At 30.8% G+C, this 72,089-nt stretch overlaps 2 protein-coding genes and 1 pseudogene across 3 annotated transcripts in view; 2 read left to right on the top strand and 1 right to left on the bottom strand.

Annotated features, from left to right (window-relative positions):
- The window catches only part of LOC115714474 (uncharacterized), a 4,352-nt gene extending 3,121 nt beyond the window's left edge, over positions 1-1,231 (top strand). The window contains exons 6-8 of one of the 2 annotated variants that reach the window (XR_004011050.2): positions 304-385; positions 565-825; positions 996-1,231. Coding sequence is in view for 1 of the 2 variants with exons in the window: in XM_030643202.2 (XP_030499062.1) it covers positions 304-385; positions 565-771 (289 nt within the window). In the remaining variant the exon portion in view is untranslated. Of the gene's footprint in view, positions 1-303; positions 386-564 lie in introns of both variants that reach the window. The other variant, XM_030643202.2, reaches the window with a different exon arrangement.
- Positions 1,232-15,903: 14,672 nt separating this feature from the next.
- LOC115719944 (rhamnogalacturonan I rhamnosyltransferase 1-like) lies at positions 15,904-25,782 on the top strand (annotated as a pseudogene).
- A 27,422-nt stretch (positions 25,783-53,204) lies between these two features.
- LOC115712240 (heat stress transcription factor B-4) lies at positions 53,205-55,171 on the bottom strand. Its single transcript, XM_030640505.2, has 2 exons — positions 54,701-55,171; positions 53,205-54,595 (listed from the first exon to the last, which is right to left on the bottom strand). Exons 1-2 carry the CDS (start codon positions 54,947-54,949, stop codon positions 53,615-53,617), a joined length of 1,230 nt encoding a protein of 409 aa, XP_030496365.1. The 5' UTR covers positions 54,950-55,171; the 3' UTR covers positions 53,205-53,614.
- Between the last annotated feature and the right edge of the window lie 16,918 nt (positions 55,172-72,089).

The following is a 72,089-nucleotide window of genomic DNA, read 5'->3' as shown; positions in this document are numbered from 1 at the left end:
AAGGTGCATTTCTACTAACACCAAACCATGTGAAACTGAGAAAGCACGGAGAAAATAATAAGATGGAAGATTTGCAAGTTGCAATTAAGTAAATATTGGGTCCCTTTTGTTGTTTGACTAAATCGTAATTTAGAAAAGATTTTCGGGACTTATATTAGTTTACTAAAGAGAATAGGATCCTTTTACACTAAAAGATACGTGGCCCTCTTGAGATTCCTCTCAGGCTAAAAGATAATTTCCCAAGTAACTTATCAGAGACGTCTTTGACATTGTTGACATGTTAAGCTCCCTTTTCTTTTTCAGAGTTAAAAGAGAGGAAGCTAAAATTACAGCTTGGGAGAACCTGCAGAAGGCAAAAGCTGAGGCTGCGATACGGAAGCTAGAGGTAAAAATGCTTACATATATCTCCATATATATATTTGTCTCTACTTGTGAAAATCTCAAAAGCTAAGGAACCAAAAGACAAAACAGCATTTTTTGAGCAACTGGGCTGTACAAAATAATGGTTTGTTGGGTATACCACTTTATGCTAATTTAAAACATACATGCATAACTGTTCCTCAGATGAAGCTAGAAAAAAAGAGATCATCATCTATGGACAAGATTATGAAAAAGTTGAAATCGGCTCAGAAGAGAGCTCAAGATATGAGAAGCTCCGTTTTAGCTAACCAAGCTCATCAAGTTCCCAGGAGTAATCATAAAGTTGTATCATTTCATAGAACTCGCCAGATGAGTTCCTTGAGTGGTTGTTTTACTTGCCATGCTTTCTAATTTACTCTTATTATCCAGCTTTATGATATTCCTCCACTTGACCTACAATGCCAGGTAGCTTCTCCACTTCAAAATCATCCCTTCTTGCTCTTTTCTTATGCTGATGAAAAAGAGCATTCTTTTCTAGTTAAGAAAAAAAGAACAGTCGAGAGTGAGAGCGAGTATGAAAGGTGTATATAGCAGTGATCAACTAGAACTTTGACATTAAATCAGTGTCCATACAGATTTTTGGTGAGACCAGTATGCGTAACTCTACTACTCGCAGACACAAGGAATTGAAGATTCAAATGGTGATTCTGAAGTTTCAATGATAAAACAATGAATATATGTATGTATTGTATACCCTTCTAGTTATTTTCAAACAGTTTGTTTTCGTTAAGAAAATGAAGATATATGGTCGGTCAAGTGGTTTAGGTCGATTAATCATAAAAACGATAATTACTACTTGATTTCTTTCCAACTGGGGGCGTTTTTTTCTTAACATGATAATTGTTTGCTAATTTGAATCTGTTGTTGCATGAAACATACACATACATATGACTGACATTTTAAACAAAGAGGGATGGCTGAAAACTATCTGCGTGCTGGGCAATACTGGCTCCTCCCTGTCCCTGCTGGGTCGGGTTTGCCTCAAATTATGGGATAAGTTGAAAACTACCCATTTTTATTATACATTAACCAAATATAATTTTAAAATAATTTTAATTGATAAATATCTTCTTTTATAATTAAAGTAATAAATATAACCTCACATAATTTATCAAAATTAGAGGTCCTAATGTACATAATGGGGATAAGAGTTAAAAAATTGGGTATAAATTAAAGAGTAATAAAATGAAGGTGAAAATTAAAATAAAAATAAAAAATGGGTATATAGTGTAATTTCCTTTCAAATTATTCTAAGACAAACAATAGAAGTTAGGGGTATTTTCTTTGTAAAGATATTTATGGCTTAAATACTTTTATTTTTTCAATTTTATACACTTATATATGGTATGTTTTTTATGGGAGGATTAAATACTACATGTTACATTTTTGTTGTTGCCATTATAATAAATTTTGTTAAGTAAAATACCACATGCCAATATATTAACGATGCAACTCATTTTTATGTTTAAAAATTATTAAATAATCTTAAAATAAATAACAGTAGAATTTGAAATATTAGAAATTATGTTTTTATTTATTTAGTTTTTATAATTTAATAATTATTATTTAGTTTTTTTTTTTAAGTTTTGAAATTATTTAATAAATTTTTTTATTTACAGTGAACAATTAATCAATTAACGCGTGTTAGTTTGGTCAGATATAATAAGATTTAACAAAATTAGAATTAAAAGTTAGAACAAAAATATAACATATAGTATTTAATCTGTTGAAAAAAAAAATATGTAGTATATAAGTGTATACTGAAAAGATAAAGTATTTGTGCCGTAAATATCTCTTCTTTGTATACTTATATAAGACTCGAAAATTACATTTATATACATGAGAATTATCATCAAAATACAACTTTCTCATGAAGTCTTAATCGCACGCGGATCAAGCCTCTCTTTCATGTAGCTCCCACGACGCTGATTTGGGAGCAACAAAAATCCAACTCAAATCAACGAAAAACACCATTTATCTTCGCAAACTAATCATCCAAACAACCAAAAACACGAAACTAGATTCATTATGAAGAGATTTCTTTAAATGTTGAAGATAGGTTACGCTTTAGTAATTAATTAGCAACAACAAACGACAATCAAGGAGATATCCTTGTGAACGTTCGCGACAAAAAATCAACGAAAGACCTCCATTAACGCTACATGAGAAAAATCAATGGAAAAAACTATTTACACGAATAGAAAAATTATTGATCAAGAGTTACTTAAACATTTTGAAACAAAACAGAAAAAATAAAAAAAGAAGCAATTTTGAAGTTACTTTATCGTGGTTCTTTTGATTTATTTATCAAATATTTTTATTGGCTTATTAATTCGTATAGGTTAATGATATTAGTTCTCGCACTTATGTTGTATTTAGGTAATTTTCAAAAATTTGGAAAGGAATAAAACACATAATTAAAAGTCTTGGTAGTCCAATGAGAACGAGAATTTTAAAATTTTAATTTATAGCACTGATATTGTCGCACTGTTGGTATGTTGTATTGACGTCATTATCAATGATAATGACGTACAAAATATATACGCAACATAAGAACTACATGAAATCAACAAAGCAACGTTTTCAAGAAGATGATGAATGAAATAAAGAGTGTTGACTACCAAAAGAATAAAAAAAGAGAATTGAGTTTGAGTCGTGTATCATCAACAATATCTTAACTTAATGTTCTATTATTTTGTTATGAAGAAAAAGTCTATTTTATTAAGAGAATAACTCCAATTACAATAAAATATTACTAAGTTTAGTATGAGTTGGCGAAATAAATTAAAAGTTTAAAGTAATTAAACATAAACTACAAAATATGTACAAATAAATATACTTTGAATACAAAAATAATATTGATACTGAAATTAATGCAACAATTAAAAAACATAAAAACAAAGGTAATCTACCTAAAATAAATAATAAATGTATAAGATAGTCCGAGTATTATGTAAAGTGATTTGCGCAGGGTAGCATATCAACTTTTATTGATCAAATAGTGAAGGGGTATTACAAATGACTTTAAGCGTAAGTTCGAAGCCAAAATGCAAAATGAATTCGGATTTTTTGAGAGAAAAAGTCTGAACTTAGAAAAAGAGTCTGAAGATCAGAATGTGAGAGTGAAGAAAATAAACTAAATCAGCCTTCTATTTAAAGGAGATGATGACTGATTATTTACAATTAAAATAATAATAAATAAATAATTACAAAAGTATATTTCAAGAATATTCTTTTTTGTTCATCTTGCTCTTGGACCATTGACAGATGCCATACCATCATTGGATGGTTGAGATTGCTCATCTTGGTTTGAATGGCGGCCGTTGTTCTTTGAGATCAAATGAGGTTCGTTGATCGAATTTAGGAGCTTTGAGACCCAAAATTCGTAACTTAGCTTGTGATCCAATTTTCGATAAGAAGGGGTCTAATTTTTTATATGCATGTGAGACACTCATCGAAAGATCATCAAAATGTCTTTCCAATGCAGTTGGAATCCTGTCGATCCAAGTTGTATCGAGTGAGATGCTACAAAAACACTACGAGAGTTCTCAACAACTGAGTGAGCAGTATGTTCTCTGTTGTCAAAATTGTAAACGCAAGTGCACGCAATCGTCAACAATTAATAAAGTGATAAATAGAGTATCGTCTCCATAGGAATTGAAAATTGAAAATTAGTTTACAAAATTAATTACTCACAAAGTGGTTTCAACAAAAATAAAATAAATTGTTGAGAATATACAAAAATTAACAAACACAAACTATGAAGAAAACAAGCTAAAATTATTAAATTGGCCTAAAATTGCAAAGTTGATATAATAGTGCAAATGAGTAATATTGTAAATTGATAATGTCAACTAGGAATTTAAAATATCATAATCTTTTTTCCAAAGTGTTTATGGTTTGATTCTTTAATTAGTTAACATATTTCTATACCGATTAATTTTAAGAATATCAATTTAAGCACAATTCTTTCAAGTCATACAAGGTAAATAACATATTCATATGATATTTACAAATCACACTTTTCCAATGTGATATTCATACATCATTCAAGCAATTCTACTAACCTTTATTTTTTTTGAAAATTAAGATTAGCTAGTACTTACTAATGGTGATAAAGCAAAAGCAAGTAATTACACAAAATACTTTTGAATGAATAAAATCAATTCACTAAACAAGCAACAAATATCAAATCACAATTTCTAATCAACAAATAATTCTAGCAAAAGAGAAATTAACTCATAATAGATTGTGCAAATATTACAAAGTTTAAAAAAAAAAAAAGAGAGATAGAAATAAAAATCCATTTTAGAGTTATCACAAGACTCTAAGTTTCTTTTCTAAATTTATTTTCTTCTTCCACTTAATTTTTACCAATCCCAAAGTTAAAATAGAAAACTAGAACCCTATATAACACTCAAATAACCCTCTTTTTTTTTTTCCTTTTTTTTTTCTTTCTTTTCTTCTTCTTTTTCTTCATTTTCTTCTTTTCTTGCTGTTGGAGTAGCAGACCAACCGCCTGCTCTTCTTATCAATTCACGCCTGCACATATCAAAGCATTTAAGTAGTCATGCCAGGCCCAATTATATACCAAAGCAAGTAGTCATGCCAGGCCCAATTCTTTCTCTCCTCCTTGCTTTCTTTTCTCTTTTTAAATTGATGGGACCATAATACAAATGAAAAGTTTGCATTTTAATATCTTGTAACACCACACATAATTATAGTTAATTAATTATGAAAGACTAAATAAACAAATAAAAATTAAGAAAATTAATTAAAACTAATTTAAAAATACTAAAATTAATATTTATTCAAAACTAAATAAAAAGTTACTAAAATAAAATAAAAATAGTTGAGAACAAAACTAATTTAATGCACAAAAAAAGTTAAATAATTTTATTTTCATAGAGTTATCACACTCCAAACTTAAAAATTTGCTTGTTCTCAAGCAAAAAGAAAAGAAATTAAAATCAAAGTAAAACAATATGCAATATACACTAAAGTTGGTGATATCTAGGGCTGAGTATCAGTCGGTTTGGTCGGTTTTTTTACAAATAAAAATCGAAAATTCGAATTTTGGTTTGGATTGGTTCAATCTAAAAACCGACCGACCAATCTAGAAATATCCTTAAACGACCAATGTGAACCGCGATTTGGTTGGTTCAAACTGCCAAAACCGATTTTTTTTGTGTAAAATATAATCATATTTATTTTATAAGCACATTAATACTTGTTTTTCTCCTTAATTAACCCATGTCATTTATCTAATAAAGCTTAGTTCGATATTATTAATTTGAATTATTACATAGAAAATATAAATTGACATTTTATTTACAAAAATACTTCTATAAGGTAAAGTCAACATTTATACCTTTTATGTAATTTTAATTACCAAAATACCACTTACAGTATCATCACTTACACAATCAGATGATGGTTGTAGAGTAGTTGCTGCGTGGTTGCACGGTGGTTGCATCAGACGAAAATTTTAATCAGACGATTGAGATACCACTTGATGTGTGTGGCCACTCACTCATTCACTCAAGGTTCGAAATTGTTGAAGAAGAAAAGAGAAGGGAATGGTTTCGGCTATAGAGAAAGTAGGCTTAAATTTTTACTGAAGGAATGTGATGTCTGATCAATCACTTTCTCTTAAGCCATCACTATCTATTTATAAGTAACCACCTAGGTTTAGGTTAGAATTAGTTGGCATTAAAATAATAGAAAAGTAAATGGTAAAACACTAAGTGTGGCCTGCCATGGATAGTGGATTGGGCCCCACTTTGCAATTTTGTCATTTTGTCATTTTTCCATCATATTTTTTCAAAAACGCCAATTTTTTAATTTAACCACTTAAATGCCAATTCTAATTATTTAAGAACTAAAAATTCATTATTAAATAATATTGTCATTTAATATATTTATTAATTAGACATATAAAGTCTCTTAATTAACAAATAAAACCTAGAATCTCTTTTCTTTACAATTTGCCCTTGTTTAGTGAAATTTCATAAACTAGACATAGTCTAACTTTAGAATTATAATTGATTAATTAAAATCAATTAACTGAGTCTTACAAGCAGTATGGTCTCAACTAGTATGGGGACCATGGGCCTATATAACCGAGCTTCCAATAAGCAGATCAAGAATTTACCAAGTAAATCCACTAACTTATTAATTCCTTGTTGAATTCACGCATAGAACTTAAAATTGCACTCTCAGTCATATAGAACGCTTTATATGTTACATGATATAGATACGCTATTAATTATCCATTGTTATAATCCTAATTTGATCAATGATCCTCTAATAGATGATCTACATTGTATAGGGGCTAAATTACCGTTACACCCTTCAACGTATTTTATCCTTAAAACATTTAGCTCCGTATAAATGATATTTCAGCGAAGTGAAATGAGTATGCAACCGTTTATCTCTGTTAGCCAAGCTCGAAGGAAATTATCGTTTCACTTCTAAATACCTATAGAAGTTATAGATTCTATATCTATGTTAGCGCTCCCACTCAATTATACTATCATGTTCCCAAAATGTACGTATCACCCTGACCGAAAAATAGGCTTAACTAACAAATCAAAGAACATGTATAATACTCTTGGGATCGAACCTAACCATATCAGGATTAAGATCATTTGATCTAGGATCAACTAGGTGATATTGAATTGAATAGATATTACGGTAAATTTAACATATCTAATCAAAGTTCAATATCGGTCCCTTTCGATGTATACTCCATACATCCGATACTGGTAAACTTTTGCCAATGCCCTGGAAAGGACATACCACTTATCCAAGGTGTAAGAATACCTATCGCTGATTATCATGCCAGTCTAAATCCAGTGAACTGACAAATCAGGGAATGAAACTTTCGAACATATAATCAAGATTATATTCCACTGTGCTGACAACACTATAATCATTAACAAATACATATGTTCTGGACTTAATAGAATTTATACATTATATATAATCATGAAATAAATCATGTGAACCATGCAACATAAAATGTTATTTATGATCTTTATTAACTAGTAAATCTGATTATATTGAAATGAGTTTTATTTAGGGCACAAAACCCAACAACTAGTGCTGTAGATTTCATCATTCAACAAGTGAGATGGGGGAAAACAACTAAACTTGCCTGGTACGACCGAACGTATATGACATTCTTTTTCATTTTTGATGCTGCAAGACCTTAGAAATGGACCCACATACGAGAAAATTGACCTAACTTTGGATTCAATAAATTGTGCCTCAAATTGAACTGTGGGATTCTGAGGAATTTCAAACTTACGCTCTTTCTACGACATGATGTCAAATCTTAGTTTACCTGGGGAAAAAGTAATGATAACCTTGCCAAGGGGTACTTTGTTAAACTAGGAGACTCTGGCCAAGCTGCATCTCGCAAAAAGCGACGATTTCCCATTAATAACCTTGTCTATAAAACATTTAAATCAAGCAGAGGTTTCTTCTCGATCAAGTTTCTCATTGAACAACCTAATTCTCTCATCATTTATTTTTAATATTGTTTTTGAATGTTCTAATTGCGATTTGAAAGGTAAGGAAGGAAGTTTTAAGTTTTCTTGTTCTAAAAAATTTGAATTCAAAAATTTCTAACTAGGGGTAAACATTCTTTGTACAAAAAACAAAATATCCTATAAGTTTAGGAATTTTCGGGAAGATAATTCAGGGAAAAGAATCGTCAAAATATTAACCACCTTATCTATTTTAAGCAAAAATATTATAAAGAATGTTTCAAAAAACCCACAATAAAAACAAATATATGACAAGGAGAGAATTTAGGGCAAAGTTTAGTGACTTACCGGTATCTGGGTTATACTAGAAATGTTGAAGGTTTTTGATTGGGAATCTCCTATACCAAGGGTCCGAAATATAACAAAAACGAGGTTGAAAAAAAATGGTATTGATCACACGAAGGAAGAAAGTCAAAGACAAGCTGGATATGCAAGAACTTCGTGAGTAAAAATGGATTTTTTACTCTCTGGTTTGTATATCGAACAAGGTAAAGAAGAAGACAAATGGTGAAAAAAAACTCCTTTTTATATCTAAATGGAGAACCATTAATCTAATTTCAAAAGTGGATAAAAAGGGCTAGGTTTATTTCAAAAAAATAAAAAGACGTGTTAAAAATCTGCCAGGAGAAAGGATGTTTAATTAATATGATATTAATTTTTCTCAAAGAAAGTAAAACTGCCAAAGGAATGTACTCATTACTAAATTAGGTAAAAGACAAAATTTTCTCAATTTGGATCATTTAAAAAATTCTTCCAATTCTAGAAAGAGCTTTTTAGGGGTAATTATTATGCCCATATTTGGAACCATAAATATGGACATGACACATAGAACTTTAGACACAAAAATTATGGTAAACTCATAAATACACGAATTGTCTTAGAGAGATAATTAAATAACAAGCAATGTTAGTCTTACATTACGCGTTGACAATAAGACTAGGAATTGAGCAACGTATGGCGAGATGGTAACAATAAAAGTCTTCTCGGGTGTAAAGGATTGAAGTATATTGCAGGAAAGGGTAGATAATGAGTTCTTTACGAACTTGCATTGACCCACATACTCATTAATATATTGAAAGACTAAGGAAATAAACATAATATAACTTATTTCAACTATAGCGAGGACAAACAATTTTAACTATCGTCTCGCAGAATACAACCAGCTATCCCTCTAACACTGTCGAATAATGCGAGCCACAACCAGAATGTGTCATCTCCGTAAAAGCAAACTGTTTCCAAATAAAATCAAAAGAAAGTTGACATTGGTTATTCTATTTTAATCCACATGTTGTAAATGTGAAATGTGGAGATTGTCCACGTTTCATGAATAGTTACTTATATAGGATCGAAAAGAGTAACTGTCATAGAAAACTCCTTTAAATAGGGACAAAACCTAACGAGAAGATGATGGATCATTTTTTGGAAGGAAAGACCTTGTGAGATTGAGTGAATATTCATATTTATTCCTCTGTAATAAAAGTACTTTCCCAAGAAATATTCAGAAATAGGAATGACTCGTAAAGTATGTAGATTTAACTACAACATTACGTGAAAACTCTTTGTGCTCTACATATATTTATTAACTATAAGTATTAATACTTAATTTTCAGGGCTTCATTTATTGTTAACGAAAATCTGAGATAATATTAAGATTTTAAAAAATTATAAAAGAGTAACTAATCGTTATATTAGTAACTAAATAATTTTTTTCTTTCTAGAAATAGTGAAAAAATATATGATTTTCATATAATAAAATGTTCACATTGAAGAGTAGATTACAATTGTATTTTTCTAAGCTCATCCGAGTAGTGACGTGACAATAAATTATTTTTAAAATTTGAAAGAAGAGAGATAAATAAGAAAGAGAGAAATGAAGTAGCTTAAGAGAAGGAAAAAAAGAGAGAAAGAAAGGTGAAAATAAAAGTATTGAAACATACCCAAATAAATAAAAATATTATTGATACTTGACCAATTTATTTTTGACAGTTAAATTTAAAAAATAACGAAGTTATTCAAAATGACTTGTTTTTGATCTAATTATCAAAAAAAACTTGGTCAAAATTTCAGTAACATTTTTATTTATTTTGGTATGTTTGAATACTCTTATTTATACATATCTCTCTCTCTCTCTCTCTCTCTCTCTCTCTCTCTCTCTCTCTCTCTCTCTCTCTCTCTTTCCTTTTTTCTCTTCTCCGACATTACTCTTTTTCTTCCCTTCTTCTTTCTCTCTTTCTTATTTCTCTTTATTCTCTCAAACTGTAAAAATAATTTTTAATCACGTTGTTACTTGGAGGAGCCTAAAACAATACTATTGCAATCTACTCTTTAATGTGAATATTTTATAATGTGGGAGGCATATATATTTTTTGTTATTTTTAGAAAAGAAAGCATCTAATTACTAATATAGTGATTAGTTACTGTTTTATAAATATTTTTAAATCTTAGTTAACATTCATTTACAATTAAGTTAATTGAATTATATTATATTATACGATAACTAATTAGTTTTTAAAATAACAAAAATGTATATAAAATAATTGGTATATAAAAATAGTAAATTAATTATATTACATGACAATTTACTAATTTCGATTTTTTTTAAAGTTATCTAATGTATTTTAAATTATAATCTACCATAATCTAACTTAAAAATAACTAATTAGTTATTAAGATGTATATAAATAAATTTTAAGAGAGTAACCAAAATACATCTCAAATTATATGATATAAAAATAAAACTTTTTACATAAAAGAAACTAATTAGTTTCTTATTAACATTATTAGTAATTAAAAAGTTATTTTTAAAAATACAGAAAAATAAAAAAAGAAAAAATTAGAAAACTTTAAAAAATATCAAAAAGTTAAATTTAGTTGATATTAGTAATCATAGTAATGTTATTATTGTAAATTAGATAAAAAATGTATATTATTATAATTTTTCTTAAAAAAATAAGCCGTGAAGTATAAAATTCATTTTTTTTTTCTTTTGGTCTGTCGGCGTCAGAAGCAAACCACCGCTTCATTTTGTTCCAGCCGCATTCCTCTCTTCAATGCATATGTTCAGTTCTTCTGCCTTTTCCCAAAGCCCAACAGTGGCCCATTCTATTTCTTTCTTTCTTTGTTCCCTTTCAAAATTAATATAGTATAAGCCCAAATAAAAACAAAAAACTAATTAATTTGGACTGATAAATGGATAGGCACTTTATACAATAAATTTGGCTTTAGTGAGATAAAAAACAAAAACAATTTGATGAACCACATAATAAAAGTGCTCTCCATTTTGACCCCATACCACAAATTTATTATTTGTATTTAAATTTCTACAAAATCACAAAATTGAATTAGTTATAGAAAATTAAATAAAAAAATAAAGGAAAATTACCCTTTTTTTTACTTTTTTTTTTTTTTTTAATTTACGGTTTAAGTTTCTAAAGTAGTTACAGCGGTAGTTGCAATAGGAATCTCTGTACGATTTTTTGTTACAATTTAGGTTGCAGCGCTATTTGCAATAGTAGTTTCTATATAGAATTCCGTAAAAATACAAAAAAAAAAAAAAGCTGTTTTCAAGTGTAAAAATGAGAAAGCCATTCAAAAGTAAGAAAATTAATTCAAAGTAATTTTAAAATACAAAAATTAATATTTATTCAAAATTAATAAAAATCTACTAAAAAAAGAGAATATACTTATTTAGTATTTTGTGTTTTCATAAAAAAATATGTTTACCCTGTGTTTTCAATAATACTTAATTTATACCTCATTGTTGACCGAGATTTTCGGCAACTAATAAAATATTATAAAATTACTGAGCTGTAAGAAAGTGAGAGAAAGATTTTTACGTAGTTGGGGCGTTAATGAGCCTTAGTCCACGAGTCTCTGTTATTTATGAATGTCTTTAATACAGAGAATATATTTGGGAGAATTTCACCCTTATAAATACAGAGAATGTTCTTGGAGAGTATTTACTCTACTTGCTCATATGCAGCCCAAGATTCTCGATCCCATTTAATGAGCTTTGAGGGGGTATTTATAGTGTTTTTGGTGGGGTAATCCCTAGAATTGTCCTTACAAGTGTATTTGTAAGTATCCATAAAGTTGGGTATTTCCAATGAATATACCATGGGTAATGCATGGTCAAATCCCTAGGTGCTGTAGGGTTTTTATGTGGAATGTCCTTATTGCCTTTTGATTGACGTGACTCTTCACAGTGTAGCCGTCGTTAGACTTAAATGATCATTCTTGTCTGCCTTTGGTTGGAGGTTGTGCCGTCAGACTTTATTGCGTGTAGCAGTCCCAACACGCTTCCTCCCATGCGGCATTTAATGCGGCTTGATTGCTCAGGAGAAACCTGACACCTCGCGGAGATGCCTTAGCGTTATATGAGCTTCTGGGAGCATCTTGAGTTCCATGTGCCTTCTCCGGGACCTACGTCCTGGACGTTACCTTATGGCATAAAGACTTAGCAAATATTTCGAACTGCTTGATCCACGTGTCCTTATCCGGTTGGTCCACGTATATTGGGCAAAATCAGGGGCAACACTCATATTTTTAAATTGTACATATTGTACCATAAAATAAAATTTAATCAATACAGTTTTATCAATTTAATCAGACAGTTCTCAGTTATATGTAATTAAATAATTAAATTTGAATTTAGAATTCATAAAATTTTAGATTTTTGATTGCTTTGATAAAATTTTATCAAAAAAATTTGAATTTAGGGTACCAAATAAGTATGATTTTAAAATACAGGGTATCAAATAAGTATTATTAAAAATAGAGAGTACTCAACTTGTATCTAGATAAAACACATGGTACCAAATGTATAGACACTTAAAAAAAACTAAAAATATTTGAAAACAAAACTATTTCAATACACAAATAAAGATGAATAATTCTATTTTCGTAGAGTTATTATATGGCTAAATAAAAAACATGTACAAAATACTTAGAATAGAAAATATTTAAGGTCTTATTATCAGTAGTTTATTTACTTTATTTAAATTCCATGTAATTGTTCAAATATTTATATTAATGAAAAATGTAGGTTCAAGTTATTATTAATAAATTTCATTCAAGTTGTTGACGCGGTTTTTCGTCAACGGATCTAAGAAGATCGTAAAACGAGCAAGGTGAACACAAGCAATAGTTAATCAAAGTAAACCGGTTTGCAAAAAAAAAAATTCACCAAAAACAAACACAAGAATTTTATAGTGGTTCACCCCCTTTCAGCGGTAATAGGCTAGTCCACTTGGAATGTTATTGATCTCAATGCTTGAGGAGAGTTCTCCAGAGTTATGTTCTCCAAGAGTTCACTCCTCAAGTGAGTTTTTAGAATTTGAGAGAGGGAGCTCAAGAGTATGATCTCGTGAGTATCAATTTCAGGGTCCCTTTACAAGTGATTTCACCTCCCTTATATAGATATTCATCTAGGATTTAAAATTCCTTAAACATAGGTATGCCCTCCCGTAACTATAGTTAGGTTAGGTTCAAGATACAAAATAGTTATTTAAAAAATAAATATCTCTTCACTTATCATTTTTTGACTATATTTTCGGAGCAGCTCTAACAGCACGCGTCCCTCGTATTTAGCGGACCCGGATGGTCATGGGTACCTAAGGGGAGCTAATTGGGTCGGTTCGTGCCCATCAGGTCCTTGAGATAATTTGACAGCTGAGGAGCTCTTTGCACCTTAGCACCTGACGGAGTCGGGAGCTTAGTGCGCCCAAAATGCTCCTCCTTGGCCAATGTGCTCCTTCATGGCCAATGATCTCCTCCTTGGCCCATGAGCTCCTCTTTGGCAAATGAGCTCCTCCTTTGTCCATGAGCTCCTCTATGGCCCATGAGCTCCTCCATGGCAAATGAGCTCCTCTTTGGCCAATAAGCTCCTCCATAACCCATGAACTCCTCTTTGGCTAAAAAGCTCCACCTTGTTGGACCTCCATATCTAAAGTAAAAATTCATGCACAATTATTTTAGATTTTTTGAGAGATAACATTTGCCCCCCAAGTTTATCATAACTTTATAATGTTATGACGGACTTGTAGAAAAATTAATCCCCGCGCGCCTGGACTTCACACCCGCATATATCGGTACTGCCGAGTGTAGACATGTAGAAGACCACCAATATTTTTAAGCATTTTTGGACACAAACAAAAAAAATGAAATAATAAGAATAATAATAATAATAAAAAATTAATTAACCCTTATAGCCTTTAAATAGGTCCTCTCCTTTCTTCACAACCCATCCATTCTACTCTTCACTCTATATCAAAAATAATAGCTTTTCTAAAAATCCTCTCAAATAGCTCCAAGAACCATTTCAAAGGAATGCTCAAAGTGGAAACTAGAGATTATTGGAAGGGATTCAAGCTTGGGCATCACTATTGAGTAAGTTTCTCTCATCCATTCACTATTTAATTCTATTTTTCATGTTAAAATTCATAAAAAATATGAACATCGTAATATTCTTTGAACTTTTTCACAAAACTCTAATTTAACTTATTTGCTTTTTCCTAATGTTGTGAAATTTGGCTTGAAATTTTTAGAATCTATGAATGAAACTTTGCAATGTAGGCTATGGGTTATCTTAATCCACTCTTTATTTTAGAAATGAGTGAGATTTATGCATTTGGTGTGATTTGAGTAAACTTTTTGGAAAAAATGAAGAACATGATGATGATAATGTTGAACATTTGAAATCTCTAGTTTTGAACCAAAAGAAATTTAAAATGGAGGGAAAAATGTGTTTGTGGTTATTTAGGCTTTAGAGGATAAAGACAAAAAAGTAGAATGGGTTGGAATATGTAGGAATTGATGAGTGTAGATGTGTAGATACCATCTCCACGCCTATTGATGCATATATATACATTTTTTTTTTAAAAAAATAAACAATAATGCCAATTGGGTCTCCTCTTGTGCCAATTGGCTCCACTTTTCTTTGTTGGAGCTCATGGAGCCATTCAATCGGCTCCACCCTTTTTTTTCAGCTCCACTTTCCTTTGTTGGAGCTCATGGAGCCATTCAATTGGCTCCACTTTCTCTTTTTTTTTTCAGCTCCATTTTAGGAGCCTATGGAGCTCATGGAGCCATTCAATCGGCTCCACCCCTTTTTTTTTTTCCAGCTCCACTTTCCTTTGCTGGAGCTCATGGAGCCATTCAATCGGCTCCACTCTTCTTTTTTTTTTTTTTTTTTTTAGCTCCATTTTCTTTCTTTCAGCTCCATTTTTTTTTCTTTCAGCTCCATTTTAGGAGCCTATGGAGCCATTTGACCCCTTTGTGGGAGCTTATGGAGCCATTTGCTCATTTGTTGGAGCTCATGAAGCTACACATATTGCTTTTTTTTTTTTTACACATGTTTATACCAAGAATACATAGAGGAGGTTGATGCCTCAATAGAATTCTTGTATACCCAAAACAAGCCAAAAAAATAAAATAAAATACTCTCTCTCTCTCTCTCTCTCTCTCTCTCTCTCTCTCTCTCTCTCTCTCTCTCTCTCTCTCTCTCTTTTAAAAAAATTAAATTCATTTAGCTTAGTTAAATTAAATTAGGTTTATTCCAATCCAACTTAACACGATTAGATTTTTCCAATTTGATTTAAATCAAATTTAGTTTACATCTAATTTTTGTAATTAAATTAGTTTTTATCTAATTTATTTTAATTAACTAGCCTAATTACTTTATCAAGTGAATTTAACTTAGCATTTTTTTTTTATTATTATTCTTATTATTTCACTTCTTTTGTTTGTGTCCAAAAATGCTTAAAAATATTGGTGGTATTCTACATGTCTACACTCGGCAGTACCGATATATGCGGGTGTGAAGTCCAGGCGCGCGGGGATTAATTTTTCTACAAGTTCATCATAACATTATAAAGTTATGATAAACTTGGGGGGCAAATGTTATCTCTCAAAAAATCTAAAATAATTGTGCATGGATTTTTACTCTAGATATGGAGGTCCAACAAGGTGGAGCTTTTTAGCCAAAGAGGAGTTCATGGGTTATGGAGGAGCTTATTGGCCAAAGAGGAGCTCATTTGCCAAAGAGGAGCTCATTTGCCATGGAGGAGCTCATGGGCCAAAGAGGAGCTCATGGACTAAGGAGGAGCTCATTTGCCAAAGAGGAGCTCATGGGCCAAGGAAGAGATCATTGGCCATGGAGGAGCACATTGGCCAAGGAGGAGCATTTGGGCGCACTAAGCTCCCGACTCCGTCAGGTGCTAAGGTGCAAAGAACTCCTCAGCTGTCAAATTATCTCAAGGACCTGATGGGCACGAACCGACCCAATTAGCTCCCCTTAGGTACCCATGACCATCCGAGTCCGCTAAATACGAGGGACGCGTGCTGTTAGAGCTGCTCCGAAAATATAGTCAAAAAAATGATAAGTGAATAGATATTTATTTTTAAATAACTATTTTATTATTATTTTGTATCTTGAACCTAACCTAACTATAGTTATGGGAGGGCATACCTATGTTTAAGGGATTTTAAATCCTAGATGAACATCTATATAAGGGAGGTGAAATCACTTGTAAAGGGACCCTGAAATTGATACTCACAAGATCATACTCTTGAACTCCCTCTCTCAAATTCTAAAAACTCACTTGATGAGTGAACTCTTGGAGAACTCTCCTCAAGCATTGAGATAAATAACACTCCAAGTGGACTAGCCTATTACCGCTGAAAGGGGGTGAGCCACTATAAATTCTTGTGTTTGTTTTTGGTGAATTTCTTTTTGCAAACCGGTTTACTTTGATTAACTATTGCTTGTGTTCATCTTGCTCGTTTTACGATCTTCTTAGATCCGTTGACGAAAAACCGCGTCAACACAAGTAACCTAAAGTATTTTTATTTAAATTACTTAAGAGATATAGTACTGGTATCAATATTGTTGTAATAAATTAAGTATTACATGTAAGTTTTATTATAATAATTTAAATGCCTAGTCTAAGTGCCACAAATTTTTTTCTTACATAAGGATGGATACAAAAATTGATTTAATCAAACTATTTCCGAGCCAAAACAAAGATTGAATTCAGTTTTATTTAAAGGCAAAATTGTTATATTATTTATAATAATATAATATATAGATTAAATATGTGTAATAAACTAATAATATGTAACATATGACTATATTAGTTGTCATCTTTTTGTAATATTTGGGGAGTTGTTACTATGAGTAACCTCCACCATTATCACCAACATTAAGAGTGTAAAAGATGTTACACACCTTTATTTGAAATTCTTAATGCTATATGAGTTATGGTGTGTGTAAGAGTTACATTTGAGTCCATAACATCTATAGGGGTTATGAGTTTGAATTTCAAATGGTGATATCCTAAACACTATATAAAGAGGTCTAAGGTGCTCATTTTAGAGATGAAGTTTTCTATCAAGAAAGCACTTTGCTAGAAAACCCTAAAAGGCTTGATAATTCCCAAAGCTATTTCCTAGAGAGTTCCCTTAGTGCTTAGAGATAGGGGGAAATAAGCTTTTGGACAAAGGTGTAATACCTTGTTCAAGTCATGGTGATCCCCACTAATCTACACTCAAGGTTGTGAGTGAGTGTTTATACATATATATTATTCTCTTATTATATACACATATTTTATATTACATGTGTTCTTATCTTCTTCTATATTTCTTATATATAATATATATAGTGTATATATATTGTATATTATGTTATTGTAATATTTATTTAATCTCTTTGTTGGTCCTTGTATTGTATTACAATAGAGTTGTAATATTTTGATTTTCTTCCATTGTTATAAAATCTCTAACAATCAAAAGCTTATCCCTTTTCAATGGAAGAGGTGATAAATCAAGATTGTGAGAATACAAGGATAAGAGATTTTATGTGAAAGCCATTCATGGGTGAGCATGATGGTGAATATTATGTGATTTACTATTTTATATGAGTAATATATAATATATATATATGAGTTATATATATGTGACATATATGTGATTATGTGTTTGTATCATATTAATATATATATATATATAGTAGTATATAATATGATATTTAAATTTTATATCATGTTATTATATGTATATATGTGAGATATATAATATATAATATGTATGTATGAGTAATATATATTATATATATGTAGAGCATGTGATATAATATATATTAGTGAGATTAAATATGTAGAAATAATTACTTCTATGTATTTATGTGAGACATGCATATATAATATATGTTATATATGTGTATATAATATATATCATGTATATTAATGTGTATATATATGTTATATATGTATGAGGTATGTAACATATATAGTTGTGTAATAAATATATATATTATGTGTATATGATATGTATATTATAGTATATATGTTATATATATATATAAGATGTGTAACATATATATTGTGAATTTAATATTGATATTATGTGTATGTTACATATGAGATGTTGATTAGTAACATACATATTATCTTAATATATGAGTTACATAGAATGATAATAATGTTGATAGTAATAAAATAGTGTTTATTATTATTGTGAGAATTATTATCATCTATTTTGTGAATAAAGAATATTTTAAATTCTTTTTCAATTTGGTGGTGAACATCTCACTTTATGAGATAATAAAAGATGGCTTTTGAGAAGTTACATCTTTTATTGGATTATAAGAGATAATCATCTCATATTATGAGATAAGAAAAGTGAACTATATGAGAGTTACACTTATGAGAATTGTCTTGTCATAGCAAGAACAATAGATTAAAAGGGGATCCAAACTTGTGAAATGAGCCATAAATTAGAAGAGCAATTTTGGACTCAGAAGTAAATGAATCAATGTGGATTCAAAAAAAATAGTGAAGCAATTTGGAATCTTAAATAATCAAAGTTGTGAACAAAATTGATGAGAATTTTGTTAACTTTGGTATAATTTTGGGCTAATCTCAATGAGGAGATAGCTTTAAAATTATGGTAAAAATAATCACATTATTTTATGAGTAGTAATGTGAGTTTGACATTTTAGATTTATTGAGAAAACTAAAAATGTCAAATGATATTTTTTAAGGTGACCTTAAAAAGTCATTTCAAGAGGAAATACACAAAAGTAATATTTTATATACACTTTATGCTAGAAATGTGGGGGTGAGCCACAAATTTAATCAAAATGTGTTGAGACATTGCTGATTAATTTATTTGATTTTGAATTCAAATTCTAAATCAAGTTTGGCTATGTGCATAAGTGAAAATATTGATATATTTGGTGTCAAATTTTGGTAAAAATAATTTCAAGAAGGAAATTAATTTTAAGAAAAAATATAGAGACAAAGTGGTTTTCTATATTTTAAAATCAAGATATTGTCTTGATAATGAAATGTGAAAGTATGGGGGTGTATACTCCAATATGAGAAAGTTTAGACATACTTGGTGTCTAAAAATAAAATATGAGAATTTAGACATATTTGGTCTCTAAAATAGTGTAATTTTGATATGCTTGGTCTCAAAATCATTGAGAATTTGAGTTGTGTGAAAATTAATCTTTTATGATTTAATTTTCAAAGCTTAAGTACTTAAGGAGAAAAGTGGTCACAAAGTGAACACTATATTTTGGCATGCATGATTCACATGGAATCAATAGTGAGAGGTTATAACAAATCGCTTAATCTCCGTACAAGATTAAAGCATGAATTTTCGAGGGATGTGATCTAAACTCCCTTAGTGTTTCTCTCATCGATGGTAAACTATCTTAACACTAGTAAACATCTAGTCTTAAGTTCAATAGGTAATAACAAGTCAATAGAGTGAATATGGTACTCAATTGTCCCACCTATGAATGAGTACATGTTGTGAAAATTGAGGGTTAAAATCGAAAGGTTTTTTAATGGAGCTTAAGCTTAAGAAAACTCACTTAAGCTTAAGAAGTGTCTAAAGAGTGGCGAGACGCTAAAACTCCACCTATATGGACTAGAGGTGGTGCCGCCTCTTATGAGAATTGGGAGTTATTCTCTAGAGAGTCCATGAATTGGAATTTTGCACATGGCCATTAACGGTGCAAGAGCGAGACATGCAGTCTCAAGTGAGCATTAGCGAGGGTGTGTGTGTTATCACCGGTTTGTATTAAAGGAATAATGGTTCAATGCTACGGCAACCAAAATTTCATCAAACTTTGTGGTAACTACACTAAGGTAAAATTCAAGTCGAAAGACATTTTACTTAATGCACCTAAGCAAGATTTCTTTAGAAGTGTGTATTTAGTCAATCAAAGTGGGGGAATGTTATATTTTGATATAATATTTTTGATTGATTAAATAAATGTTACAAATGTTACAAGTTTATTACGAAAGAGATAATATTTAATCTAGTGGGGGATTGTTATATTATTTATAATACTATAATATATAGATTAAATATGTGTAATAAACTAATAATATGTAACATATGACTATATTAGTTGTCATCTTTTTGTAACATTTGGGGAGTTGTTACTATGAGTAACCTCCACCATTATCACCAACATTAAGAGTGTAAAAGATGTTACACACCTTTATTTGAAATTCTTAATGCTATAGGAGTTATGGTGTGTGTAAGAGTTACATTTGAGTCCATAACATCTATAGGGGTTATGAGTTTGAATTTCAAATGGTGATATCCTAAACACTATATAAAGAGGTCTAAGGTGCTCATTTTAGAGATGAAGTTTTCTATCAAGAAAGCACTTTGCTAGAAAACCCTAAAAGGCTTGATAATTTCCAAAGCTATTTCCTAGAGAGTTCCCTTAGTGCTTAGAGATAGGGGGAAATAAGCTTTTGGACAAAGGTGTAATACCTTGTTCAAGTCATGGTGATCCCCACTAATCTACACTCAAGGTTGTGAGTGAGTGTTTATACATATATATTATTCTCTTATTATATACACATATTTTATATTACATGTGTTCTTATCTTCTTCTATATTTCTTATATATAATATATATAGTGTATATATATTGTATATTATGTTATTGTAATATTTATTTAATCTCTTTGTTAGTCCTTGTATTGTATTATAATAAAGTTATAATATTTTGATTTTCTTCCATTGTTATAAAATCTCTAACAAAAATACGAGTAGTATCAAAAAATTTCCAATGTTAACTTTTAGTAATAGACGAGATGACTTGATAAGTAAACTTGTCATATATTTAAACGAAGTATTAAAAATAACTACATTACAGTAAGTTATTGGTGATACACAAACTATTGCTACTTGAAGTATAACAAGTAATAAGAAATGAGCATTATTGTTTAAAAAATGATTGATAAAATTATTTGAAAATGGTGAAACTCAATATAAACTTTCACAAGTATAAGTGAAATAAATAAGTTACTTGCGAGCAAATAAGGTTAAGTAAATAAACTGTTCAAAAAGAGTAACAAAATATTTAAAAGTACACTTGGCCTTCCAATCGGACAAAGTTTTTTAAAATAAATTTAAAATATAAACAAAATAAAATATGATTAGCTACCTAATCATATAAATTATCTCGCTCAAAAGCTAGTATTATAAATATATATACATATGAGTGACTACTCAATGGTTACATTTTTGTTGATTTGTAATAGCAAGTTATCAACACGTAAAAATTCATTTTTTAAAATTAAATTAACTATATAATTAACTATTTTTTAAATAATTAATTTTTAATTTGAATATTTAATAAGACTCTCTTTAACAATTAATATTAATCATTTTATTTTGTATTTAAGTTTCTATTATAATTTTTTTTAACAATTAAGCCATTTAATTATAATATCTACAATAAAACTCTGTTATTTTATAAAATTTAAACTTTCACCCTTTCTAAAATATATTTTTGCATAATTAATCACAAAATCTAAGAACAGTGCAAAATACTAGAATATGAGAATTCATGATTTATACATCATATCTAAACCCCCATTTTATCTAAATATCGTTTTGGACACAACTTAAAAATAAACTAACAATTTCATATATGTATATTTTTATCAGTAACACATATTCGAGATCAATAACCAGTAAATGATGTACTACCTTTGTTGATGATACATAGTCAAAATCAATAATTAATAATAATCAATAACATCGGTTGCTAAGTTTATAAAGAACACATGTTTAAGATCCATAACCAATAATAATTAATATTTTTAAGTTTCAATTATACATATTCAATATCAATAACCAATAACAATTATTGACTTTCAAACTTTTTCAATAACACGTATTCAAGATCAATAACCGATAACAGTTAGTAACTTTCAAATCTTTCAATAATATATATTCAAGATCAATAATCAAAACGATCAATAATTTTTAAACTTTTGTAATTTTTTCATTTTTTATGATTCATCTCCGATCAAATGATATATATACAATATATTAATAATTTAGAACTATGAAGAAAAAATGATAAAGTAACTTCCTCTCTTAGAAAGAAGAATTACATGACAGAGAATGGAATAAAGTACAAATATGTCGAGTGCCGTAAAAAAATTATCTTTAATTTTATAATTGCTATTAGATTTTATTTTATTTTTTTAGAAAAAAAAATTAAATCACTTGAACCAATCTTGGACTTGCACACTTATTCAACACTTAAAGTATTGATAATAATATTGAGTGTAGAATATTAAATAAGTTATTCTTACTATTTTTTATTAATTAAGGTTATGTGTGATTTTTAAATTATAAGTGGTTTTATTATAAATATTTTAATAATTTAAGTCTAAAAAATTAATTTTTAAAAGATTATTATTGAGTAACAAATTGTAACAAATTAATTAATGATTATTAGTAATTTAATTTTAAATATAATTAATTTTAATTAAAATTTTATAATGAAATAAATTTTCAAGTTAGTATCAGGTTATAAGTTATTTATTTATTTATTTTAATTTTTAAATTAATCACAACTATTCAATAGTGATCTAATGGCTAAAAATAAATGTAACCATGTTTATATATATATATAAACAACTTAGTAAAATTTTCTTAATTTTGAGAGGATTGGGACTTGTTTTGCTCTGCATCTCTTCCTGATCCAACTGTTGAAACCTTACCACATGTTGATATTAGGCCATACTACTTTGGTGGTCGAGCAAAAGACCCTACAGAGCAGTATGAATATGTTAATAGCGTTACTAATAATGAATGGTCTTACTTTGTTACTAATAATTTTCTTATACTTATAAGAGTTATTCCATTACTTTAAAATTTTGTAATTATATATGTTTTTCGAATATAAATTAAAAGATCATTTGTAGGTATTGTTTTTCAACAAGAATCAAAGTGTGACCTTTGACACTAAAATTATAGGTATTGTATATTTTTCACGACCTAGGCTCAGGACATAACAAGAACTCAACATAATTACTAAATTTGTTTTTATATGTTAAATAATATTAGATATATATATATATATACTAGCAAAAAATTACGTGCGAGGCACGTATACTAAATTTTATGCTAGTTTTTTTCTATGTTATTTGAAAGTGATACAATTAAAAATTAAAGAAAAAATATTATTAATTATTAGGTGAGATTATTATTATGTGTATAGGAAGAAATCACAAATTAATTAATCTTATGATTTTAACTTTAATCAAATAGGGTTCCAGATATATGAACAATAAATAATCACGTAAAAATAAAAAATAATTATTTGGATAAAGAATTCAATATATGTACAGTTATATATATATGAATCACATTAATCAAAAATAATTATTCAATATATGAACAATATTTTGTCACGCTATATGTTTCCCAATAAAGAAATCCACCTCCTCATAGTCAAAAATAAATAATACATGTAATACAGATCTTTGTAATAGAGTACCTAAAAGAAACAAAATTTCAGTTACCATAATCAGAATAGGTTTAAGTGAACTAAATAATGACTAAGAAGATCTAAATTACAAAATGAAAATAACATGTCTATATGAGTATGATTTTTTTGTTATATGAGCATGATTGATTTAAGAGAAAATAGATAAATCTATAAACATATAAATATACTTAATATCAATTTTGACAAAGAAACAATTCAATTATAAACAATTCTAAATATCAGCTTGACAATTTCAACACACTAATTACTCATTAAATAACCATAATGTATACATCATGATAATTTTATTTTATTTGATATCAAATGATAGAGATTATTGAGGTTTTCAGCCATGGAAAATACACTATGATCAAAAAGTAATGCTCATTAATTGTATATTTCAAAGAAACCTAAATTTTCATGAATGTACCCAATAAGATATAAACAATAAAGTTGTAAATTAAAAAAAAAAGTAGCAAAATTTCAGTTAATATAAGAAATAGAACAAATTGAAGATTTATACAATACTGAAATTCGAACTTTTAGAGGCCATTAGCGAAGGGGCGAAACTCGTTAGATCCCCTAGTAGAACACTACCTTAATGGTCTGAACACAAAAATTGTAGAAATCAAAATATGAATAAATTAGCATCATCAACAAAAGAAAAATTAAAAGGAAAAGACTTAATAATTACGTGACAAATAATTATTAATTGAATTAAAAAGTTAAGATTATAAGATTAATTCAAATTATTGTTCATATATTGATTAATCCCATTAATAAAAAATAATTCAATATATGAACCCTATTTAATTAAAAATTTAATCAAATAGAGTTCATATATTGAATTATTTTTTATTAATGAAATTAATCAATATATGAACAATAATTTAAATTAATCTTAATCAAATAGATGGCAGTATAAATAACTTCAGACTTGTAGCATTAAACAATCAAAGCCTAAATGAGTCAGAGAATAGGAACCAACTTATTTACCAGAAAATGAACCACTTAACAAGCTCATTTTGATACATTCAGAATAATCTTACGTATTCTACAACCTAATAATAAGTGTGTTTTTCGATTTTCTTGTGAATTGTGTAATAGTACAATTTTAATATATGTGAGTATTGGACCATTTCGAGAATTTGGTACGTAGATCATAAGAAGCACTAACTAATTCACATTTGTGTGTGTGTACTGTATACATGTATGATTTGTAGGTAGTTCCGAGATTGCAAAAATATGGAGTAATTCATTTCACTAAAAGTGATTCAAGGCTTGCCAACAATGGGATTCCTTTAGAACTTCAAAAGCTGCGGTGTAGAGTAAATTACAGAGCTTTGAAATTTACTCCCAAAATAGAAGAGACTGGCAAGAAGATCGTAGAGTTTTTGAGAAGAAACGGCCCATTCGTAGTTCTTCACCTCAGATATGAAATGGATATGTTGGCCTTCTCAGGTTGCTCTGAAGGTTGCAACACTAATTAAATTGAAGAATTGACAAAACTCAGGTAATCATATATGTTTATATATCTTTACTTCAATACACATTATTTGTCTATTACCAAATCAATGTGTCATATTAATTAGTTCAAAATTTATCCGATAAAAATGATTAGTTTAGATTTGAGATAGATGTGATGCAAGTTGGATGACAAGATGAACTACATCTTTGCCCTTTTAGTACAGTGTAGTAGTTGTTGACCTACATAGTATATATATTGTAGATATGCGTATCCATGGTGGAAACAGAAAGAAATAGACTCTGTGAAGAAGCGAAAAATGGGTGAATGCCCATTAACTCCAGAGGAAACAGCACTAACATTGAGAGCATTGGACATTGATCCTGCTATGCAAATCTACATTGCTGCTGGTAACATCTATGAAGTTTGAGATTCTATGGTTCAGAATTAAGTGCCCTTTGAACAAAGGTTTTGCATTATATCATTATGATTTCTAAGTGAAATAATGCAACGATCAAAATTTCTGCAAAAAGCAGAGTATATAAAAATGGTTCAAACTTGGAATGAGTCTATAACAAGACAATACAAGCTAAACTCTCTTCATTGTATAATAGTTGTATATAACATGAAAGTCTTAAGAAGTTGCATATCATTTTTCTGTAGAAACCATGATGAATGCACACAATATTACACTATTGAATATGACTGTAGTAGTAGTCTATGATGATTTTTGAGTAAATGGGGGCAAACACTGTTGGGTTTTATGCCCTAAATAAAACTCATTTCAATATAATCAGATTTACTTATTAATATAGATCAGAAATAACATTTAATGTTGCATGGTTCACATGATTTATTTCATGATTATATGTACATAATGTATAAATTCATCTGAAACTCTTTTCACATACTTGATCCTGTTTATTGTGCCGTCAACACATTGGAAAGTAAACATGACTATGTGAATAAAGTTTCCTAGATTTATCAGACACAGGGTTTTACTGATATGATAATCTACAACAGAGTTTACTTGCATTTGGAGAAGTGCTATGTTCTTTCCAGAGCATTGGTTAAAGTAAAGCTCAGGTTGGATGCATGGAGTATGCATCGGAAGGGACCGATATTGTACTTTGACTTAGATTTATTAAACTTACCGTAATATCTATTCAAGTCAATATCGCCTAGTTGATCCTAGATCAAATGATCTTAATCCTGATATGATTAGGCTCAATCTCGAGAGGCTATTCGTGTTCTTTGATTTGTTAGTTAAGCCTACTTTTAGGTCAGGGTGATACGTACATTTTGGGAACACGGTAGTGCAATTGAGTGGGAGCGCTAGCATAAACATGGAATCTATAGCTTCTATCTGGCGAATAGTAAGCAAAGGATGATCTCCTTCGAGCTTGACCAAACGAACATAAATGGTGGAGTACTCATTTCACATAAGCTGAAATATCATTTATACGGGGTCAAGTGTTTTAAGGAATAAATACATTGTAGGGTGTAACGGTAATGTAATCCCTTTACAGTGTAGATCATTCATATAGAGGATCATTGATGTGTCTATATGGTGGAACATATAGAGCATTCTATATACTGAGAGTGCAATTCTAAGTTCTATGCGTGGATTCAACGAAGAATTAATAAGTTAGTGAATTTTAGTGCTAAATTCTTGATCTACTTATTGGAAGCTCGGTTATATAGACCCATGGTCCCCCCACTAGTTGAGATAATATTGCTTGTAAGACTCATGTAATTGGTTTTGATTAATCAATTATAATTCTCAAATTAGACTATGTCTATTTGTGAATTTTTCACTAAGTAAGGGCGAAATTGTAAAGAAAGAGTTTATAGGGGCATATTTGTTAATTATGATACTTTGTATGGTTCAATTAATAAATATGATAAATGACAATATTATTTAATAATTATTTATAGTTATTAAATAGTTAAAATTGGCATTTAAATGGTTGAATTAGAAAATTGGCGTTTTTGAGAAAATCAGATGCAGAAAAGGTAAAACTGCAAAATTGCAAAAAGTGAGGCCCAAATCCACTAGTATAGGGCCTGCCACTTTTGTAGGAAATTTAAACTGATTTTTTCATTATTTTAATATCAAATAATTCAAACCTAACCCTAGTGGAATGCTATAAATAGATAGTGAAGGCTTCAGGAAAATTACACTTAAATTTTCTATTTTTCCTTAAGAGAAAAAACTGAGCCTTCTCTCTCCCTATCTTTAGCTACCACTTCTTCTTTCTCTTCCTTTGAATTTCGAACTACCTTAGTGTATGAGTAGTGCCCACACACATCAAGTGATACCTCAATCATAGTGAGGAAGATCGTGAAGAAAGATCATCAGCAAAGGAGTTTCAGCATCAAAGATTCAGAGAAAGAGATCCAGGTTCAGATATTGATAATGCTCTGCTACAGAAAGGAATCAAGGGCTAGATATCTGAACGGAAGGAGTCATATTATTCCGCTACACCCAATGTAAGGTTTCCTAAACTTTATATGTGTTTATTTTATCGTTTTAGAAAGTTCATATTTAGGGTGTTAATCAACATACTTGTGAGTAGATCTAAGATCCTGGTAAAATAGTTTCCAACGATTGGCCTCAGAGCCATGGTAATTGATTTACTTGCAAGAAATTTGGACTTTAAAACGATTGTTTGTATGTTCTTTGGATGGTATCATGTTGTATTGAGTGTTATTTGATGATTGATTGATGTTTGTAAAATTTTCGTGAAAAATAATTGCGATTTTATCTCTGGAATTATTTTTATTGGATAGTATGGAAAAAATTAAGCAAGTTAGCCTTTTACAGAACTTAATTTGGATTTTATTTGAATTAGTTATGATTTTTTGAAGATTTGACAAAATCGGGAAATTTGTCTTGATATTTTCCTCACGATCATGAGAACTGTCCGTACAGTTTCGAATTTTTTCTTTTTTCTTCAATTTTTCATACTTTTTCATGGAATTAACTTTCAATTTTTTGTATGGTTTTGTATATATACTATTACTATTCCTAATTCAATTCTAATTATCATTTTGAATTAATTTAATTTTTTTTTAAATTTAATTCAAGATATTAGTGTAATTTGAATTTGAATAGAATTAGTATTTATCTTTTTGCTTAAAAATCTATCTTATTTTTAAATTTGATTATATTTTTTTTTAAATTTAAGGTCAGATTTTTTAAAGATATTTATAATATCTTTTAAGATATTTTAAAAATATCTTATCTTTTAAGATATTTTAAAAACTATCTTATCTTTTAAGATTTTTTAATTAAATCTTTTTAGATATTTTGACCATATTTAAATTTAAAATAAGATATTTATAATCATGTAATTTTAAATAGATATAAGATATTTTGCTAATTTTTTAAATTTTGTTATTTTATTTATTTAAATTACATTTAAAATTTGAAAAAGATATTTATTTATCTTTTCTAATTTTTTATTTAATTTTTATTTATAAAATAATATTTAAAATTTAAAAGTAGTTAGCAAATTTTTGAAATGATATTTAGGTTGGTTCAAACCTAATTTTTCAAAATTGTAGGTTTAATTTTAAATTTAAATATTTAATTAATTTTCGAAATTTTTTTTAAAATTTTTTTTTGAAAATCCATTTTAATAATATTTCGAAATTAATTATTTAATTTAAAATTAAATAAATCTTACATCCAACTATCCAGCTAACCTTGTTGCAGAAGTATGTGGTTTTAGCTTGTTTGTAAGTTTTTAAAACCTATTATTACTTGATTGCAAATAGCCATGGTTACTTTTTGCCAGATCTAATGATCTGATGGCTCCCTTGGTCAAGATAATAATTTGTAACAGGTATATTTACAATCTTCTTTCATCTGTGTATGACCTAGCAACATGATAGGACCCATCCAAAGTGTGCCTGTGTGAGCCTATGTGTTTAATTTTATTATAGATGCATATAGGTTAATGTTGCTAAAATAAATTATCATAGTTATTGATAGAATTTATTTAGGCCCATTTAGTTTTTGGGCCTATTCAATTAATAACAGTTGTTCTTATTAAGGTTAAATTCCTCTCTTTTGGGCCTTGTGTGAGAGTTGGGAGCCATAGAAGTGGGTACGACATACTGAACCCAGCACCCCCTCACACAAACCACCCCAATTGTGAAGGCCCATTTGCCTGATTTGAATGACTGTACTAGGTTAATTACACTAGTTTAACCTAATTAAAATTGATTAGCAACATAATTAATTTCATTCATTTTGAAATTAATTTAGAAAATCATAGTTTAAAGAATTTTATATTCTAAGCTAAACTATATGTATTTTCTTGTATTTAATTAAATATAGAATTATAACCATCTAGATTCTTTCTGGAACTTAATTTAAAATTTTCATTAAATATTCCTATTTAAGTTGATATTTAGTTATCTTCAACTAACCAACTTAAATCTGAATATCTTTTGAATTCAAAATTTCAAAATTAAGTTGAGGAATTTTAGGCATTGGTTATTAAGATTCTTTAGATATTTTTTAAGTTAATATCTTTTCGAATATTAACTTAAAATGGAATATTTTCAAATTAAGTGGTTACAACTTAATTTTTGATATTTAATTAAATTAAATTTGAAAAATATTTAAGCTCTAGATTTTTTCTAATACAACTTAAATTAGATATTTTTTCAAATTTTGTGGAAAAGATACTTAGTCAAATAAGATATTTTCTAGATAGTTATTTCTAGACTACTTATTATTTCTAATATTAAATAGGAAAATATTATAAATTGTGAAATTAATTATTTAATTAATTTTGGTACAATTTATTTTAAGTATATTTTTCCTAGTATTAAACTAGAAATTAATAATTAAGCCTTCTCTACACTTAATTATTTATTTCTTGAATTTAATACATTTAATTAATTTGAAAATTAAATATCTAAGTTGATTTTTATCATCATACTTAAATATTTCTTTTTCATGACATTTAATTAAATAGAAAATTATTTTTAGTTGAAATTTAATTTTTCAACTAAATTTAAATAATTTTCAAAATATATTTTTTCTTTATTTTATTAATCAATTTTCGAAATTGCACTTCTTAAATGCTAGAATTTCGAATTTTATCTTGAAAAATAGATTAAGTTGTAAATTAATTATTTTAATTAATTCTTGGATCAACTTAAATCAATGATTTTTTCATTTATTGATTAATTTAAAATAAATTGAATTAAAGTATATTATTAGAAATTGAACTAATTAGTCAAAGGAAAATCTAGATAGATGATATTTTTGCTTGAAGTATTTTTCTAGTGTATTTAATTAAATAGAAAATTAATATTTAAGTTGATTTTCATCATCATACTTAAATATTTGAAATTTTTCTTATATATTTAATTAAATAGGAAAATTATATTTTTTGTTGTAAATTAATTTTATTAATTAATTTTGGGCCAACATTAAATTAGAATAATTTTTCCAGGATTAATTTTTTATTTTAACATGCATTTTGGAAAATTGTATTCTTAAATACTTTAATTTTTCGAAATGCAATATATATTTATAGAAAATTAAATTTGAGTTGTAAATTAATTTATATTAATTTTGTAACAACTTAAATTGAATATTTTTCTAAATATTTATTGGAAATTATTACTAAGATGGAAACAATTCATGTTATTTTTATATCCATCTAAGTAAAATTTATAAATATTAAATTAAAATTTATATTTAGAATTTTTCATTCTAAATTGGAAATTTTAAATAAATATATATTTAAAATAAATAAATTAAATAAAGAGAATCAAAGAAAATACAACTCACTTTAAATAATGAGCTTGATTATTATTAAGATATTCGATCTCCATTGTGGGTTTTACACCGCGTTTGTTTTAGTGAGTAATCCTCCCTAATGGAGGAACGTTCATTAGCAATTTCGCACCGTTTAATCTCGCATGATAGGTAGTTTGTAAGTGTTTTGTATGGTATGGATCACCCTAATGGTGGCGACCATACTTGACTTGCAAATTATGAAACAATGGTGGAAGCTCATAAGATAGAATTGCCTTGACTCTCGCCTAAACGGGACAACGCTGAATTCCAATCTTGATCGAATAAAAGGTTGCTAGAATGGTTATCATTTTAGATGAGCTGACAACTCTATTCAATGAATGATGCTTTGACTCTCGCCTAAACGGGACACTGTATCAGTTTGTTGAAAAACCTTGGAAATTATTTAGGATTGTATGTTTTAGTATTTTCACTAGTCATTCCTACTTGCTATATGTTTATAATTTCTGAATTGTGTATGAATTTATATTGAACCATGTTATTTTCTGTTATTAAGTTGTAGTTTAATTTCGAATCTTCATTGTTGGTCTAACATGTTTGTTTTTCTAATGAGATAAATCCCTAATGGATTTTCACCATTAGACATACATAATAGTGTAAGATCTCGAAAGATAAGTATTGTATATGCGACATCTAATTGTTCATCAATTGATGACACCTTAGACTAGTATTTTTACAATATGAAACAAGAAGATTACATAAATAAGATTACTTTGTCTTTCGCTAATCGAAGCATCGTTGGATTCTTATTTATAAACGAAATTATCCTAATTCCTCTTCGCTTATTCATTTCGAATTAGCTCCATAATATATCATTGGATGAATGGTCTATAAATCATTTCATGTCATTATATTTTCTCTTAAGAAATTAAATGACGCTTATGATTATAATCCCGAAATTCTATTCCCAATTGATATAAATCCTCAATCTTAGAAATCTCCTACTTGTATGGGCAAATCTGACTTAGAGTTTGTATTAGTAGTGCTGGTCCAAGATAGAATTACTCATAATATTTGGTATAAATTTAAGTCTTTGACTTTAATTTTAGATTCCAAATAGAAATTTTCTTATATTTCTAATTCCAGATACAATACAGTTACACTTTCTCAAGTGTTTAATATCCATCTTTTATTAATGGATTCAAACTGTATGGAATATGAGTTAGGTGATTACGTGACCAGGATCCACTTGCAGTATTCTAAGAACTCTTTGATGTAACTAAACCTATGTCATCATAGACACTACCACATTTTTTTTAATCTATGGCATTTGTATCTTGTTCATAGTGGATTTGACAAGATCAATCTCTGCAAAGAGTTAATATGCCTATATCCACTGAAAATAGTTCATCTCATTCGCAGATGGATGTACATTCAGGGGTGGATATGAGTTTTTCGTTGTATTCTTAAAACGATAACTCTAGATTATACCTTTTAGCAAGAAATTTGAAATGTTTGAAAAATTTCATTAATTTCTAGCAATGGTTAAAACCATTAAGGTAAGTGGTTAAAGATCTTGCGAAATGATAGGGGTGGAGAAATAGTTAGTAGATATGCAGTTCAAAGATCATTAAATTGATTTTTGAATTATATCCAAACTTACCTCCCCAGAAATTTCGAGTTGCATATTGATGATTAGTTACTAGTCGTTGCCTAATTCCTTCTATGGTAATACAATTTCAGAATGATGTAATGGTTGTATACTTAATGTAAATCATTACTAGATTCATGGATGACCTAATCAAAATCTTAAGAAAAGCTAGAACCATTAACCATGGTTTGTTAGCTATTCTAAGTGATTAGGGGTGGACCATCCCATTGTCAATAGATAAGAAAGTGTTTGTTCAAACAAATACTACTTTTTTAAGAAAATGACTAAGTCTGAAAACAAGTAGCAAATAAAGGAGATATTTAATTCTTGATTCCAAAAGTGTTCTATCATCATATAACATATGATGATCCCACTGCCTCTGTTGTCTTGTCACAACCAAAGAGGTTAATACCATTTAGTTTTCTTCGACATAATTCACGGTACCTTGTCGTAGTGGGAGAGTTTCTAGGAACTCACCTTCTTATGACTTGGGAGACACTAGTGATTAAAATCCATTGTGAGTTTAAACAAGTAATGGATTGTCAAGATAAGAAACTAAGAAGAAAGCCAATAGAACTATGGTTTAATCCATTCACATGGAGTAACCTAAAGTTTTCTATTACAAGGACATAAAAGGAAATTTTCATTTATAAGTCTATTCAATAGACTTAACAAAACTTCCTGTTCCTAGTATTATAGGTTTGAGTTTATCTAAACCTATGGCTTGTGGTATACCTGGAAATTACTTACTCTAATGCAAGCAACTTATTTTAGTAAGATGCTGAAGTATTTTCTTTCTAATGGCAATCTATAGAAGCTTCACAACTTCTTAGGCATAGATTTTATTTATCTAAGGAAAAGTCTTAACTATTCCAGAAAAGATAAAGCCATGAAAGAATTTCTTATATCAACAGTGAGAGGTCTTAGATATGCTTTTGTATGCCTTAGACCAGACACCTGCTGTTGAGTGGGAGTAATGAGTAGGTATCAGATTAATCCAGGAGAAGAACATTGGAAGACAATCAAGTAAATCCTAAGATTAAGAAGACGAACTATATGTTAGTCTATAAGAGTGTGTTTAAAACTCTTAGACTACACCACATCAGATTTCGAAATTTGCCTATGTGCTAGTAAATATTTCTGATAAGATGGTGGTTACTCTGGGGGTGGAATAGTGATTTTGGAGAAGTGTAAAAACCTATCTGAAGTCTCTAGGTCTACCAGGAAGGGACTGAATGTTAAAGTTGCAGGAAAGATACTTATTCAGTCTAAGGAAAGTTCTATACATCTTTGGCACCATTCCAAATTTCCTTAAACTACTAGTGTTAATTTCCTGATTAACCAAAAGTAGTTGCCAAAGGTATAGAATCCAGTATCCCAAGAGAGTAGACATATAGAGAGGAATTTCACATTATCAATGATTTTGTGATTAAAGGAAGAGTAATGGTGGAGAAAAGGTTGTGGTTAATTCAACCTTTCAGATCCTATTACGAGGAGTTTACTACTACTACACTTGATTTGTATATCAAGGTGTTGAGATTATTTGAAACGCACTTTTTGTTTTATATTAGTGCAAGTGGGAGTTTGTTGGGTTTTATGCCCTAAATAAAACTCATTTCAATATAATCAGATTTACTTATTAATATAGATCAGAAATAACATTTAATGTTGCATGGTTCACATGATTTATTTCATGATTATATGTACATAATGTATAAATTCATCTGAAACCCTTTTCACATACTTGATCCTGTTTATTGTGCCGTCAACACATTGGAAAGTAAACATGACTATGTGAATAAAGTTTCCTAGATTTATCGGACACGGGGTTTTTGCGATATGATAATCTACAACAGAGTTTACTTGCATTTGGAGAAGTGCTATGTTCTTTCCAGAGCATTGGTTAAAGTAAAGCTCAGGTTGGATGCATGGAGTATGCATCGGAAGGGACCGATATTGTACTTTGACTTAGATTTATTAAACTTACCGTAATATCTATTCAAGTCAATATCGCCTAGTTGATCCTAGATCAAATGATCTTAATCCTGATATGATTAGGCTCAATCTCGAGAGGCTATTCGTGTTCTTTGATTTGTTAGTTAAGCCTACTTTTAGGTCAGAGTGATACGTACATTTTGGGAACACGGTAGTGCAATTGAGTGGGAGCGCTAGCATAAACATGGAATCTATAGCTTCTATTTGGCGAATAGTAAGCAAAGGATGATCTCCTTCGAGCTTGACCAAACGAACATAAATGGTGGAGTACTCATTTCACATAAGCTGAAATATCATTTATACGGGGTCAAGTGTTTTAAGGAATAAATACATTGTAGGGTGTAACGGTAATCTAATCCCTTTACAGTGTAGATCATTCATATAGAGGATCATTGATCACATTAGGATTATAACAATGGATAACTAATGATGTGTCTATATGGTGGAACTGTTGGAATTTATTTTACCAGGATCTTAGATCTACTCACAAGTATGTTTATTAACATCCTAAATATGAACTTTCTAAAACGATAAAATAAACACATATAAAGTTTAAGAAACCTTACATTGGGTGCAGCGGAATAATATGACTCCTTCCGTTCAGATATCTAGCCCTTGATTCCTTTCTACGTAGTGAGCATTATCAATATCGAACACGGATCTCTTTCTCTGAATCTTTGATGCTGAATCTCCTTTGCTGATGATCTTTCTTCACGATCTTCCTCACTATGATTGAGGTATCACTTGATGTGTGTGGGCACTACTCTAATCACTAAGAGAGGTTCGAAATATTGAGGAAGAAAAGAGAGAGAGAGTGGCGGCTAGAGAAGAGAGTGGAGGCTCAGGTTTTCGATTCGAGAAAGTGTGTTATTTTCCTGAAGCCTTCACTATCTATTTATAGCATTCCTCTAGGGTTTGATTTGAATTATATGGCATTAAAATAATGAAAAAATCATTTAAAAAAGCTACAAAGGTGGCCGACCATACACTTAATGGATTGGGCCTTGGGCTTTGCAATTTTGCAATTTTAACACCTTTTGTATCTGATTTTCTCAAAAATGCCAATTTCCTAATTCAATCATTTAAATGCCAATTCTAACTATTTAATAACTATAAATAATTATTAAATAATATTGTCATTTATCATATTTATTAATTGAACCATACAAAGTATCATAATTAACAAATATGCCCCTATAAACTCTTTCTTTACAATTTCGCCCTTACTTAGTGAAAATTTCACAAATAGACATAGTCTAACTTGTGAATTATAATTGATTAATCAAAACCAATTACATGAGTCTTACAAGCAATATTATCTCAACTAGTGGGGGACCATGGGTCTATATAACCGAGCTTCTAATAAGTAGATCAAGAATTTAGCACTAAAATTCACTAACTTATTAATTCTTCGTTGAATCCACGCATAGAACTTAGAATTGCACTCCCATATATAGAATGCTCTATATGTTCCACCATATAGACACATCATTAGTTATCCATTGTTATAATCCTAATTTGATCAATGATCCTCTATATGAATGATCTACAACGTAAAGGGATTAAATTACCGTTACACCTACCAATGTATTTATTCCTTAAAACACTTGACCGTATAAATGATATTTCGGCTAATGTGAAATGAGTACTCCACCATTTATGTTCGTTTGGTCAAGCTCGAAGCGAGATCATCCTTTGCTTACTATTCGCGAGATAGAAGCTATAGATTCCATGTTTATGATAGCGCTCCCACTCAATTGCACTACCGTGTTCCCAAAATGTACGTATCACCACGACACAAAAGTAGGCTTAACTAACAAATCAAAGAACACGAATAGCCTTTCAAGATTGAGCCTAATCATAACAGGATTAAGATCATTTGATCTAGGATCAACTAGGCGATATTGACTTGAATAGATATTACGGTAAGTTTAATAAATCTAAGTCAAAGTTCAATATCGGTCCCTTCCGATGCATACTCCATGCATCCAACCTGAGTTTTACTTTAACCAATGTTCTGGAAAGAACATAGTATTTCTCCAAATACAAGTAAACTCTGTTGTAGATTATCATATCGAAAAACCACCGTGTCTCGATAAATCTAGGAAACTTTATTCACATAGTCATGTTTACCTTCCAATGTGTTGACGGCACAATAAAACGGGATCAAGTATGTGAAAAGGGTTTCGGATGAATTTATACATTATGTACATATAATCATGAAATAAATCATGTGAACCATGCAACATTAAATGTTATTTACGATCTATATTAATAAGTAAATACGATTATATTGAAATGAGTTTTATTTAGGGCATAAAACCCAACAAACTCCCACTTGCACTAATATAAAACAAAAAGTGCGTTTCAAATAATCTCAACACCTTGATATACAAATCAAGTGTAGTAGTAGTAAACTCCTCGTAATAGGATGCGAAAGGTTGAATTAACCACAACCTTTTCTCCACCATTACTCTTCCTTTAATCACAAAATCATTGATAATGTGAAATTCCTCTCTATATGTTTACTCTCTTGGGATACTTGGATTCTAATACCTTTGGCAACTACTTTTGGTTAATCGTGAAATTAACCTTGGTAGTTTAAGGCAATTTGGAATGGTGCCAAAGATGTATAGAACTTTCCTTAGGCTTGAATAAGTAACTTTCCTGCATGACTTTAACATTCGGTCTCTTCGGTAGACTTAGAGAATTCGAATAGGTTTTTACACTTCTCCAAAATCACTATTCCACCCCCGGAAGTAACCACCATCTTATCGAAAGATTTACTAGCACATAGGCAAATTTCGAAATCGATATGGTGTAGTCTAAGAAGTTTTAAACACACCCTTATAGACTAACATATAGTTCCTCTTCTTTATCTTAAGATTTACTTGATTGTCTTCCAATGTTCTTCTCCCGGATTAATCCGATACCTACTCATTACTCCCACTCAATTGCGGTGTACGGTCTAAGGCATACAAAAGCATATCTAAGACCTCTCACTTGTTGATATAAGAAATTTTTCCATGGCTTTATCTTTTACGGAATAATTGAGACTTTTCCTTAGATAAATAAAATCTATACCTAAGAAGTTGTGAAGCTTCTATAGATTGCCATTAGAAAGAAAATGCTTCAGCATCTTACTAAAGTAAGTTGCTTGCATTAGAGTAAGTAATTACCAGGTATACCACAAGCCATAGGTTTAGATAAACTCAAATCTATAATACTAGGAACAGGAAGTTTTGTTAAGTCCATTGAATGGACTTATAAACGAAAATTTCCTTTTATGTCCTTGTAATAGAAAACTTTAGGTTACTCCATGTGAATGGATTAAACCATAGTTCTATTGGCTTTCTTCTTAGTTTCTTATCTTGACAATCCATTACTTGTTTAAACTCACAATGGATTTTAATCACTAGTGTCTCCCAAGTCATAAGAAGGTGAGTTCCTAGAAACTCTCCCACTACGACAAGGCACCGTGAATTATGTCTAAGAAAACTAAATGGTATTGATCTCTTCGGTTGTGTCAAGACAACAGAGGTAGTGGGATCATCATATGTTATATAAGATGATAGAACACTTTTGGAATCAAGAATTAAATATCTCCTTTATTTGCTACTTGTTTTTCAGACTTAGTCATTTTCTTAGAAAAGTAGTATTTGTTTGAACAAACACTTTCTTATCTATTGACAATGGGATGGTCCACCCCTAATCACTTAGAATAGCTAACAAACCATGGTTAATGGTTCTAGCTTTTCTTAAGATTTTGATTAGGTCATCCATGAATCTAGTAATGATTTACATTAAGTATACAACCATTACATCATTAGAAATTGTATTACCATAGAAGGAATTAGGCAACGACTAGTAACTAATCATCAACATGCAACTCGAAATTTCTGGGGAGGTAAGTTTGGATATAATTCAAAAATCAATTTAATGATCTTTGAACTGCATATCTACTAACTATTTTTCCACCCCTATCAGTTCGCAAGATCTTTAACCATTTACCTTAATGGTTTTAACCATTGCTAGAAATTTATGAAATTTTTCAAACATTTCAAATTTCTTTGCATAAGGTATAATCTAGAGTTATCGTTTTAAGAATACAACGAAAAACTCATATCCACCCCTGAATGTACATTCATCCGCGAATGAGATGAACTACTTTCGATGGATATAGGCATATTAACTCTTTGCAAGAGATTGATCTTGTCAAATCCACTATGAACGAGATACAAATGCCATAGATTAAGAAAATGTGGTAGTGTCATGATGACATAGGTTTAGTTACATCAAAGAGTTCTTAGAATACTTAGTGGATCCTGGTCACGAATACCTAACTCATATTCCATACGAGTTTTTAATCCATTAATAGAAGATGGATATTAAACACTTGAAAAAGTGTAACCGTATTGTATTAAGAATTAGAAATATAAGAAAATTTCTATTTGGAATCTAAAATTAAAGTCAAAGACTTAAATTTATACCAAATATTATGAGTAATTCTATCTTGGACCAGCACTACTAATACAAACTCTAAGTCAGATTTGCCCATACAAGTAGGAGATTTCTAAGATTGAGGATTTATATCAATTGGGAATAGAATTTCGGGATTATAATCATAGCGTCATATAAAATGACATGAAATGATTTATAGACCATTCATCCAATGATATGTTTGGAAAGCTAATTCGAAATGAATAAGCTAAGAGGAATTAGGATAATTTCGTTTAAAATAAGAATCCAACGATGCTTCGATTAGCGAAAGTCAAAGTAATCTTATTTATATAATCTTCTTGTTTTATATCGTAAAAATACTAGTCTAAGGTGTCATCGATTGATGAACGGTAGATGTCGCATATACAATATTTATCTTTCGAGATCGACACTATTATGTATGTCTAATGGTGAAAATCCACTAGGGATTTATCTCATTAGATAAACAAGCCAAGTTAGACCAACAATGAAGATTCGAAATTAAACTACAACTTAATAACAGAAAATAACATGGTTCAATATAAATTCATACACAATTCAGAAATTATAAACATATAGCAAGTAGGAATGACAAGTGAAAATACTAAAACTTACAATCCTAAATAATTTCCAAGGTTTTCAACAAACTGATATCAGTGTCCCGTTTAGGCGAGAGTCAAAGCTACCATTCATTGAATAGAGTTGTCAGCTCGTCTAAAATGTTAAACATTCTAGCAACCTTTTATTCGATCAAGATTGGAACTCAGCGTTGTCCCGTTTAGGCGAGAGTCAAGGCAATTCTATCTTATGAGCTTCCACCATTGTTTCATAATTTGCAAGTCAAGTATGGTCGCCATTAGGGTGATCCATACCATACAAAACACTTACAAACTACTTATCATGCGAGGTTAAACGGTGCGAAATTGCTAATGAACGTTCCTCCATTAGGGAGGATTACTCACTAAAACAAACGCGGTGTAAAACCCACAATGGAGATCGAATGTCTCTTGATAATAAAGCTCATTATTTAAAAAAAGAGTTGTATTTTCTTTTATTCTCTTTATTTATTCTATTTATTTTAAATATATATTTATTTATTTAAAATTTCCAATTTAGAATGAAAAATTCTAAATATAAATTTTAATTTAATATTTATAAATTTTACTTAGATGGATATGAAAATAACATGAATTATTTCCATCTTAGTAATAATTTCCAATAAATATTTAGAAAAAAATATTTAAGTTGTTACAAAATTAATTTAAATTAATTTACAACTCAAATTTAATTTTCTATAAATATATATTGCATTTCGAAAAATTAAAGTATATAAGAATACAATTTTCGAAAAATGCATATTAAAATAAAAAATAAATCCCGAAAAAAATTATTCTAATTTAATGTTGGCCCAAAATTAATTAATAAAATTAATTTACAACAAAAAATATAATTTTCCTATTTAATTAAATATATAAGAAAAATTACAAATATTTAAGTATGATGATGAAAATCAACTTAAATATTAATTTTCTATTTAATTAAATACACTAGAAAAATACTTCAAGCAAAAATATCACCTATCTAGATTTTCCTTTGACTAATTAATTCAATTTCTAATAATATACTTTAATTCAATTTATTTTAAATTAATCAATAAATGAAAAAATCATTGATTTAAGTTGATCCAAGAATTAATTAAAATAAATAATTAATTTACAACTTAATCTATTTTTCAAGATAAAATTCGAAATTCTAGCATTTAAGAAATGCAATTTCGAAAATTGATTAATAAAATAAAGAAAAAAATATATTTTGAAAATTATTTAAATTTAGTTGAAAAATTAAATTTCAACTAAAAATAATTTTCTATTTAATTAAATGTCATGAAAAAGAAATATTTAAGTATGATGATAAAAATCAACTTAGATATTTAATTTTCAAATTAATTAAATGTATTAAATTCAAGAAATAAATAATTAAGTGTAGAGAAGACTTAATTATTAATCTCTAGTTTAATACTAGGAAAAATATACTTAAAATAAATTGTACCAAAATTAATTATTTAAATAATTAATTTCACAATGTATAATATTTTCCTATTTAATATTAGAAATAATAAGTAGTCTAGAAATAACTATCTAGAAAATATCTTATTTGACTAAGTATCTTTTCCACAAAATTTGAAAAAAATATCTAATTTAAGTTATACTAGAAAAAATCTAGAACTTAAATATTTTCAAATTTAAATTTAATTAAATATCAAAAAATTAAGTTGTAACCACTTAATTCAAAAATATTCCATTTTAAGTTAATATTCGAAAAGATATTAACTTAAAAAATATCTTAAGAATCTTAATAACCAATGCCTAAAATTCCTCAACTTAATTTTGAAATTTGAAATTCAAAAGATATTCAGATTTAAGTTGGTTAGTTGTAGATAACTAAATATCAACTTAAATAAGAATATTTAATGAAAAATTTAAATTAAGTTCCAGAGAAAGAATCTAGATGGTTATAATTCATATTTAATTAAATACAAGAAAATACATATAGTTTAGCTTAGAATATAAAATTCCTTAAACTATATTTTTCTTAAATTAATTTCAAAATAAATGAAATTAATTATGTTGCTAATCAATTTTATTAGGTTAAACTAGTTTAATTAACCTAGTACGATCATTCAAATCGAGCAAATGGGCCTTCACAATTGGGGTGGTTTGTGTGAGTGGTGCGAGTTCGGTACATGTCGTACCCACTTCTATGGCTCCCAACTCTCACACAAGGCCCAAAGAGAGGAATTTAACCTTAATAAGAACAACCGTTGTTATTAATTGAATAAGCCCAAAAACTAAATGGGCCTAAATAAAATCTATCAATGACTATGACATTTTATTTAGCAACATTAACCTATATGCATCTATAATAAAATTAAACACATAGGCTCAGACACACTTTGGATGGGTCCTATCATGTTGCTAGGTCATACACGGATGAAAGAAGATTGTAAATATACTGTTACAAATTATTATCTTCGAAGGGAGCCATCGGATCATTAGATACGGCAAAAAGTAACCATGGCTATTTGCGAATCAAGTAATAATAGGTTTTAAAAACTTACACATAAGCTAAAACACATACTATACGCAACAAGGTTATTTGGATAGTTGGATGTAGGATTTATTTAATTTTAAATAAATATTTAATTTCGAAAATAATTAATTAAATAAAAAAAAATAAAAAATTTCGAAAATTTTTAAAAAATTAAAAAAAAATTCGAAATTTAAAAAAAATTTTAAAATTAAACCTACAATTTTTGAAAAATTAGGTTTCAACCAATGGCCTAAATATCATTTCAAAAATTTGCTAACTACTTTTAAATTTTAAATGTTATTTTATAAATAAAAATTAAATAAAAAATTAGAAAAGATAAATAAATATCTTTTTCAAATTTTTAAATGTAATTTAAATAAATAAAATAACAAAATTTAAAAAATTAATAGTAAAATATCTTATATCTATTTAAAATTACATGATTATAAATATCTTATTTTAAATTTAAATATGGTCAAAATATCTAAAAAGATTTAATTAAAAAATCTTAAAAGATAAGATATTTTTAAAATATCTTAAAAGATATTATAAATATCTTTAAAAGATATTATAAATATCTTAAAATATCGACCTTAAATTTAAAAAAAATATAATCAAATTTAAAAATAAGATAGATTTTTTAGCAAAAAGATAAATACTAATTATTCAAATTCAAATTACACTAATATCTTGAATTAAATTAAAAAAATTTAAATTAATTCAAAATGATAATTAGAATTGAATTAGGAATAGTAATAGTATATATACAAAACCATACAAAAAATTGGAAGTTAATTCCATGAAAAAGTATGAAAAAGTGAAGAAAATTGAAAAATTCGAAACTGTACGGACAGTTCTGCGATATGAGCTATCAAGACAAATTTCCAGATTTTGTCGAATCTTCAAAAAATCATAACTAATTCAAATAAAATCCAAATTGAGTTCTGTAAAAGGCTAACTTGCTTAATTTTTTCCATACTATCCAATAAAAATAATGCCAGAACCGAAATAACAATTATTTTTCACGAAAATTTCACAATCATCAATCAATCATCGAAATAACACTCAATACAACATGATACCATCCAAAGAACATACAAACAATCGTTTTAAAGTCCAAATTACATGTAAGTAAATCAATTACCATGGCTCGATACCGGTTGTTGGAATTTATTTTACCGGGATCTTAGATCACTCACGAAGTATGTTTATTAACATCCTAAATATGAACTTTCTAAAACGATAAAATAAACACATATAAAGTTTAAGAAACCTTACATTGGGTGCAGCGGAATAATATGACTCCTTCGTTCAGATATCTAGCCCTTGATTCCTTTACGTAGCGAGCATTATCAATATACGAACACTGGATCTCTTTCTCTGAATCTTTGATCTTTGAATCTCCTTTCTTGATGATCTTTCTTCACGATCTTCCTCACTATGATTGAGGTATCACTTGATGTGTGTGGGCACTACTCTAATCACTAAGAGAGGTTCGAAATATTGAGGAAGAAAAGAGAGAGAGAGAGGCGGCTAGAGAAGAGAGTGGAGGCTCGAGTTTTTACGATTCGAAAGTGTGTTATTTTCATGAAGCCTTCACTATCTATTTATAGCATTCTCAGGGTTTGATTTGAATTATATGGCATTAAAATAATGAAAAAATCATTTAAAAAAGCTACAAAGGTGGCCGACCATACACTTAATGGATTGGGCCTTGGGCTTTGCAATTTTGCAATTTTAACACCTTTTGTATACGATTTTCTCAAAAATGCCAATTTCCTAATTCAATCATTTAAATGCCAATTCTAACTATTTAATAACTATAAATAATTATTAAATAATATTGTCATTTATCATATTTATTAATTGAACCATACAAAGTATCATAATTAACAAATATGCCCCATAAACTCTTTCTTTACAATTTCGCCCTTACTTAGTGAAAATTTCACAAATAGACATAGTCTAACTTGTGAATTATAATTGATTAATCAAAACCAATTACATGAGTCTTACAAGCAATATTATCTCAACTAGTGGGGGGACCATGGGTCTATATAACCGAGCTTCCAATAAGTAGATCAAGAATTTAGCACTAAAATTCACTAACTTATTAATTCTTCGTTGAATCCACGCATAGAACTTAGAATTGCACTCCCGGTATATAGAATGCTCTATATGTTCCACCATATAGACACATCATTAGTTATCCATTGTTATAATCCTAATTTGATCAATGATCCTCTATATGAATGATCTACACTGTAAAGGGATTAAATTACCGTTACACCCTACAATGTATTTATTCCTTAAAACACTTGACCCCGTATAAATGATATTTCAGCTAATGTGAAATGAGTACTCCACCATTTATGTTCGTTTGGTCAAGCTCGAAGGAGATCATCCTTTGCTTACTATTCGCCAGATAGAAGCTATAGATTCCATGTTTATGATAGCGCTCCCACTCAATTGCACTACCGTGTTCCCAAAATGTACGTATCACCCTGACCTAAAAGTAGGCTTAACTAACAAATCAAAGAACACGAATAGCCTGTCAAGATTGAGCCTAATCATATCAGGATTAAGATCATTTGATCTAGGATCAACTAGGCGATATTGACTTGAATAGATATTACGGTAAGTTTAATAAATCTAAGTCAAAGTTCAATATCGGTCCCTTAGATGCATACTCCATGCATCCAACCCGAGCTTTACTTTAACCAATGTTGCGGAAAGAACATAGTATTTCTCCAAATACAAGTAAACTACGTTGTAGATTATCATATCGATGAAAACATTAATGCGATAAATCTAGGAAACTTTATTCACATAGTCATGTTTACCTTCCAATGTGTTGACGGCACAATAAACAGGATCAAGTATGTGAAAAGGGTTTCAGATGAATTTATACATTATGTACATATAATCATGAAATAAATCATGTGAACCATGCAACATTAAATGTTATTTCTGATCTATATTAATAAGTAAATCTGATTATATTGAAATGAGTTTTATTTAGGGCATAAAACCCAACAGGAACATATAGAGCATTCTATATACTGAGAGTGCAATTCTAAGTTCTATGCGTGGATTCAACGAAGAATTAATAAGTTAGTGAATTTTAGTGCTAAATTCTTGATCTACTTATTGGAAGCTCGGTTATATAGACCCATGGTCCCCCCACTAGTTGAGATAATATTGCTTGTAAGACTCATGTAATTGGTTTTGATTAATCAATTATAATTCTCAAATTAGACTATGTCTATTTGTGAATTTTTCACTAAGTAAGGGCGAAATTGTAAAGAAAGAGTTTATAGGGGCATATTTGTTAATTATGATACTTTGTATGGTTCAATTAATAAATATGGTAAATGACAATATTATTTAATAATTATTTATAGTTATTAAATAGTTAAAATTGGCATTTAAATGGTTGAATTAGAAAATTGGCGTTTTTGAGAAAATCAGATGCAGAAAAGGTAAAACTGCAAAATTGCAAAAAGTGAGGCCCAAATCCACTAGTATAGGGCCTGCCACTTTTGTAGGAAATTTAAACTGATTTTTTCATTATTTTAATGTCAAATAATTCAAACCTAACCCTAGTGGAATGCTATAAATAGATAGTGAAGGCTTCAGGAAAATTACACTTAAATTTTCTATTTTTCCTTAAGAGAAAAAACTGAGCCTTCTCTCTCCCTATCTTTAGCTACCACTTCTTCTTTCTCTTCCTTTGAATTTCGAACTACCTTAGTGTATGAGTAGTGCCCACACACATCAAGTGATACCTCAATCATAGTGAGGAAGATCGTGAAGAAAGATCATCAGCAAAGGAGTTTCAGCATCAAAGATTCAGAGAAAGAGATCCAGGTTCAGATATTGATAATGCTCTGCTACAGAAAGGAATCAAGGGCTAGATATCTGAACGGAAGGAGTCATATTATTCCGCTACACCCAATGTAAGGTTTCCTAAACTTTATATGTGTTTATTTCATCGTTTTAGAAAGTTCATATTTAGGGTGTTAATCAACATACTTGTGAGTAGATCTAAGATCCTGGTAAAATAGTTTCCAACAAACAGTCGTATGTATTACTATAAAAAAAATCTAGAACCCTATTTTTTTTTTATTTAATAAGATTTATTTTATTATATATAAATAAAAAGTGACCCATGAATTTCTCATAAACCATTTTATTTTTAATAATAAATCATTTTATTTTTAATATAAATTAAAAGTCACCCATGAATTTCTCATAAACCAAGAATTCTATTATATATGCACACTTTATATAGAATAGATGTATAATTAAAAGTCTCTCATTATAAATTGTGTACACATGCAAAAAATAAAAAAAATCATTCATAAATATTGTGACCTTTCATTTTTTTTATGGTAAGTTTTATTTTGTGTGGTACATATAGAGAGATATGTTACGTAAGGTTATAATTGAAATGAACTTATTATATATCTTTTAACTTTATATGTATATATTAAAAGTGAAGGAAGTAACACCAAGAAAGAAGTTCAGTTATATGTATATTGTATATAATATTGTATATATATAAATAATATCAGTTTAAATATCAAATATGAGTTTAAATGAAATTTGTTTTATTTTTATTTTATTATTTTATTATATATAAATAATATTTTGTTATTTTATTAAATATAAATAAAAAGTCACCTGTAAATTTCTCATAAACCAAGAATTTAGTTATATAGGCACACTTTATAAACCAAGAATTCAGTTATATTCACCATCTTTACCGGCGACGACTGGGGGCTTTGATTGGAGCTGTTTGGCGGCTTTTTTGAGCGAATCGTCCGCCATGGATTCCTTCTGGGTGGAAATCGTAAGGAATCGGGTTTGGTGAGATTACGTCAAAGAGACGATGGTTTTGTAAGTAGATCCGCCAACAACTCCCAATCTCATGGCCGAGCCCGTTTGGTGGTTTTCTGACTAAAATAAAATTTGTTGGTGATCCTTTTAATTAAAAACAAATACAAAAATTGGTATTTTCCAAATGCACAAAACAAAATGCATGAGTAATGTACAGTCTTCTCGCCTAAACTTGGTTCACATCAAGAATGAGAAAGTGACTGCACAAACTCTTCGAGTCTATCCTACACCTCTAATGCTGCAGCTCTATCTTGATGCCGTTTGTTCTTACTAATCTGCACATTAAAATTCCAAATATAAGTGTAATTTAACAAACAAAAAAAAAAAATAGAAATCAAACACAAAGAAAGTGAATTGGAAAGCAGAACTTCAATGTAGTAAAGATCAAGGAAATAAGCAGTTCAAAAATGGAAAACAGAATGCTTACTGAGATAATCTTCACATTCCACTGCTTCACAGTCTTCCCCAATTTTGCCTATTTGTGATAGTCCGAGATTTTTCCGATCCTTCTTTGCCTATTTGTTGGCAAGCTAAAATGCCTCTCAGGTATGGCAAAGGCTAATGCATATCGAATTACATTTACGGAGTTTTTTTTCGAAAGTTTTGCTAATGCTCATTAAACATGCTCTGCTCTGCAGTACAACTAAAATAAGTTTAAATTTTTGATAGAATGCACATTCTAAACCACTGTCCTTTCCATTAAATGGTAAATCCTTAATTCTTTTGACAAAGAATGGCTTAGCTTGATTGATTAACCTCCCCATGCAACACATAAATGGCCCTCTACAAAATAAGCCTTTTTGTAACCCCATCTAACCTCTCTCTGTAACTTCCTTAATCATACATGTGTTGCTATTATGCAGATCTGTTGCTGATGTAAAGCAATTCTTCAAGACTATAACTCTTCAGTTTGGGAGCTCATGGTGGATTGTCTCGACAAGGCTTCGAATCCCTCCCGAAGGATACCTGATTATTAGTGTACGGATTTTCAATTCATTACTCATGTATACAACTACTGAGGGCACCCATACCTCTGTATTTTTGTGTTAGAATATTTAATTGAGGGCAGAGGTTGATTCAATTGTTTTAGGATATTTAATTGAGGTGATTGTTAATATCAGTTCAAATTCAAATATTTAATTTAGGATATTTATTATTTTATTATTTTATTAAATAAAAATTAATAGTCACCCATAAAATTCTCAAAAACCAAGAATTTCAGTTATATAGGTATACTTTATATAGAATAGATATTCTAATTTTATTGATTTATAAAATATTTAAAAAGTCAAAAAATTCATTTGTATATTTTTATGGACTGTTCTAAAACTTAATTTGCACATATATATATATTCTAATATATATGATGCATATTATGATTTTTCGATCATATTAAATTACAATTGTTATGCTGTCAAACTTTCTAAAATTAAGAGAATATATATTTTTTTGTTATTTCATGTTGTTTGTATTTGGTTATACTAATGATGAGAACCATATTTATAATGATTTGTGCTTATTGTTTCTTCACGACTTAGTCTCTATTTCATTATAGGTAGATAATGTGTGCACTCACTTATAGGTGTAAAACCTAGGACCTATATAGAAAGTGAATTATTTGAGCCCTGATACTATGGTGGTTATTAGACGTGATTACCGATTTTGGATATCATTTTCTATGATAAGTATCGGGAGATAGGTTTGGATATCATTTTCTATGATAAGTATCGGGAGATAGGGATCTAGGGGGCGATGTGATATGCATGGATAGCTTGTCTCTTGTGATTATTTATAACCTCTCTATTTTTTTTTATACATGATGATATGATGACATGTTTAATTTTTTGAGCTAACCATACATGATATCTTATAAATTATTGATCTTTTGATATTATAGTTGTTTTACATACTAAACTTTGTAAACTCGCTTTATATACTTCTCCTTCAAGTAACTCAATTTTGGTACTTTTTGATGTGAGTGAATCGTTAATGAAGAACAATGTGATTATCTATTTAATTAATAATGAATGGTCTATATTATTTAAATAACTTTGTAACAGTTAGGAATGCAAAATATGATGGATGTCAAGTATTATTTTAGTTATTTAATATTTATTCAATCTAATTATTTAATAACTATATAACTGTTGAGATTTAATTATTTTATATGTAATGACGAATACTGTTTCATTTTATCAGATTTATTCTATTATTTATATTATGCATTTTATATAATTTTTATAATATAATGTAAAGAATCATTTGTAGCATTCTTTTCCAAATATTTGAAGGTCAATGGGGTGCTTAACATTGAGATTTAAATAACAAAATCAACATCTTGATTCAAGATTTATAACTTTTGAAGAAAAATTATAAATTGTGTAAATGTTTGCCTCGGTTAGACCATCTCCAATGAGAGATGTAAAAATTGTGCTATATTTAGCACAAAAAGTAGTTTTGTGGTAATTTTACACCAAATTTTAGCGTTGTGCTCCAATGCACAATTACAAAATTTTGATATAAAATTTAATATCTAACTAATGTTTTATTAAAAAAAAATAAAATCTAATAACTTTATAAGCAATTTTATTATTATTTTAATATGTAAGACAATAAAAAATAATATAAATATTTCATAATTTAATGTGATAGTTAAATATATTAATAAAATAATAGAAATGATATAAATGTAAATAAAAAAATAATGTATTTATTGTGGTGTAAATTTTACATGATAGCAAATGTTGTGCCAAATTTAGCACAAAATTTGCAATGTGCTAAATTTACATCACTTTTTGACACACCATTAGAGTATACTTTTTGTTAAATGAGCTATATTTTAGCTTTTCAACACTTATTTACACCTCCATTATAGATGCTCTTAGTGAATCTTTTCCCTGGACTGTGTGTCCTAAGGATTTGTTGTCCATATGAAAAACCTAATTTAACCTAAAATGAATTAAGATCGTGAAATTTCATAAATAATCTATAGTAATGTAGTAAAGCGAATTTTAGATGGTGAGAAAGAAAAAACATAAATCATAAGGAGCATCAAATATTCATTGAGAATAAGTAAAGTTTTCATATTCTTATAAATGACTCAATATTAACTTTAACACTTATTTCGTGGCTGTCTGAAAATAAACTTGAGTGAGAAATGCATACCAGGAATTTTTTTTTTTTTTACAAAATGGACTAAAAATTTGAAAACAATTACAAAAATACGTTAACACGAAATATTTTCATTTATATTCTTTGAAATTTTTTATTTATAAAAATACATCTTGACTAAATATAATAAATTATTTTTTCGGTTATTTTATAATTTGTATATAATTGTATTATAGTTGTTATGATATTATTTTATATTTTATTTATAGTTGATTTATAGTTATTGTGAGGCTGAAATCTCATTATTTTCTTACATTATATCGAGAAAAGTGTATTTTTTGTAATTTTAAAATTTTAAAAGAATATTTCTATAAATAAAAATTTTAAGTCATAAAATTATATATAAAATATAAAAAATGATATTTTTGAAAATTAAAAAAAAAAGGGTGTGAGGGGAAAGGTCAGGAGAGGGTGGAGACAAACCTTTCTAGCGACAATATTTGTACTAAAAAGTTGCAAAAGGGCAAAATTTTATCTCCTGTCCACAATTTGCTTCTAGCGACCACATATATGATGTCGTTGCTAGACGATCTATTTTTTTGTTTTTTTGTTTTTTTTGTAGTGATAAGAATTTGAATTTCTTTTGCTGAAATTAGGATTTGAAATTATTCTATGCTTTTTGGACTCTTTTTATTATATTACCCTTTGTAGTGTGTAATTTACCATAAACTAAAATCTTAGGCGAGTCCTGATTGTTGGATTCTTTGCTTTAATGATATTCTTATTCGTTTAAAGCATAATCAAATATATCACATGAATCTTATAACTAGTAAAAACGTCATTTAATGCCCTTTCTTTCGCTCGAGAGTTTATTTCAGCAGCTATAACACATGATAACTTTCATATATGCCGTACTACAAAAACTAATAACAATTTAGAATAATAATAATAATAACACACATGACACGTGCACTTCATTAGATGCAAAGATTAGAGAATAATATTCGCAACCAATGAACTTTGTCTATGCAATTAATTTCATTATATATATTATTATCAATATCAATTTTGTTTTTCTTTTGCAAGTTCGAATTGAATTTGTTAAAACAAAGAAAGCATCATATGTAGACGTACGGCTACGTATGTTTGTTTTGATACCATCTAATGTATAAAGGAGAGTCAAATGGTAGTCCCGAAGCAAAAGATAGATAAATGATCATCCGTTCGTGTACTTCAAAAATCCCCTTATATAATGAATTAAAGAACACATAGATATGTATATATATATATTATTATCCTTGTCAAAAGAAACATTTATTTTTCTAAAGCAATGAAAAAAAAGTGGGTTGTGAAAAGAAATGTGAAGAAAAATGTCAATAAAGTAAAGGAAGAAGCAAAACATTGTCTTTTTAAATCCATTTTTCTTCACTTTTTAATCTTCCAAGAATCCATTTACGCGCAAATTAAAGCATCTTTATACCGGATGATCCGAGCCTAGCCCATCACCCGCTTTTTATATGTACAGTATTGGGTTAGAAGACTATTATACGGTCATTGCCAATGACTTGGTCTTTGTAGTTTTGTATGTGTAGAGACTACACGTGCAAAATTCTAGTCACGTGCCATGCCCAAAAGGGACAAAAGATTGGGCCAATGAGGGGTACTACGGGGTACGCGTTGTCAAACTAGGGTTAGGGTTTCTGGGTATATGAGACAGAAATCATTGCACGACAAAGATATATTCTAATTCAAACCCAATAATATTACACCTCGCTTTCTTTCATCAGACTCTTAAAATAGATGTTTCTTTACTTGCTTTCGTCTCTGTCTCCACAGGGTATACCTGTTTTCAGGTCTTAATAACCGCATGAGTTACTACCATAAACAACAACAAAATCAATTCAAAAAAATAATAAAACAAGAGTCAACAAAAGAAAACAGACAGTTGGTGGAAAATGCCTAATCAAACTTTAATGTGAAACTTTACCTGTATTGGAGATATTGGACAGAGGGCCATGGAAAAAGAAGATGGGATTTTGGGCAAAGATGGTTTCTTGCATCCATCAGTTGGAGGAGTTTTATCTCTTTTATGGGTATTTCTTCTTCTTCTTCTTTTGTCCTTTTTTTCCTCGAAATAAAGGAAAGATAAAGCTTGGAATAAATGAAACGAATTAATATAGTGGGAAGAAGGAATCCGAAGAGGGGTTTAAAGACCTTGATCAGATACTTAAAGTATGAAAAAGCAAAGCAGGTTTCTAGTCTTTGGTAAGAAGGAGAAGAAGTATAGAAGCCTTGAAAGAAACATTTCAAACACACATTTTCAGTCAGTCTTTATTATATTTCGCTTTCATTGAAAAACCAACCTCTTTAGTTTCCTTTTTTCTCTATTTTATATTATTCCATGTCAATATATTATTTGTATATATATATATTATATGTCTCTCTTGCGTGACTGACATTTCATAGAAACGAAAAATAGAGATTGTAACCTTGATCAAAAAGGATATGATGGCTTTCTTTTTACTAAATCATAGTATCCTTTCTTCTTTGACAATTATACCGATGATAATAATAATTATTACACTGCTAATTAATAATATGATTTTCAGGAACGATCGTTGTGTCATTTTGGAGTCAGCTATATATAAAATAGCTTTACATTTTTTCTCATCGATTTTTGAATTTATATATACATATATTTGATCTAGTATTTTATTTTTCTGACTCAATATCTTGTACGTATCAGTCATTAATGGACGAATCAAAGAAAGCCCTGGAGAAAATCGTCCTGATAAAACAACCCTGTACTACTAAATCATTCAACTTTGTACCTACATATTTTATAAATATATATTTTTTTCTTTTTTCTTTTAGCTGGGAAATATAAAATAGAGGGAAATAACTATAGCTCTATCCAAATGTAGACACATTCTAACTTACATTAATGAAACTGAAACTCTCAGATAAAACATGTAAATTAGAAACTGAAGCATGAACCAGAAAGATATGAGAATGAAAGAGAGCAACAAACCAATTAAATGCATCTCCGAATGTCGTAGGAAAAAGAGAAAAGAAATTAAAAAAAAAACGATGGTATCGGTCCATTTTAATTCATTACTAATTACTTTGAAGATCCTAAATAATAAACTACTACTTATCTAACCAAAACCCACCTGCGGTAGGAACTAACATGGATAGTATTAACCCCACTATATATACACTGACGATTACAGAGACAAACACCCACCCACCCACACTAAAATTATCATCTGACTAACTAGCTAGAACCCATATTATATAATAAAGATAATAGGACCAATTCAAGAGAAAAGCTTAAAAAAGAAAGCTAACATGTGGACGGAGGCATGAGATTGAGACCAAGATCATCCTTTTCCAGAACCAAACGAGCTTTGTTGGTATCCATTTTGGTGGAGGAGTCAATATTGTTAGAGCCATATTCTGGATGTAACCTTTTCTTCGAATGAAGTGGCACCCCGAAAAGCTTGGTTTTGCAACCGCCATTAAAATTGCTTGCGGGCTCTTCAAGAATAGTAACCGAGCTCTTGGATGTCGTTGTATTGGATGGTGATAAGGAAGTGACTGGTTGCTGAGACTGATTTTGATGATGATGATTATGATGATGCTGGTGATGACTAGGAGGAGAGCTTTGCGGCTTAGGGTTATTATAATAGTAACCAGCACCACTATTTACCGCCTTATTAGGTACGGAAGAAGCACTATGATTAGCGGTAGTACTAGTGATAGAAGAGGGTAGTACTACTGGTGCGTTACAAACGAGTAAAGAAGAAGGGCTATATGAGTTGCTGGGAGCCACAGGCTTAACATGGTTTTGAACGAAATAAATAATATCGTTGTAAAGTTTTCTCATGTGTGCAAGCTCAGACATTAGCATGGTGTTACTCCTCCTAAGCCTTTCGTTATCCTCAGAAAGTGCCGTAACCGCTGAACTGGTGTTGTAGTTATTTCCAGCGGTGATGACAGCAGCAACTCCAGCAGCAGCTGCAACCGCGGCGGCGGTTCCTCCACCTCTCGGTGGTGAGTCGGACCAATTCGGGTTTTCGTCTGAGTCAGAAGCCGGGGAGAGACTTAAACGGCTGGACGAAAAACCTGGAAAGAAACTCGGGCTGTTGACTCCAAGAGAAGAATGGGGGTACTGATGTGGGTGATGGTGATTGAGGTGGTTCAAGGTGGTTACTTGGGGTTGAGCTGTTTTCCTCCTGTGGATCTCGCAGAGTAAATGTTTCTCTCCTTTTTTGAAAAACTCGTTGGCGAACTCCCACCTGTCCGGTACAATCTTCCTAAAACCCTAGTGACACAAAAACCTCTTTTTAGAAACAGAAAACAAAAAACCCTGAAATCATATATGATATTGGAGGTATATTTATAACCTTATATTTTATTAGAGACTTACATATGTATTTAGCTGACGAACGAAGCTGGAAAAATTGTTGTGCTTGAAGTAGTTAGGGAGAAGATCGCGAGCGAACTCGGGAGGACGCCAAACGACGAAGGTGGTGTCATCTTCGCCCCAAGAGACTATGTGGTCAGTGGCGGGATCATCTACCAGCTGATACGTTTTGGTCAAGAATGGAGCCGGAACTGACTTGTGGGAGTCCAAAGACAGTAATATGCCATCGCAGTTGTCTAACATCAGAGCCATTTTTTTTTTCTTTCTATTATGATGATGATGATGACAATAGTATCAAGTGTAATAATATCCTTTTCTCTGAATCTTTATGAGAAAGAGAGAGAGAGAGAGAGAGAGAGAGAGAGAGAGAGAGAGAGAGAGAGAGAGAGAGAGAGAGAGAGAGAGAGAGAGAGAGAGAGAGAAAAGAGAAAGAGAGCGATCTGATGAGGATGGTGGAAAGGAAAAAAAAGAGTGGGGTTAAGGGGAGTGAGTGAGGAGGAGAGAAGAAATACTGAATCTTGAGGAGTACTACTGAGGTGGTACTGTATAATGTTTATTTATTTTTTAATTATGAGAATAATAATTAGGCTTTCATTAACTTAATTATTATTATTATTATTAGATATAATCATATTAATTTTTCACCTCGGTTATGTAGAGAGTAGGAGGAGAGAATATGTGTCTGTCTGTCTAGAACTGTGAAATAAGGGCCTTTCAAGACAAACCCGTGACTCTCTCTCTTTCTCCATAACTGACAATTTTGATCCCTCCCGCGCGCACCCTCTTAAAAATCACGCACAGGAGTATGTATGTAAGGATGCATCCTGTCTTTTCTCCATTTACCATTCTACCCTTATTACTTTCATGGATTTTTTTTTTTTTTTCTGAAATGATTTTTAATACTTCTACTGGTCATATTACTACCTAGTTAGCTACCTGCATTGAGTTTTTATATATTTTCTCTCTTCATTATAAAATATCTTCACAATACATTTATCTGTGTAATACTCTTTCATGAATATATAAGTTTGTTTTCTTTTCAATTTTCCTCCTATTGGTATACGGAACTCGGTAGGGGCTTATTTTGGTATATTTTTCTGCCACTTCCTTTAATTTTTAGTACATTATCAAAAATTGTACTACTGTAAAGGCACATAATTTTCATATGGCTTATTTAAATTTTAGGTCCCTAAATTTTATAGGGTTTGATAAGCTGGTCCCTACATTGTTTTTTTTTTTTTGACAAATCAGTTTCTAAATATATAAATTTTAGCAAGTTAGTTCTTAAATTTTATTTTTTGGTAAATCAATCTCTAAACTTTAAGTTATTTAGTTATTTGTTAACATTAATTCACTACTATATAATAGTGGTTGTTTTGTTTGCTTTTACTTATTTATTTTATACTTTTCAATTTATTTAATGTTAAATTCAAATATTTTATGTTTGTATTTTAATTTTAATATTTTTTTTTAAAATAAAATGTATTTCTTTTCGAATAATATTCATACATATATACGTTAATTTTTATGTATATTTTTTAAAATAAAAAAAAAAACATAAATATTAGCAGAGTCACATAATGTCTAAAGGGACACCCCTTTCATTCTTTTAATAAAAAATTATTTAATTATGTTAGCCCATATAATATAAATTCTCCAAACTAATTTTATTTAATTTTATAAAAATTATTTATATTTTATATTTTATTTATTTATCTGTAGCTTTATAGTGCTAATAGTTTCTATATATCTTATTTATTAATTATTTAAAATTTACAACTCCAGCTGCAAAAAAAACATATAAATTTGTTACTGAGTATAAGTTAAAAATAAATCTAAAACTATAATTCTAAGGTAGTTCATAAGAAAAAAGTTGATAAAAAATCTTTTAGCTGTATGCATTTTTTTCTATTTATTTTTCTTATGTTGACATATTTTACAAAATAGGTATGAATGAAAATATTTTTATATTTGACGATATATATTGAGTAAATATTATTGTGGACTCAATATTTTGCAAGTATGTCAGCTAGCCAAGTGGCTATACCAATCAAAAAATGCATTAAGGAGAACCTAGAGAAGAAGCCAATCACAAAAAACATCATGGCTCTTGCAAGAAAAGGAAAGACAACTCAGTTTTGGGTAGACGATGACCTCCTGTGAACCAAGAGTGGACGTTTGTTTGTTCTGAAGGTAGGCAATCTAAGGAGGACGCTGCTGAGTGAGTGTCATGACACGTTGTAGGCGGGTCATCAAGGGTGGAATAGGACACATGCCCTTTTAAAGCATGGGTACTATTGACCACAAATGCAGGAGGATGTGGTGGGCTACACAAGGACCTGTCTTGTTTGCCAGCAAGACAAAGTGGAGAGGCACAAGACACCAAGGTTGTTAGAGCCTTTGTTGGTCCCAAGCAGGCCATGGGAGAGTATCTCGCTTGATTTCATTACTAGTCTGTCGAAGACAAGAGACTTGAATGCGATCTTGGTGATCGTGGACAGATTTTTAAAGTATGCAACCTTTATCCCAGTGTCGAAGCAGTATTCGACATAAGAGACAACTAACAGAAGAGACAACTCAACTTTTCTTTAAACATATAGTAAGGTATTGGGGAGTATCCAAGAATATAGTGAGTGACCAAGATCGAATATTCACTGGGACCTTTTAGTCCAAACTATTCAAGCTTCTTGGGTCACAATGAACATCTCCTTGAGCTACCATCCACAGATAGATGGGCAGACAGAAAGATTTAACGGGATGTTGGAGGAGTATTTACGACACTTTGTCAATGCCAACTAGAAGAATTGGCCGCAAGTACTAGATGTAGCTCAATTTTTTTATTTCAACTCTTAAAATAGTTCTTCATTGAACAAGATCCCTTTTGAGGTTGTGAATGGGCAGTAACCACTGTTGCTCCAATCGATTGATGAGTACCATGGATGAAATCCGCGAGCCTTCAATTTTACAAAAGTCTGGAAGAAGAATACAAAGATTTCCCAAGCATACTTAGAAAAAGTCTCGTGAGGAATGAATAATTGGGTAGATCAAAAACACTGATCGTTGGAGTTCAAAGAACGTGACTTAGTGTTGATCAAACTACAGTCAAAACAATTAAGATTCTAAGGGGACAAGGATATTAGACTCGTGTGCAAATTAGAGGGCCCTGTTCCAGTCATCTCCAAAGTTGGCCTAGCCTCCTACAAAGTTGAACTACCTTCTTGGATGAAGATACACCCGGTCCTTCACGTCAGCAGCCTCAAGCCGTATCGTGAAGATCTAGAAGATCCAGTGCACAACTAGTCTACCAGGGATGACACCAGCATTCAATGACGCAGTAGTAAAGAACTAGAAGAAATCATTGCTAAAAGAACTGTTCGTGTGAAGAGAAAGAAGAGAAAAGAGTACTTGGTCAAATGGAAGGGCCTCACTGATGACTAGATTAGTTGGGAGAAGGTGGAAGACTTACAGTAGTTTTTGGAGAAGACTTAAGACCATACAGCAAGTTCGTCGAGGACGCCGAACAATTACGTGGGGGAGAATGTGGCGTGCTGCCCCATGGCACACCCACAAAGGGGCCATTTTGTAACATGAGCATGCCTTGGTGCTTGATCATTAGTTAAGTCTTGCACCAAGCACCTCATTGGGGTGGGGAGACTTTTGTGTTTAGCTTTCTTTTTGTAATTCCATTCACATATGTATAGAGAGATAAAATCATATATGTTCCTGGAAATCCCTTAAAACCCTATTAAGCTCTTTAGGGGGGGTGGCCTGGTGACTTATGAAGCACCTTGTCACTAGCATGATAGGGGCCCAGCTGTGTAATCTGTGGCCCTACCATGACCATATAATAATAAAACAATGTTTATCCATACTTCTTGTGTATGCTTCTATGTTGCCTATATGATGACTGTGTTGCCTTTGTTGGGCCATTGCCTGCCATTTGTCTACATGTTTACTTGTGGGTTGTGGAGATTAGTCCTTGGGGACGAATTATGTTTTCTTGCTCATGCTTCTTGTATGTACTCAACATGTGCGGGGCATTTATCGTGCCTAACCGTTGAGCTTGTTTTCCTGCAGGCGTGTTTAGGCTAACTTGCTAGCTCGGTGTGCCAGCAAGTGTCGCACATTTTTTCCTACATGGAGTGTCCAAATAGTCGGCCCATGGCATCTAGCTATGTTGGACTAGAAAACTCTCCAAAATATATTTCTCGTCCAACAGAGTTGGACGTGAAAATGGACCAGTTTCAAAAAAATTAAATAATATATATCACGTCCATTGTCTTTTTTTTAGTCTAGCATTGTTGAAAATGATGAAATTTTTTCCTAGTCCAACAATGGTAGACTAGAAAACTCCCCAAAACTTTTTCATGTCCAACAATAATTTTGTTGGACATAAAAAAGAGACATTAAAGGGGTTTTCTATAGTAGTGATCATATTATTTTTATCCCTTACAATTTCTCCTCGGTTCTACAATTTTTGAGCTCTTGGCTATTAAGTCTGAACTCAGATGTTATGGAACCGGTTACCCAAATTTTGTGTTTGGATACAAAACAGTTTACAATGAGATTCATGTGAAGTATCCAGTTCCTAATGGTGTCACCTTTCGAATACTAACATAAACTGAATTTGACCAAAAGTTTGAAAGACCTCGAGATGAGGGACAAAGATCTTAGTCAGAAGAAAATAAATGTAGCTTTGCACTTCCCAATTCCTCCTTTGTTAGTGTACATCCTATCTCTTATCTGGGTGTCTATGATTCAACTACTCCTAAACTTTGTTCAAACTGTTTTGGGTATAACCATTCTTTATGCTCTTAAGGGAATGATACTCTTTACATCTTAATTCTTTGCTTGCTTCTATAGAACCACCTATGTTGCTCGCTTTGTCGCCTGATACATATCTCTTAAAATCCCTTATTACATAATTTGGGATTTACCAACCTCCAACAAGGGATGGTGTTAACCTAAAAATTGACCCTAGTGACTTGAACATCAATGTTTGACACGTGGAAAGAAAGAAAACATCTCAGAGTGGAGTAGTCCTGAGTCATAGTAGTCGACCTGGGAGGGGTCCCTAGCCCTATGCCCAGGTTGACTTAGAGAACTCCGAAATGGGTCTTTGGATCCTGCCAAGTTGTTTCCAATTTACTATCTTTCAATTTCTGTATGATGAACACATGAAGCATCCAAGTTCAAGGCCCTAGAGCTGAAAATACACGAAACAACACCTTGGAAGGAAACCCGGGTGCCTAGGGTTTCACCTAGCACGTTGGTTGACAACCCAACTAGGGTTTCAATTTTTGGGACGGTCTTAGTGTAAATGTGTCAAAATTTGTACTAGGACATGAATTAGACATGTCACGAACATATTTGAGGCATTAGAATAAGATTCAGAGCATTTTTATTTTTGAGCACTCTAAGCACTAGGTGCCCAGGTTGACACCAAGCACCCAGGTTGACATTTTGTAAACCCGGGGCACTTCTAAGCATCAAACTTAAGAGATGTCCCGAGCATTTTCTTCATCTTCATCAAAAACGAGGAAACAAGTGCTTTCAAGGAAGAAACAAATCAAGTTGGAGGCCAGAAGGGGGACTTAGTGCCCATGTTGACACTTGGTGCTAGGCCCAGTGCTCAGGTTGAAATATTTCCAAGGAGTTTTTCCGAGAAGTATTGTGGGCATATTCTCTATTTTTGTCAAAGATTAAGATACAACTTCTTCTGAGAATAAAGTAGAGTCATCTGATGGCCAAAAGCTAGACCTAGCGCCCAAGTTGACATTTTGTCAACCTGGATTTTTTCCAATCATATCCCCAAAAATGTTTGGGAATTTTTTTCATCATAAAAAAAACAAAGATACAAGTAAACTCGGGGAGAAAACGAGAATGTAGATGGCATGAAAGTTGAGCCCAGCACCCAAGTTGACAATCAACCTGTTGCACTGGTTTCAATCATCCAAATGCAAATTCTATTCCAAGTATTTTCTCTAGCATGGTTGAAAATGGGGTAGAAGACATCGTCCTTGATTTCAAGAACCTTGGAAGTATCAGAACGACATCTTGGAAGCTCTAGAAAGAGCACCCAACGTCTATGATGTCGTATGACTTGGTGCACTGGGTTCTACTTATCCAATTCTGATTTGTCTTGAGAGTTCATCTATTTTTTCATGGTAAACTAAAGCTATGAAGTTAGACAAGTCAAATTCATAACTTCATATTTTCACTTTTTTGGCAAAATTTCTAAGTCACAGACCGGACAGTATCGAGTCTCTCGATTCTACAAAACAACAAGATCTCTGAGAATTGGTGAACATCTTCACCAAAACATAAAAAGTAGCTAAATGATGTCAAAATATCACTTAGGTCTCAAAAAATACATCCTCAACATATTTTTCCCTTGGCCCAACGTCCAGGTTGACATCATATATCAACTTGGTTGTTAATATCAGAACAACCTTTAGTAAAACGACCATAACTCACTCAATAATGATTCGATTGACGTGAAACAACTTGAGTTCTGAAGCTATTTCAATGCTCTATCGAGTTATGTCTCACACTCAAATATCAATTCTTAATTTATCAAGTCCAAATTTTTTCCTCAAGAGAGTTACAAATTTCAACTACAACTTACCCAAAGTGAGTCCCGCAAACGTGACTCAAGCTCCAGAAATCAACGACCAACCTCCAGATTCAATTTCACCATTAAATCATCATCAATGGTTAAAAATAGCCTAAATGTAACTTTTTTATATTTTATTATTATTAATATTTTAATAGGACGTCATTCCATATAAAAGGAGAGTTACTCTAGCTCATTTTTCACATTCAGAAAGTACATATAAGTCAGAGCATCTCTCTCTAGAAATTAGAGCTTTCAGACTTAGCTATTTTTTGTTGTAATCATTATCGTAAGAATAAAAACTCGAGTAGACGTAGCTCCATTACTGTCGTCACACAGGGATTGTAGTACAATAAATTCTTGAGGTTGCTCTCTATACATATGAGCGAGTTGGCCAGATTTCTGTGCAAACATTTAGTGCTTTCATTGAGAGGCAGAACTTAAGAAGTCACTTATAAGATGGTTCCAACACGATCCACAAGTGTGGAAAGAAGCACAACTACTGGCCAAAATGATGGGGGCACGCCAGTTATTGGGACTGGTGACGGGACAACACATGCATCTCAGATGCCAGGTGGAGGCCTTAGAACCGGATCCAAAACTCATCCCCTAAGGTCACCAACTACAATTGGTACTGGACCAGTGAATAAATTCCACCTGGGGAACCACGTGTGGAACTAGAAGACATTGAGGAGGCTGATCCTCAAGTTAAACATCTTAGCAAAACAATGGTTGACCTACACCAACATCTACGAGATTCTCTCGGCAAATAACATGAAAAATTTCAAGCATGGTTCATGGAGAATTGGAGGAACATTGAGAATCAGCGTGCTGAGTAGGAACAACAAAGAGCTAATCTGTCTGAACGGATTAGAGAAGCTTATCACTCCAATCACAAAATGGCTCCCATAAGGAGAGTTTTTGAGCTAGCTAGAGAGATACCCCATCGCCCAACTAGCCACATGGGAATGAGTACTAAAGGGGAAACCCTTAATGCATGGAAGACTTTCTCCAAACCTGATAACTGTGATAGCACTTAGGGAGCAACATGTGATAAGGCTCCTCATAGGGAAGCAAACTCTAAGCCCGAAAGGGCTCAAGCTTAGGCACGCAAACCAATGGCACTCCACCTAATGGGGTGACCGTATACTGCTGAGAGAACCAATCCATTTCCTCCACCAGGTTTTCCTCATCGATCGAATGACACTAGGTCTTGTGATCCTACAAAGGGAAAGGGACTTTCCACTAACACCGAAGGGGGAAGACAATGGATTTACTTCAAAACTAGAGGTTAAGAAATTCGAAGGGTAAGGACTAACGAGCTGCTTCACACTCAGAAGTATTTTCAAGATTAGAGAAGTGAGTTATGCCAATACTTCACTCGCAGCCCCAGTGGCATCCAATATGAGTACTTGCCTCGAGTGGATGGGGAAGAGTTGAACCTAAGCAATCAATTTAACTCTCTTCGTACTTGTGATCCTGCTAAAGACTATTTTGAAGGAAATAGTCAGTATAATGTTCTGGATGATCGCTCTCGTAGCGCATTATCCCAAGACAACCTAGCCTTTGTACCATAAAAGTCTCCAGTGTTGCCTTCAAGACCCCACAGTCAAGAGACAACAACCTAACATAAGTTAATTGGTATTTTCGATTGACTTGGAAGATAGAGAGACATGCATGACTTTTAGGGTTTATGCACAGAAAAGCCTGTAAAGAATAGTATACCCAAATTTCGACTAACAACCAGAAGCTGACACGTGTACCACAGAAGGAATGTGAATCAACTTAATGATTGTATTATTAAATGCAATTTAAATAACTCACCTCAAGAATTACGGTTGATAGAAATATTCAAACTCGCTGCCACGTAGGTAGATGCGCGATGAGAATAATAACTATTAACTGATAAGATTGGCGAGATAATAAGTCCATCTCAAGATAAATAGAGTCCATAGTAAAAGTTGTACGAGATGAGTAAACCAAGAGCTTGCAGCTCATTGACCCACATACTTAGGAATAACAGCTTGCAACTCATTGATCCACAGACTTGTGAGTAAAGAGCTTGTAACAACTGACCCAAATATTTGCATGTAGAGAAAATAACTACATTTATCCATCTCGCTCTTTATACGTTGAAGTAACTATTGGAAATTATTTTACCAGGATCTTAGATCTACTCCCAAGTATGTTGATTAACACCCTAAATATGAACTTCTAAAACGATTATGAAATAAACACATATAAAGTATTAGAAACCTTACATTGGGTGCAGCGGAATAATATGACTCCTTCCATTCAAATCTCTAACCCTTGTATCCTTTCTGTCGTAGAGTATTATCAAGATCTGACCCTAGATCTCTTTCTCTCCTTCTTTAGTGCTGAAACTCCTTCTTGCTGTAAGTCTTTCTTCACGATCTTCCTCACTATGATTGAGGTATCACTTGCTGTGTGTGGGCACTACTCTAATCACTAAGTATTTCAAAATCTCAAGGAAGAAGAGAGAGAGAGAGAGTGGGCGGCTAGGGTTTAGAAAGAGAAGGCTCAGGTTTTTCTGAATGAAAAGTGTAATTTTCCTGAAGCCTTCACTATCTATTTATAGCATTCCACTAGGGTGAGGTTTGAATTATTTGGCATTAAAATAATGAAAATATCAGATGATAAATGCTATAAAAGTGGCTGGCCCTAGGCAATATGGAATTGGGCCTCACTTTTTGCAATTTTGCAGTTTTATCATTTCTGCATCTCATTTTCTCAAAAACGCCAATTTTCTAATTCAACCATTTAAAATGCCAATTCTAATTATTTAATAACTATAAATAATTATTCAATAATATTGTCATTTATCATATTTATTAATTGAACCATACAAAGTATCATAATTAACAAATATGCCACTAAAACTCTTTCTTTACAATTTCGCCCTTACTTAGTGAAAAATTCACAAATAGACATAGTCTAATTTGAGAATTATAATTGATTAATCAAAACCAATTATATGAGTCTTACAAGCAATATTATCTCAACTAGTGGAGGGACCATGGGTCTATATAACCGAGCTTCCAATAAGCAGATCAAGAATTTATAACCTAAATTCACTGACTTATTAATTCTTCGTTGAATCCATGCATAGAACTTAAAATTGCACTCTCAGTATATAGAATGCTCTCTATGTTCCACCATATAGACACATCATTAGTTATCCATTGTTATAATCCTAATTTGATCAATGATCCTCTATATGAATGATCTACACTGTAAAGGGATTAAATTACTGTTACACCCTACTATGTATTTTATCCTTAAAACACTTAACCCCGTATAAATGATATTTCAGCTTATGTGAAATGAGTACTCCACCATTTATTTTTGTTTGGTCAAGCTCGAAGGAGATCATCCTTTACTTACTCTTCGCCAAATAGAAGCTATAGATTCCATGTTTATGTTAGCGCTCCCACTCAATTGCACTACCGTGTTCCCAAAATGTACGTATCACCCTGACCTAAAAGTAGGCTTAACTAACAAATCAAAGAACACGAATAGCCTCTTGAGATTGAGCCTAATCATAACAGGATTAAGATCATTTGATCTAGGATCAACTAGGCGATATTGACTTGAATAGATATTACGGTAAGTTTAATAAATCTAAGTCAAAGTTCAATATCAGTCCCTTCCGATGCATACTCCATGCACCCAACCTGAGCTTTACTTTAACCAATGCCCTGGAAAGAACATAGCATTTCTCCAAATGCAAGTAAACTCTGTTGTAGATTATCATATCAGTGAAACCCTGTGTCTGATAAATCTAAGAAACTTTATTCACATAGTCATGTTTACTTTCCAAAGTGTTGACAACACAATAAACAGGATCAAGTATGTGAAAAGGGTTTCAGATGAATTTATCAATCAAATAAACAAGCAATTGATAACATGAACCAAACACATACACAAATGAATGAAAAATACTTCTGTTTCTTTATTGATGTTAAATAAAATGGATTACATTGAAATGGAGTTTTATTTAGGGCATAAAACCCAACAAACTCCCACTTACACTAATATAAAACTAATCAGTACATATCAATTAATCCTAAATTCTGACGGTGCTTTTCAAATGTAGTCACGGCCAAGACTTTGGTGAATGGATCAGCTAAGTTGTCTTCTGTGTCCACTTTCTCAACTAGTACATCCCCTCTTGCCACATATTCTCTGATAATACTTTCTCTCTATGTGTTTGCTTCTCTTGTGGCTTCGAGGTTCCTTACTGTTGGCTATCGCTCCATTATTATCACAAAATGGGACCAGAGGCTTTTCCATTCCAGGCACGACACCGATACTGGTGAAGAATTTTCTTAGCCAGACAAGCTCTTTAGCAGCTTCGGCTGCAGCTATGTATTCAGCTTCCATCGTCGAGTCCGATATCACAGTTTTTTTTTGCACTTCTCCAAACCACTGCTCCACCCCCAAGAGTAAACACCATCCCAGATGTAGATTTCCTGTCTTCAAGACTTGCCTGGAAATATGAATTAGTATAGCCTATAGGATTTAAAGCACCACCCCTGTAGACTAATACTAGATCTCTTTTACTCTTTAAGTATTTCAGAATATACTTAACTGCATTCCAATGTTGTTGTCCTGGATTTGACTGATACCTGCTCACGATTCCAACTGCATAGTAGATGCCAGGTCTAGTGCATAACATTGCATACATTAGACTTCCAACTGCAGAAGCATAAGGAATTTTCGCCATGTCCTCTATCTCTTGAGGATCAGTCGGAGACTGTTCCTTAGATAGACGGATACCATATCTAGAAGGCATGTTTGCCCCATTGGTGTTGTTCATGGAGAATCTCTCTAAAACTTTGTCAATGTAGGTTGTTTGAGAGAGAGCAAGAGATATGTTCTTCCGGTTTCTGATAATCTGAATACCAAGAACATAGGCTGCTTCACCCAAATCTTTCATATCGAATTGAGTGTTGAGCCATTCCTTGATGTGAGTCATTTTCTTGATATTGTTTCCAATAATCAAAATGTCATCAACATAAAGGACCAGGAATACTACTACTTGGTCTTCCTTGAGTTGGTAAACACAAGGTTCATCTTCATTCTGAAGAAAGCCGTAGGTCTTGATGATTTCATCAAACCTTTTGTTCCATGAGCGAGAAGCTTGCTTAAGTCCATAGATAAACCTATTTAGTTTGCAAACTTTCTTTTCCTGCCCTGGAAGAACATAGCCTTCTGGTTGCTCCATATAGATGGTTTCTTCAAGTACGCCATTAAGGAAGGCAGTCTTGACATCCATTTGCCAGATTTCATAATCGAAAGCAGCAGCTATGGAGGGAAGAATTCGGATGGATTTGAGCATGGCAACAGGACTAAAAGTTTCCTCATAGTCCACGCCTTCTCTTTGGGTATAACCCTTGGCTACAAGTCTAGCTTTAAAAGTTTCGACTTCGCCACCAGCTCCTCTTTTCTTCTTGTAAACCCACTTGCATCCTATCGGATGATAGTCGTCAGGTGCGTCTACATATTCCCAGACTTTGTTCTTTTTCATGGAATCCATTTCTTAATCCATCCCCGCTGACCATCATTTCCGTTGCGGACTAGCCATTGCCTGTTTATAGGTTAATGGGTCGTCTTCAATACCGTCACCAACGACCATATTGATTTCACCATCCAAGCCATAACGAGCTGGTTTTGTTGAAACCCTCCCACTACGACGAGGAGCGGTGATCTTCTGAACAGGAACTTTAGTAGTAGTTTTCTCAGTTGGTTCGACTGAGGTAGTGGGATTGTCCTCTTCTGGAGTGGAAGAGGACAGAACATTGGAAGGATTTATATCTGAAAGCATTTCCTCCAACACTACTTTACTTTGTGGTTTGAAATTTTTAATATAGTCATCTTCAAGGAAAGTGGCATTTGTGGAAACAAACACTTTATCATCCTTGCGACTATAAAATAGTCCACCCCTAGTCTCTTTAGAATTTCCGACAAACATGCAAACTTCAGTTCGTGACTCAAGTTTGCCGTCTTTCTTTCTTAAGACATGAGCAGGGCACCTCCAGATTCTGTAATGGCGTAAACTAGGTGTACGGCCATTCCATAGTTCTAAAGGTGTCTTAGGGATTGATTTAGATGGAACAACATTTAGAATGTCGGTTGCCATCTGAATTTCATATCCCCAGAAGGACGTAGGTAGAGTTGAAAAACTAAGCATGGACCTAACCATTTCCAAAAGCGTGCGATTCCGTCATTCTGCAACTCCATTTTACTGTGGAGTGCTAGGGGCGGTTAATTGGGATTCAATTCCAAGTTCAATTAAATGATCTTTGAACTGCATATCCATATATTCTCCACCCCTATCAGTTCGCAAGATCTTTAATGTTTTACCCAATTGGTTTTGAGCCAATGCGTGAAATTCCTGAAACTTTGCAAATGTTTCAGATTTCTTATGCATAAGGTAAATATGTTCATATCTAGAGTAATCGTCAATGAAAGTGACAAAGTACTCATAACCACCTCGGGCTTTTACATTCAAAGGTCCGCAAACATCTGAATGCACTAACCTTAGGGGTTGTTTGGCACGCTCTCCCTTTTCAGAGAAAGAACGTTTGGTCATTTTTCCTTCTAGGCAAGACTCGCAAACAGGTAATTCACACAAGATGACATTTTTCAATGGACCGTCTTTGGTTAGCCTATTTAGTCTGTCATAGCCAATGTGACCCAAACGTAAATTCCATAGATATGTTTCATTATCATCATCGATCTTTTGTTTTTTGTGGTTTCTAGGTTTAGCTACTTTAAAAAGTTCGTTATGTAGGGGAAATGGTGTTTCTGGTCTAAGAACATAAAGCCCCTATTCCATGGATGCAACACAAATATGAATGTCATTTCGAGAAATGGTAGAACCAAAACTCGAAAAATCTAATTTGTATTGTTGCAATTGTAAGCATGAAACAGAAACCAAGTTTCTACTGAAATTTGGAATGTATAAGACATTGTCTAATTCCAAAATTCTGTTTTGAAACTTGAGTTTGGCTTTTCCTCTAGCTCTAACCGAAACCATTTCGCCATTACCAACCTTAAGTTTCAACTCTCTGGATTTCAAATAATTCCAATTCTCAAGCAATTGCAATGAACAACTTACATGGTTTGTAGACCCAGAATCAAGAATCCAAATGGATTTATCATTCTCTAACACACATGATTCGAAGACTAAAGCATCACTGCTTATTCGTTTGTTAATTGTTGTTCTTGCTGGTTCATTTTGTTGTGAAGTATAACTTAAGGAAGTGAAATCACTTTCTCTTATCTTCTCAACTAAGCTCGAAATAGTAGGATTTATGGAGTTATGAACTATTTGCTCTTCAGAGTGAACAATTCCCAGCTTACCTGCTTTCTGGAATTTTATGTTCATCATGAGCATATGGGAAGTATTACTCTGATAATGAGTTTATAACTTCAAGTTCAATTGCTAAGATATTAACTAGGAGTGGAATGGGATGAGGGTTATTGGGGCTACAACACATCAATAAAACAGAAGTAAGGTTTTGGTTCAAATTCATACACAAGTTCAGAAAATAACAAATAATCACAAATGTTATAAAAATACTAAATCTAACATAGTTTATTTTCCAAGGTTTCCAACATAATGAAATATAGTGTCCCGGTAGGCGAGAGTCAAAGATAACACTAGTTGAATAGAGTAGTCAGCTCATCTAAAATAAAACATTTTAGCAACCTTTTATTCGATCAAAATGAGAATCCAACGTTGTCCCAGTAGGCGAGAGTCAAGGTTATTCTCATTTTATGAGCTTCCACCATTGTTTCATGTTTTATGAGTTTATCTCTAAGTAGTCACCGTAGGGGAGAGTCTAATAGAGACAAAAACTCACAAAACACTTATCAAATGAAATCTTATGGTGTTAAAAGTTTTCAATGAATAACCATCCATAGGGGGACGAAGTCTAGCGTCTCGAGGTTATATTGAAAAAAATTAACTATTGTAAGACCAACAACGGAGATCGAATATCTTTTGATTAAAGCTCATTATTTAAAAAAAATATGTATTTTATTTAATCATCTGTTCCATGAAAAATTACAAATTAAAGTTGGTTTAAATAAAAAATCAACTTTAATTAAAATTCAATTATTATTTAAATTCGAAAAATAAATTCGAAAATAATGGAACAAATTTGAAAATATCTTGTTTAACTTGTTTTTAGAAGAATCTAAAAAATCAACTTAAATATCTTTCAAATTAGATTTAATTAAATTAAAATTAAGTTATAACCACTTAATTTGAAAATATTCCATTTTAAGTTAATATTTGAAAAAATATCAACTTAAAAAATATCTAAAGAATCTTAATAACCAATTCCTAAAATTCCTCAACTTAATTTTGAAATTTTAAATCCAAAGGATATTCAGATTTAAGCTGATTAGTTATAGATAACTAAATATCAACTTAAATAGAAATATTTAATGAAAATTTAAATTAAGCTTCAGAAAGAATCTAGATGGTTATAATTCTATATTTAATTAAATACAAGAAAATACATATAGTTTAGCTTAGAATATAAAATTCTTTAAACTATGGTTTTCTTAAATTAATTTCAAAATAAATGAAATTAATTATGTTGCTAATCAATTTTATTAGGTTAAACTAATTTAATTAACCTAGTACAGTTATTCAAATCAGGCAAATGAGCATTCACAATTGGGGTGGTTCATGTGAGGGGGTGCTGGGTTCAGTATGCCGTACCCACTTCTATGGCTCCCAACTCTCACACAAAGCCCCAAAGAGAGGAATTTAACCTTAAAATGAACAACTGTTATTAATTGAATAGGCCAAAAACTAAATGGGCCTAAATAAAATCTATCAATATGATATTTTATTTAGCAACAACAACCTATATGCATCTATAATAAAAATTAAACACATAGGCTCACACAGGCACACAATTTGGATGGATCCTATCATGTTGCTAGGTCATACACAGATGAAAGAAGATTGTAAATATACCTGTTATAAATTATTTACTTGACCAAGGGAGCCATGAGTTAAAATCAGATCATTGGATCTGTCAACAAGTTAACCATGGCTATTTGCAATCAAGCAATAATAGGTTTTAAAAACTTACAAACAAGCTAAAACACATACTCCTGGAACAAGGTTAGCTGGATAGTTGGATGTAGGATTTATTTAATTTTAAATAATTAAATTTCGAAAAATAATTAAATAAAAAAAATATTTAATATTTCGAAAAATTTAAAAAATATATATATTTCGAAATTAATTAAAAAAAATATTTAAAATTAAACCTACAATTTTGAAAAATTAGGTTTCAACTAACCTGAATATCATTTCAAAATTTGTTAACTACTTTTAAAAATTTAATGTTATTTTATAAATAAAAATTAAATAAAAATTAAAAAAGATAAATAAATATCTTTTTCAGATTTTATGATTTAATTTAAATAAATAAAATAACAAAATTTAAAAGTTAGCCAAATATCTTACATCTATTTAAAATATCATGATTATAGTTATCTTATTTTAAATTTAAATAAGGTGAAATTTAAAAATAAATTTAATTTTAAAAAAATTAATATCTGACCTTAAATTTTAAAAAATAAGATATAATCAAATTTAAAAATAAGATAGATAATTAAGCAAAAAAGATAGATATTTACTATTTTCAAATTTTAAATTACACTAATATCATGAATTAATTTTTGAAAAAATAATTAATTTAATTATGATATTTAGAATTGAATTAGGAATAGTAAATGTCTAAATACAAAACTACACAAAAAATCGGAAGTTAAATCCATGAAATAGCATGAAAAATCGAAGAAAAACGAAAAAAATACGAGCTGTACGGACAGTATGCTGAGCATACTATTCGCACGCGCATAGAAGGGTGCACAGCCGAGCAAGCTCGGCGCTGGAGGCACCCAGCAGCATTTTCGCGCGCAGAATGGGGTTTCAGACACCCCATGCGCGTGTTCTTCGGACAAAAATTGTCCTAACACGCGTCTGGCCGATGATTTAGGCCATCCGCGCGCGCGTGTCTTCGTGATGTCACCCTAATATTTTTTAAAACTTCAAAAAATCATAACTAATTCAAATTAAATCGAAATTGAGTTCTGTAAAAAAGTAAATTGCTTAATTTTTTCCATACTATCCAATAAAAATAATTCCAGAAACAGATATTCAACCATTTTTCACGAAAATTCACAAACATCAATCAATCATCAAACAACACTCAAAACAACAGATACCATCCAAAACACAAACAAATCATTTTAAGTCCAAATTTCTTGAAAGCAAATCAATTACCATGGCTCTGATACCAGTTGTTGGAAATTATTTTACCAGGATCTTAGATCTACTCACAAGTATGTTGATTAATACCCTAAATATGAACTTCTAAAACGATTATGAAATAAACACATATAAAGTATTAGAAACATTACATTGGGTGCAGCGGAATAATATGACTCCTTCCGTTCAGATCTCTAACCCTTGTATCCTTTCTGTCGTAGAGTATTATCAAGATCTGAACCTGGATCTCTTTCTCTCCTTCTTTAGTGCTGAAACTCCTTCTTGCTGTAAGTCTTTCTTCACGATCTTCCTCACTATGATTGAGGTATCACTTGCTGTGTGTGGGCACTACTCTAATCACTAAGTATTTCAAAATCTCAAGGAAGAAGAGAGAGAGAGAGAGTGGGCGGCTAGGGTTTAGAAAGAGAAGGCTCAGGTTTTTCTGAATG

Source organism: Cannabis sativa, chromosome X (assembly GCF_029168945.1).
Source record: "Cannabis sativa cultivar Pink pepper isolate KNU-18-1 chromosome X, ASM2916894v1, whole genome shotgun sequence".
In the NCBI taxonomy this organism is placed as follows: domain Eukaryota; kingdom Viridiplantae; phylum Streptophyta; class Magnoliopsida; order Rosales; family Cannabaceae; genus Cannabis; species Cannabis sativa.
This window is presented reverse-complemented; position numbering and strand designations above follow the sequence as displayed.

Bases quoted from the DNA above. Each gene is read 5' to 3' on its own strand.
- LOC115712240 (XM_030640505.2), bottom strand. From the start codon at position 54,949: ATGGCTCTGATGTTAGACAACTGCGATGGCATATTACTGTCTTTGGAC. The intron at 54,596-54,700 runs GTAAGTCTCTAA...TTGTGTCACTAG, and splicing joins TTCGTCAGCTAAATACATAT to GGTTTTAGGAAGATTGTACC.